The sequence below is a fragment of the Callospermophilus lateralis genome, chromosome 10 (assembly GCF_048772815.1).
Source record: "Callospermophilus lateralis isolate mCalLat2 chromosome 10, mCalLat2.hap1, whole genome shotgun sequence".
In the NCBI taxonomy this organism is placed as follows: domain Eukaryota; kingdom Metazoa; phylum Chordata; class Mammalia; order Rodentia; family Sciuridae; genus Callospermophilus; species Callospermophilus lateralis.
Genome location: NC_135314.1, coordinates 40,860,070 through 40,932,158, shown reverse-complemented (window position 1 = coordinate 40,932,158; position 72,089 = coordinate 40,860,070). Strand labels below are relative to the sequence as shown.

At 40.2% G+C, this 72,089-nt stretch overlaps 2 pseudogenes; one reads left to right on the top strand and one right to left on the bottom strand.

Moving 5' to 3' along the window:
• Positions 1 to 41,431: 41,431 nt before the first annotated feature.
• Positions 41,432 to 58,590, top strand: LOC143407794 (YTH domain-containing family protein 3 pseudogene; annotated as a pseudogene).
• A 1,041-nt stretch (positions 58,591 to 59,631) lies between these two features.
• Positions 59,632 to 59,732, bottom strand: LOC143409099 (U6 spliceosomal RNA; annotated as a pseudogene).
• Positions 59,733 to 72,089: the final 12,357 nt, after the last annotated feature.

Sequence of the window (72,089 nt, the reverse complement as noted above, 5' to 3'; positions counted from 1 at the left end):
TTACATTATACCAGGAATATTACATTTCTATGGCATCAGAAGCAGCAGCTCAAGCTTTTAATCCCAGTGGCTCAGGAGACTGAAGCAGGAAGCTCACTAGTTCAAAGTCAGCCTCAGCAACTATGAATTTCATACAATTTCTAAAATACATATTTAACAACACAACCATACAAATATAACTCAAAGAAGGTTTAGCATAGCTTATTATTTGACAGTATTTCCGTTTCCTATATCATTTCCATAAATAATATATCAAATAAGTCCAATTTATTTAATATATCTCTTTTTATAGGAGAGGTATCCTTTTGAGAAATCTAAAATTTCATCAGGAAAATTCAAAAGTTAATTGGAGATCATGAAAAGGATTTAATTTAAACTTTGATATAGGGAAGTTCATTAAAAAAGTTACATATTTAAAACATTTCATCAAAAAAGGAAGAAAGATCACTGTATATAATAGTCATTCATTTGACCAAAGTGAAAATTTAAAAACTTCAAAGGTAAACACAAAAAGTTACATAGATTTACATAGATTTACCTTTTTTAATAGAGAGGACTTAGTTTTCTTAAGTGATGAAAAATCTAATTTAAAAAAACTACATGAAGCACAGGAAATTATCTTGGTAAAACATAGAATCTTTGTTTCCTAGGCAAATTACTTAAAAGTTAAAGAAAAAGTTTTCACAATTCCCTCTTAAGACATTAAGAAAATCCTTAAAAGAGAAGACCAAACTCTAATTTTACATTAGACTTTTGATATTAAGGCTCATTTATTAGGAAAACTTATAATTTCCTTCTAATCTTAGCCAGCCTGATCGTACATAAACTTCCTTTCCCAAGATTCATCTTCCATGAATCTTCTCTGCTTTATTATTCACTTGGTTTTTGTCCTACATTTGTCCTCTCCTCATTTTGGAAAAACTATCCATTATATTTCAGGGCAAATATACTTTTTTTTTTCCTTTGACAAAACACAGACTCCTAATTCCTTATAGCTTTTGCTTACTGGAAGCACATCTTACCTTCCTTATTTTTGCACATAGAGTTGTTTCCCTTATAATTTCTAGTAATCTTAGTTACATATGCTAATTAGAATTCTAAACCCTTGGTGACCTTAATTTCCAATGAACAATAGGAAGCAAGCAACTCTGAACAGTCACACCAGCAATCTATAAACTGCAAATCTGACAAATTGTACTACAGGGACACAGCCACATCAATGTTTATAGCAGCACAATTCACAATAGCTAAACAGTGGAGCCAACCTAGATGCCCTTCGGTAGATGAATGGATAAAGAAAATGTGGCACATATACACAATGGAATATTCTTCAGCATTAAAAGAGAATAAAATCATGGTATTTGCAGATAAACTGATGGAGTTGGAGAATTTAATGCTAGGTGAAATTAGCCAATCTCAAAAAACCAAATGCTGAATGTTTTCTCTGATTTAAGGATGCTGATTCATAATGTGGTGGTGGGAGGGGCATGGGAGAATTAGATGAACTATAGATAGGGCAAAGGGGAGGGAGGCTTCTAGAAATTATGATTCATAGTGTGGCCCAGAACATATTAACTAAAAGTTCCAAATAGCTTTAGTATCTTGGTAATAAGAAATTATAAAGGACACAAAATTACTCTACCTTCTCATGGGTTTGTTTGTTCTATTTGGTTGGTTGGTTTGTTGTTTTGGCTAAGCCTGAGAGCTCTGGCTTAACTTGGCATTCTTTTTCTTTCTTTCTTTTATTTTTAGTTGTAGATGAACATAATATCTTTATTTTACTTATTTAATTTTAATGTGGCGCTAAGGATTGAACTCAGTGCCTCGTATATACTACACTGAGCTACAACCCCAGCCCCTGCGATTTGGCATTCTTTTTTTTTAAATTTGTTATATATGACAGCAGAATGCATCACAATTCATATTACACATAATTTTTCATATCTCTGGTTGTACACAAAGTAGAGTCACACCACTTGTGTTTTCATACATGAACTTAGGGTAATGATGTCCACCATCTTTCCTGCCCCATGCCCCCTCCCTTCACCTCCCTTCCCTTTGCTCTATCTAGAGTTCATCTAATTTTCCCATGCCCCCACCACCACCATATTATAAATCAGCATCCTTAAATCAGAGAAAACATTCGGCATTTGGTTTTTTGAGACTGGCTAATTTCACCTAACATTAAATTCTACTCTTTTAATGTTGAAGAATATTCCATTGTGCATACATACCACATTTTCTTTATCCATTCGTCTACTGACAGACATCTAGGTTGGCTCCACAGTTGAGTTATTGTGAATTGTGCTGCTATAAACATTGATGTGGCTGTGTCCCTGGAGTATGCTGTTTTTAAGTCCTTTGGATATAGACCAAGGAATGGGATAGCTGGTTATGGTAGTTCCCAATTTTCCAAGGATTCTCCATACTGTTTTCCATATTGGCTGCACCAATTTGCAATCCCACCAGGGATGTATGAGTGTGCCTTTTTCCTCACATCCTCACCAACCCTTATTGTTGTTTGTATTCTTATTAGCTGCCATTCTGACTGGAGTGAGATGAAATCTTAGAGTAGTTTTGATTTGCATATCTCTAATCCCCAGAGAGGTTGAACACTTTTTCATATATTTGTTGATTTGATTGTATATATTCTTCTGAGAAGTGTCTGTTCAGTTCCTTGGCCCATATATTGATAGGGTTATTTGGGGTGTGTGTGTGTGTGTGTGTGTGTGTGTGTTAGGATTTTTGAGTTCTTTATAAATCCTAGAGATTAATGCTATATCTGATGTGCATGTGGTAAAAATGTGTTCCCAAATTGTAGGCTCTCTATTCACCTCACAGATTGTTTATTTTGCTGAGAAGAAGGTTTTTAGTTTGAATCCATCCCATTTATTAATTCTGGGTTTTAATTCTTACACTATAGGAGTCTTATTAAGGAAGTTAGAGCCTTATCCAACATGATGGAGATTTGGGCCTACTTTTTCTTCTAATAGACGCAGTGTCTCAGGTTTAATTCCTAGGTCCTTGATCCACTTTGAGTTGAGTTTTGTGCATGGTGAGAGATAGGGGTTTAATCTCATTTTGTTGCATATGGATTTCCAGTTTTCCCAGCACCATTTGTTGAAGAAGCTATCTTTTCTCTAATGTATGTTTTTGATGCCTTTGTCGAATATAAGATAACTGTAATTATGTGGGTTAGTCTCTGTGTTGCAATTCAGCATTCTTCATGATAAGAATGTCAAAACTTTTTGGTATGGAAGTTCATCTTTTATGTGAGAATTTTGTTGTACATCTATTTAACTCATTTATTTTAAAAAATATGCTTGGATTGCTTATAAGATGTAACATTAAATAGCTTGCTATTATCTTATTATTTTTCTTGCTGACACATTTTGTAAGACAGAGATAACATGAGCTTATTTTACCAGTAAACACAGGCATCTGTATTTTAATTTCATGTTGAAAACTCTGAGGACATTATTGTTTTAATAAAGTAAACAGTATTCTTAAGTGTTAGTCAGCGTTTCATTACTGTGACCAAAATACCTGACAAGAACAACTTGGAGGAGGAGATTTTATTTTGGCTCATGGTTTCAGAAGTTTTGGTCTATGACCAGCTCCATTGCTCTGGGCTTCAGGTGAGGCAGAACATCATAGTAGAAAGGTATGATGGAAGAAAGGTGCTCACCTCATGAGAGCCAGGAAACAGTGTGAGTGAGGCACAGGATCAAAATATAAACCCCAAAGACATGCCCCCAGTGACCCAAGTCCTCCAGCCATGCTCCATCTGCCTTCGATTATCACCCAGTACACTAGTCCTTCCAAATTATTATTCCATCAAATGGATTAATTCACTGATTAGGTAATAGCTTTCATAATCTAAAAACTTCACTTCCTTCATTAACACAGGAGTTTTGGGGAGAATGCCTCATATCCAAACCATAACATTCCATACTGGCCCTCAAAAGTTCTTGCCTGTCTCACGATGCAAAGTGCCTTTAGTCCATCTCCAAGAGTCCCCATAATCTTAACAGTTCCAGCACTACCCAAAAACCCAAATTGATGTCTTCTCTGAGACTCAAGGCCGAACTCTTGACTGTGATCCCCTGTAAAGATCAGAAACAAGTTATATATATATATCAAAGCACAGAATACATATTTCCATTCCAAAAGGGAGAGATAGGGGCATAGAGAGAATAGACGGGCTGGGCACAGTGGCACACGCCTATAATCCCAGTGGGCTTGGGTGGCTGAGGCAGGAAGCTGGAGAGCTTGAAGCCAGCTACAGCCACTTAGTGAGATCCTGTCTCAAAATTAATTTTTTTTAAAAGGTGGGGATGTGGCTCAGTGGCTAAATACCCCTGGGTTCAATCCCTGGTACTCCCACAAACACACCAAAAAAAGGAAAGAAAGAAGGAAGGAAGAAAGGAAGGGGAAGGGGGGATCAAAGCAAGACCAAACTCCAGGTGGGTAAACAAGTCCCATAACTTCATGTCTGGAATCTGAGGCTTGTGGCAGTGAGATGTGAATTCCAAAGGGCTTGGGCATCCCTGCACCTATGGCCTTACTAGTTGCAGCCCGTGGCCTCTCTCTTAGGCTGGCTCTGTCTACTCCTCATCACTGGCATCTCTTAATCCCAGATCTGCACTGTAGCTTTAGTTTCCTTCTCACAATTTCATTCATCACCCACTCAGGGGCTGCCCACAGGGATTACAACCCTGCTACACTCTGCTACACAATGCCAAGGTCTGCTGACAGCTCAAGCAATAGCTGAGCCCTGTAGGACCTTGGCTACAGTGGCTTCTGAGTGCCTGGATGAAACAAATCCTAGGGAAACAGCTTTCTAGGCACCCCTGTGCAAGCAGGGAGACCCAAGATCTCCTAAATGAGTTTTCACTTCTACTTCCACTCTACTTTCTATAGATCCAAATCATAATGTCTTATTTACCAAAGTTTAACCAAGTCATATGAACTTGAAAAGCGTTTGGGTTAGTTCTCATTTTCCTGAAAGAATACTTCATTTATATAATTACTTCTTAAAGACAATTAATTAAATAAAGCTCTTTCACAATTTAATTTGATGATATTATAAGAAGATGGAAAAATACCACATACACTATGTGCAAAGACATACATAAACATATAGACAGAAACAGACCTTGTAGCTTTCATTATAAGATTTTAGCTATATTCTAGGTATAATAATACAATTTCCACTAATTTGTTAAAGAAATCAAAATTGCTTTTCCATCCAATGGAACAATATTTCCTGTTCAGATGGCTAATGTTTTTTTACTGATATTTATGAAGAAGACTTTTAAGATGTTTTCACTTGTCTTCTATAAGAAACCTTTTTAAGAGATGATCTTTGGCCCATTTAATCTTTTTGATGCCTCTACATACCAATTAAAGAATCTATTCCATTGCTTTTGAAGTATTTTGGATCCTTTCTTTTCTAATGTATTTCACAAGTGAACAATTTTATCTAGGTTAAAAATTCCCACAGCAACCACTATAATTCTGAATAATCCTTAGTAAGGTTAACCCATTTTTTCAAAAATACACGGATTCTGGGTTCATAATTTTTGTTCATAAAGTTTCTTGGTATCTTACAAAGTGAAATTCCAGACTCCTTAGATTTGGAGGAACTCTTTTTGTTTGTTGGTTTGTTTTGTTTTGGAACCAGGGATTGAACCCAGAGGTGCTTAACCACTGAACCATTCCCCAGTCTTTTTTGTTTTTTATTTTGAGAGAAGTTCTCACTAAGTCACTTAGAGCCTTGCTGGCTCACGATTCTCTGCCTCAGCCTCCTGAGCCATTTGGTTAACAGGTGTGCACTCCATGCCCAGCTTGGAAGAGCTGATTTTTAAAGGTCCATACCTGAGGCTTATAAATGGATCCAATCCAGTTAATTATCAGATTCAACAAAAATTACTTAAAAATAAAGTTGGACAGGTTAAAACATAACTCCAGAGAATTCAAATATGAGAGAAAACTCACCCATGATCCAGTTTCTGTGGGAGATCAGTGGACACATGCACCCTGGCAGATACCTTCACTCAATCACTCAGCCCTCCTGACGATCACCCAAGGTTTAATTTGGATCCTATGTCTGATACTAATCTCTTTTTTTAAAAAAATATTTATTATTTAGTTTTCAGCAGACACAACATCTTTGTATGTGGTGCTGAGGATCGAACCCAGGCCGCACGTATGCAAGAGAGCGTGCTACCGCTTGAGCCACATCCCCAGCCCCTGATACTAATCTCTTAAAAGAGAAACTTCAGACAAATTAAGCCTAGTAGAATTTATTTGCACAAAGAAGTAATCATGAATCAAGCAGCACCCAGAACCAGTAAAGGTTCACAAAGATCTACCCGGCAATGTGGGCAGAAAACCAAATTGATACATAGAAACAGCCTGATTGGTTACAGCTTCTTCTTTGCCTTGTTTGGATGTGCTGAGCAGTTTGCAGTCTGTGACTGGCTGAAAGTTCACTGCAGTGATTAGACAAGTTTTGATGGTTACAAGATCCACTCTCTGATTAGGTTGCCATTTGATTAGAAGTTAAGTCAGGTTATAGTATACTACATATGAAAGTAGCTTTAGGCCAAATTTAATTTAACAGTCACCAGCTAGCATTCTCCACTTCATCAGGGAAGTGGGGTGACCAATTTGACTGATACCCCTCCAAAGAAGTAAAAATAATTAGAGTTTTGATGCTTAAAAGGGTAAAGAGGAAAGCCACCCCTATCCTAAGATAGGATTTCTTGGCTATGACAATCATGGTAAAGAGAAAAGAGAGTTCCGTGGGACAGAGAACTAGAATGTGACCACACTTAGCAAACGGTAAGGAAAGGATGAGCCCTTAAGGAGAAAAACAAGTTTGGAAAGGGAGAGAGTGAGCAAAACCAGGAGGTAAGCTCACTATGCGCAGACCTATCATGGCTCTTGGTAAACTGTCACTTTGGCTATCAGCATGATCAATATGAGCATCCTGACTTGCCTAACCCACCCTGTCTTGACTCAGGATCTCTGTTTTCTTTTCTGTCTCCAAAGAAGCTGTGTTTCTTTTTGCCTACATTCATTCCTCCCCTGTGCTCTAGATCTTCAGTTTTAAGAACTTGCTTTGAATATCTGCTTTCCCTACTCTCCTCATTTTCATGGAGCATTTCTTCCTGTCTGAATTTCAATTCATGTTCCCTAACCACGAATCTTCGAGAGAACAGTTCACACACCTTGTCTTCACATCCTCACCACCACCTTTAGCCCATCCCAGCCTAGCTTCAGCTCTTATCCCTACGTGAAGATTGTTCAAAGACGACCCTTGGCTCCCAGCTGCCAGCCTAATGGCTCACTGCCTGCCTTGGTCCTACTGGACTCTCTGCACTATTTGTCACCATTGACCACTCCCTTATTTTAAAAACTCATTCCTCCCTGTATCTTCTGAATCCTTACCCCACATTTCTTCCCTCCTTATCACTAACTCTTCTGGGTCCTCCTGCCCTAGAAACGGGAGTTCTCCCAACAGGGCCATCTTTGCTTTCCTCTCAGTGTACACAGTCTCTCCAGACAATCCTTTCCACTCGCAATGCTTCACCTTTTCATTTTATATTTTACAGATCTCCAACTTTGCTTCCATATGTATACCACATTTTCAACAGCTGTCTATGCATTTCCACACAGGAAAATCAAGCATTGAAAACTCAAGTAGTTCTCAGCAGAGAACGGCCAATCATTTTTCTATATGAGAGTCATGAATTATGCATATTTGAGGTATTTATATTGTTACTATAATGATAAGAAAATGGAGCAAGTCTATTTTCTTGCTAACACACACACACACACACACACACACACACACACACACACACACCCCTGCTGAGTGACAGGAGTTGGCTGGAACCCAACATCCTGGATCCTCAGTACCTGATTCACTCCGTGACCATTGTGTACATTCTTGCTTACCAATAACAAAAGCCAACAATCTCAGTTATGCATCCCAGGTTTCTGCTCTCAAATTCTATCTCTAGCTCATTTCCCCTACTTCCCAAAGTCCAGCAATGTTTTAATACCACAAGGATACAAGTTCCCTTGCCTCAATCACTTTTTCCTAGTCCTTCAATCTCTCTTCCTTGCCAAATTTATGTTTCTCAGCCAATTAATGCAATTGCTTTGTTTATCCCAATCTTAATTCCTTTGCCCTCGTCTACCATACTTCACAGTATTCTCTTAGCCAAACCTCAAATCAGGTTAAATCCAAACCTTAGCTATTTCACATCTGTCCTCATGCACCTGAATCTGGCTGGAGAAAAAGGCACAAAATTGTTCAATGTTTTCATTCTAAATTCATGACCATGAATCTCAAGCATACCATAAATACAGTGGGCAGCTGAACACCCTAAACCTTTCTCTCTTCCTATAGTCCTAGAGGGCTATTTATCATCTATTTTCTCCTTGACCCTCCAACACCTTTCCTATCATGACTATTACTTGTAATGCTGCTTCCTACTTTACTGAGGAAATGCAATCCATCAAAAGAGAGCAATCCAGAGCCCCCATCCCCAGCCACACGGTCTGCTCTGAAGGCATCTGCCCTGAATATTCTGTCCCCTCCTTTGACTACAGATTAATCATCTCTGTTCTGATCTAAAGCCAGCCCCCACTACACAAGCACATCTGTCCAGTGATTCTACCTCCTCTCTCTTACATCACTAAGTTTTCTCCTCTACTGAATCCTTCTCTACTGAGTCTTTCACACGGGCATATAATCATATTATTAGTTCTCTAATCTACAAAAAGAAAAAGGAAATCACTTTCTTGATCCTCCCTTTCCCTCTAGCTACCATCACATTTGTCTGCTTCCCATCATAGAAAACTATTTGAAAGTATGGCTTGTGCTCATTGGTCAATTCCTCTCCTCTAATTCTCTATTGAATCCACTTCAATCAGGCCTTTGCTCTTAACCCAACACTAAAATATCTCTGAGAAAGGTCATCAGCAACTTCCATGATGAAAAATCCATCAATTCTCAGTTCTCATCCTACTGGACCTATCAACATACCTGGCACTGCTGACCATGATCCTTCTGGAAACATGCTCTACCAATCCACTGCCCTCTTCCAATGCCACTGGTTGTTCCTCCTCAGCCTCCTTTGCTGGTTCTTCATCTTCTACTTCTTCACCTGGGAGCACTCCTGGTATCTCTTCACATCTCTGTACACTAACTCTTTGGCAATTGCATCCAATGTTATGACTCCAAATACCTTTATATTTGAACAATATCATATTTATATCTCCAATCTTAAACTCTTCCTTGACTCCAAATTTGTATTTCAGTTGTCCCCACCCCCCCCCAAAAAAAATTCCTGATTTTACCCACCCAAATCTGCCCAACCTATAATTTTCAAATAATGAAAATTCTATTTTTCCATCACTCAGGCCAAAAACTTTGGACCTTGATGCTTTTTTTTTATCCCCCAATCCAATCCATTAGAATACCCTGTTTTTGTTCTGCATTCAAAATATATTCAGAATCTTATTGCCTCCATTAGTACTGTCCTAATCTAAGCCACTCTAACTCCTCACTGTGTTAGGAACAGCTACCTATCTTTCTGCTTTCACCCTTGCCTCTTCCAAATCCATTCTCCACTCATCAGCCAGAGGGATCCCCTCCAAACACAAGTCAAATAAATCATTTCTCTGCTTAAAATCTTCCAATAGTTCCTCACATCAGAGTCAAAACTACATTCAGGTGTTAAGGATAACAGATGCCCTGGCTTCCAGGGCTTTGAGGAAACTCCAGATGTGGGGCCTCGTGCCAGGTGTCTTCAATTTTAGATTGCTGGAGCATTTTTTTAATATTTATTTTTTAGGTGTAGATGGACACAACACAATGTCTTCATTTTTTATGTGGTGCTGAGGATCAAACCCGGGTCCCGCCCATGCAAGGGGAGCACTCTACCGCTGAGCCCCAATCCCAGACCCTGCTGGAGCATTTTCCCCCTACGGGTTGCAGCTCCCTGTTAAGTCTGCTGTGGCTGACCCACAAAGAAAGGCAGATACAGATTTTTATAGAAATTATGATTTGATTTCAGGTAAGATTTTTAAGGAGATTTTTTTTAAAGGCTGGTATTTTACAGAATGCAAAGTAATTTGGAATGTAAAGAATTTCTTTGAATTGAGTTCCATGGAATTTGGTCACAGACTTTTGTTCCTGAACTATAAAACCTGAGTATATGGGTTAAGGAATAGTTTCTTTGGGTAAATTCGTAACCAACAACCAAACAAACCAAACAACCAAAGTTACTTTGGTGGCCTGCAAGGCCCTTTAGATTTGGCCTCCTGTTTCCTCTGAACTCACCTCTTATTATTCCCACTCTTATTCCTTCCATTTTTTTTTCAGCCACTTTGACATCCTCAAAGTTTCTCAAACATTTTAAGTTTTCTCCTGCCTCAGGACTTTTGCACAGGAATGTCCTCTCTCTTATATCGCTGTTTTCCCTCTACTGAGTCTTTCACACAGGCATATAATCATATTATTAGTTTTCTAATCTACAAAAAGAAAAAAAAAAACACTTTCTTGACCCTCCCTTTCCCTTGTGGCTCACTCCCTCATCTCCTTCAAACATTAACTCTAAAGACCTCCATGAGGCCTTCCCTGACCACTCCACATAAAGTTGCAAGTCTCTTCCCCACAACTTTGCCAATTTCCGTTATCCTCCTCTATTATTTCATAATATTCACCAGCTTCTAATAAGCTATAATTGTTATTATGTTTCTTGCCTGGTCCCCCCATTGGAACACAGGCTTCCATGAGAGCATGGGTTTTCTTTGCTTTGTTGGTGTGTGACTAGTGCATGAAACAAGGCCTGGCAAGTGGTAGACCTGAATAAATATTCATACATTGAATGAAGAAGATAGATGGGTCTTGAGCATTTATTGGTCTCTGGATGTTTAGATCAACCTGGAATCTATGAGCTACCATAGGGAGCTGAGGGTTTGAAATGCTTCCCAGCTGACATAATAGCATCCTTTAGAAGCCCTCTAGGGAATATGTCTTTATCCACAACAATTGCCAATTCATTACCACATATAAAGTACCATCTATATTGATTTTGTCCTCACAGTCTTGTGAAGTAGGTATTATTTCTATCATATTTTATAGATGAAGAGACTAGGATATAGAAGCAATAAATAACTTCAGAAAGGTAACAGCTAATCAATGGCAGAACAGAGATTTAAATCCTAGCCTAATAGGGTTGCGTGTCCTATGCTTACATCTTTCGTACACTGCTCAAACTTTAGACATTGGGGAGATAATTTTCTACTATTTGGATCAAGGGGAGGGGATCCAAGGGTGCACAAAGGTGGAGAAGCCCCAGAAATATGGTGCATACCCCAGAACCAGCATGGGAGATAACACCTAGACATCCTATCAACCTCAGACTTGGTCCCAGGAGATCTACGACTCCTAGAAGTAGATAATCCAGTCTACTTCCAATAGAATTATCCGTGCGAATGTTAATCTCATCTGAAGATGTGCTTCACTCCTGAGCAGTCCCATCTCTTGGATTAAAAACAGATGCAATTCCAGGCCGACTTAATCAAGCTACACTTACATCAACACGACCAGGGCTCTATTATGGACAATGCTCCGAGATCTGTGGGTCAAATCATAGCTTTACACCAATTGTCCTTGAACTGGTTCCGTTAAAATACTTTGAAAATTGATCCTCATCAATACTATAAATTCATTATGAAGCTATGGCAGCATCAACCTTTTAAGTTGAAGATCAGGAGCCAAATTCTTCTCATAATGAAATGTCCCAACTAGATACATCTACATGATTTACTACAATTTTATTAATAATTATAGCCTTTTTCTTCATGTTTCAACTTAAAATCTCAAACCACTCTTATCCATCTAATCTTTCCCCTAAAGATACTAAACTAATTGAGCACAAAACCCCATGAGAAGAAAAATGAACAAAAATCTATTTGCCTCTTTCATTACCCCTACACTAATAGGTCTTCCTATTGTCTTTTTTATTATTATATTCCCCAATATACTTTTTTTCCTTCACCTAACCAACTAATTAATAATCGCCTAGTATCATTCCAACAATGACTAATTCAACTTGTGCTAAAACAAATAATGGCCATACACAACCCAAAAGGACGTACCTGATCCCTAATATTAATCTCGTTAATTATATTTATTGGCTCCACTAATCCTCTAGGTCTACTACCTCACTCCTTCACACCAACAACCCAACTATCAATAAACTTAGGAATAGTATTCCTCTATGAGCAGGAGCAGTAATCACTGGATTTTGTCACAAAACCAAAGCATCCTTTACCCATTTTCTCCCACAAGGAACCCCAATTCCACTTATCCCTTTACTTATTATTATCAAGACAATTAGCCTTTTTCTTCAGCCCATAGCACTAGCCACACGACTAACAGCCAATATCACAGCTGGTCACCTTCTCATGCATTTAATTGGAGGAGCAACCCTTGTATTAACATCAATTAGCCCTCCTACAGCTATCTTAACCTTTATCATTCTTATACTACTAACAATGCTTGAATTTGCAGTTGCACTAATTCAAGCCTATGTCTTTACTCTCCTAGTAAGCTTATATCTACACAATAATACTTAATGACCCACCAAACCCATGCCTACCATCTAGTTAATCCCAGCCCCTGACCCTTAACAGGTGCCCTCTCCTCCTTACTTCTAACATCTGGCTTAGTAATATGATTCCATTTTAATTCCTCTTTTCTTCTTACGCTAGGCCTGATAGCTAATACCCTCACAATATACCAATGATGACGAGACATTGTACGAGAAGGCACATTCCAAGGCCACCATACATCAATTGTCCAAAAAGGCTTACGATATGGTATAGTCTTATTTATTATCTCAGAAGTATTCTTCTTTGCTGGATTTTTCTGAGCATTTTACCATTCTAGTTTAGCACCCACTCCTGAACTTGGCAGCTGACCTCCAGTAGGAATTAATCCACTCAACCCCCTAGAAGTACCACTGCTAAACACCTCTGTTCTCCTAGCTTCAGGAGTCTCAATTACCTGAGCTCATCATAGCCCAATAGAAGGAGATGGAAAACATATAGTTCAAGCCCTATCAATTACAATTGCTTTAGGACTATATTTCACCCTACTCCAAGCCTCTGAATATTTAGAGACATCATTCACAATCTCAGATGGTGTGTATGGCTCAACATTTTTTTATGGCCATAGGCTTTCATGGTCTCCACGTTATTATTGGATCAACTTTCCTCCTAGTATGTCTTATTCGTCAACTGAATTTCCACTTCACATCTAATCAGCACTTTGGATTTGAAGCAGCCGCATGATACTGACATTTTGTAGATGTCATATGACTCTTCCTTTACATATCTATTTATTGATGAAGCTCATATTCTCTTAGTATTAATCAGTACAATTGACTTTCAATCAATTAGTCCTGGTACAAATCCAGGAGAGAATAATAAACCTTATAATCTCCCTCTTCATAAACTCTTCTATTGCTCTGTTATTAATCTCTGTGGCATTTTGACTACCCCAATTAAATGTATATGCTGAAAAGACAAGTCCTTACGAATGCTTGACCCTATAGGATCTGCTCGCCTACCATTCTCAATAAAATTTTTCTTGTTGCAATCACATTTCTACTATTTGACTTAGAAATCACCCTTCTCCTTCCCCTCCCTTGAGCTTCCCAAACAAATAATCTTAATCTTATATTAACTATATCCTTACTCTTAGTCTTAATTCTTACCCTTGAATTAGCCTACGAATGAATTCAAAAAGGCTTAGAGTGAATTGAATATGATAATTAGTTTAAGATAAAACAAGTGATTTCGACTCACTAAATTATGGGCTACCATAATTATCAAAATGCCTATTATCATTCTTAACCCTATCCTAGCTTATTCCACATCCTTACTAGAAATATTCATCTACCGATTCCACTTAATATCATCACTTCTCAAAAGAGAAGCAGGCAAGAATCTGTGCTTCATGTGAGAAGAGTGTGGCCATTGCATTCAGCTAGTGAACATGCTTTAGCCACGTCCCAATATCCAGAGAGAGATGGGTCAGGGACAAAGTAGGACAAGGTCCAGAGACCATGAGGTTAATGGAGAACAAGAAGCAAAGTTGTACTTGTTGGGGGACATATTTTGTCAGGTACTGTACAAAAATTTTACATTTATTAACACATCGAAGCCTCTCAGTCAGATAGGCACAATCAGGGCACTGTATCCCCACTTAGATTCAGAGAGAGAAAATGGTCTGCCCAAGGTCACACAGGTGGTCTCCGCTACACTCACACTAGGCCATATCCGTGAGAACAGTGCTCACTGACCTGAAACCCAAAGGCAGGATTCTTGGGACCACGTGGCCTGTGTTTTCCTCCATTAAGAATCCAGGTTCCGTGGAGCTGATGACAATCAGTGACGCCAGTGCTACAGGAGAGTTCTGGCCTTAGCTCCAGAGAAAGGCCATGGACCCAGGCTCTTGCCACCCAACACAGGGGCCCAGAAGGGTGGACTCATGCTCCAGCTTCCAAGCCAAACACTGAGGACGGGGCTCAGCTCAGCCAAGACGGTGACTGCAGGACAAGGAGCGTGTGTTGGGGTCCAGTCGTGCCTTTCTTTCTTTTTTTTTTTTTTTTTCTTTTCTCTTTTTGCATTTTCTTGGGGTGTTTGTAGTCCCTTTTCTTAGTAATTCTGTGAGTTTATGACTAAAGCGTGTGAGGGTTTTAGTAGGTGTTTAATTAAGAGGAGTGGGAGAAGCCAGAACCACATATACAAGGGAGCTGACTTTTTCTGAGGGGACGGAGGGTGGACCGGAAGCCCATAAGGAATTGGTTAAATAAACTGTGGTGCTTCTCAAAACTGTTGGAAGCAGCCTCAGACACCATATTTAATGACGGGGAGAGATGTTCAGTGTGACACAAAACAATGTTTTTGTTACATTTAAGATGTTTTCAACAGTACGTAGAATGTGAAACTACAGACCCAGGGGCAGAAGTGGGGTCTCAGCAGTAGTCCGCAGGGGCAGGGGCCTGCTGTGGACTCAGGCAGATCTCCCAGCTCTCAGGCACAACCACACCAGCCTGCCGTCCAGCCCAAGAGCTGCAGTTAAGGTCAGATCCAGCTCCTGCCACCTCAACTACCTGTCACCTTTCTTTCTTTTTCTAATGAGAATGATTTTCTTTTTACCACTCAAAAGTCCAAGAGGAGGAATTCCCAATTAAAGATGTCAGATTTACCATCTCTGTTTATTTCTTTTCCCTTCCACTTCCTCACTAAGATGAAAGTGTAAGAATGAAAGTTGATAAACTACAGCCACAAAAGAAGGAGAAAAATGATAGCTAAAGTTACAGGGTGAAGAAGCTACGGGTTAGAACACGGGCACAGAAGTTTAAAAAAAAATACAGAAAGGAAATTTTAACCCTATGGAGCATCAGGGAGACTCAGGTCTCTGAGAAACCAGGTATAGGACAGTGGAGAGAGAACACAGGGTCGAAAACAGGGTAGCTAAATGAAAGTGTATGCAGAGTAAAAATTATTCCATTCTCCCCTCCCTCCACTTCCAGTGTGGGAAAAAAACAGGCATTGATTCTCCAGGGAGGATCATGTAGATCTCTACTCTGGAGCAATGAGTGGGTCTCTCACAGATTAGCCAGTTCCTGCACCACCACTGGGAAAAAAGCCCAGTCCCCACCTCCCACCCCACACACAGGGCTCCTAATAGCTGTCAGTGCCACACTGTCAAATATAGAAATTTGAGTAAACCATCTAAAATAAATAAAACCAATATTTTAAAAAATACTCTATTGAATTCCCCTGGGGAAAATGATAGCTATCTACACCCAGATCTTTTATATAAGCTATACAACTCATAAGAATTAAAAAGGAGAACAACTTAAATCACATATAATCCATATCTACATCATAACAAGAGATTACATAACTTTAACTTACATTAAGAGAGGAAATTGAACCTAAGATATCAGCAAAGCTGGTTCCGGAACCCATTCAGAGCATGGAAAACGGGAGAGGGCCATGGGGTCCCAGCAGTAGAGAACTTGAATAAAAGCCCCCCTCCAGAAAGAGGGGGTCTCATCATGAGTAGAAAAATGTTGAGATAGGCCTGCAGTCTGAGGGGTCAGAGCACCAGCTGCTGGGTGACCCAATCTTGGAGCGATACCACTCCTGGGGAGAGGGAGGCAACTTCGCTGATGCACGGCTTGAGGCTGAGATTTAAAGAAAAGTAGGGAACAGAGTGGTGGCAGTAGGAGTCCTAAAACAACAAAAGAGAGTCAGAATCAGAAGCCACCAACCTCTCTCTCACACAAGCACAACAGATTTATTTATAATGGATTCATTGAAGACTTAACGTCACTGTGCCAGGAGAATGGCACATTCTCATACTAAGAATCACAGTGAGCCACTCCAAAACACACTCCCTCCCACAAAGAAGCACCTGTTATTGAGGGCCCAGGAAAATTAAGTAGGCTTTAAAATAAACAAAAATAACAGGGCGAGCTTATACAAAGTCACTATAAAAGAAAATAGAAACTAAGAGTGCAGTATCTTCAACTGATGAATATACTTTCCTCTAAAACAAAGAAAATTTTGACACAGTATCTAACGTGAATTAAATATTACTAAACAGACATTTGAAGATACAAAAGTACACAAAATTCAAAACATCAGGATGAAATGGACAAAAAACAAAAACCTTATGTGCAGTGAGTTAATCAAACTCTGGAAAGAAGTAGAAGAAAAATAATTTAAGCCATATTAGAAATAAAGGCTAAATTACAAAATGCCTAAAGGTGAATAAATTCAACTTTAACTAAAAGTATAATAAGGGACATATCCAAGAATACAAAAACAAAAAGGTAGAAATGACCAGAGAAAAAGGCCATAGCTATTAAAAAAAATAGGCAACCCTCCCCCACCAAAAAACCACTATATATAATAAGAGTTGCTTAAAAAGTAAAACCAAATAATGGAACAAAGCTAATATTTAAAACTATAACCCAATAACAATTGTATTGATGATCATACAACTGTACATTACTTATCAAAACTCACCAAAATGTACACAAGATTGGTGAAGTTTACTATATAAATTATATCACTATAAAACTGGTTAAAAAAGTGTTTAAACACAAAAATTGTAATCTGAGAAAACTTTCTGGAAATAAAATAGGCCTAAATCCAGATGTTGAATGTACTTATACACATAGAAAAATTGACCAGCATGGATACCTCTGAGATATATATCTTAGTAGGACTATTATAAAGGTTTTTTTAAAATCCCAAAATTTGTCAGGAGTGGTAGCACATGCCTGTAATCCCAACAGTTTGTGAGGCTGGCACAGAAGGATTGTGAGTTCAAAGCCAGCCTCAGCAACTTAGCAAGGTCCTAAGCAACTTAGCAAGACCCTGTATCAAACAGAAAATAAAAGGGCTAGGGATGTGGCTCAGTTGTTAAGCACCCCTGCTGTTCAATCTCTGGTACCAAAAAAAAAAATTAATTTTTTTTTCAAAAATTTTAAATCACATACATAGTCAATTAAATCATCAACTTAGCGCAAAACTAAAAGAATAGTGAAAGAAAGCACAACTGTCTAATTAATAGAAGGAATAAGGAATTACAAAAATATTTTATTACTCTAAAAGAAATAAAGGAAGGAAGAAAAAATAGAACATACAACAGATGAATTGCACAAAATACAAAAGGTTAGGGGGTAGTTATAAATCCAACCCCACCTGGAATAACATTAAATGTAAATGGACTAAATATTGCAAATCAAAGACTAATATTGTCAAATTGGCTTAAAAAATGATGTTTGTGGCCAAGCAAGGTGGTGCACGCCTATAATCCCAAAGGCTCCGAGGTTAAGGCAGGAGGATCTCGAGTTCAAAGCTTAGCCTCAGAAAAAGCAAGATGCTAAGCAACTCAGTGAGACCCTATCTCTAAATAAAATACAAGGGTTGGGGTTGTGGCTCAGTGGTAGAGCACTTACCTAGCATGTGAGACACTGTGTTCGATTCTTAGCACCACATATAAATAAACAAAATAAAGGTTCATTGACAACTGAAAAATTATTTTAAATAAATAAGTAAAATACAAAATAGGGCTGGGGATGTGGCTCAGTGATCAAGTGCCCCTGAATTCAATCCCCAGAATGAAAAAAAAAAAAAAAATTCTGCTTGTGAGACACATTAAATATAAGGACACAGATGGTCAAATATAAAAGAATAAAAAGATGATCAGTTAAAAAAAAAAAGATGATCGGTTATGGCTCGATGCCCTGTGGATACTGCGGGATGCCTGTGCTTCATCAACATTTCCTTTAAGTATAAAGTTGTCCTATGTATTCACAGATTATTAGCACACCCTAAATGCTTAACATCAATAATATCTTCTAAGCTACAGTTAATATTTAAAATATTCATTTGTGCCCAAATTTACTTTATTAGCACTCTCTTTGAATACAGGATACAATCAATAGTTACACACTATGGTTATTTATTGTACAAATTTCAAAAGATTTAAATAATTCAGAGTATGTTTTCTAACTATAGTGGAATTAAGCTAAAAATATCAATAGCAAAAAGATAACTAGAATATTTTCAGTTTCCTGGAAATCAAACAATATACTTCTAAATAACCCATGAGTCAAAGAAGAAATACATCAAAAATTATAAAATATTTTATCTGAATGATAATGAAGATATAACATACCAGAACAAATATAACACAATTAACACATTTAGAGGTTAATTTAAAGCCTAGGTTGCATATATTAGGAAAGAATAAGGGCTGAAAACCAGTAATCAAAGTTTCCAACTCAAACACTAGTAAAAGAACAGCTAAAAGAGAGAAGATGGAAAATAAAAATAAAAGCAAAAATCAATGAAATAGTAAAAGAAAAAAATCAACAAAGCCATGTGTTCAACAAAAAAATTAATAAATTCCAAGTAACACTGATCAAGAAAAAGACACATATACACAAAATACCAATTTCAGTAATAAAAAAAGAGAAAGAGAATTCACTACAGATCCCATAAACTTTAAGAGATAAAGAGGATATTATAACCAGCTTTACACCAAAATAGTTTGCAGCTTGAATATATCGGACAACTTCCTGAGACTATTCACCAAAGCCAGTGGAAGAAATAGAAAATTAAAAAATGTATTAACTTAATGAAAAAGTGTGTTTGGCTTTGAGTTTTTCCACTAGTTCTGTACATAACAGAGTAGTTAGTACTAGACTAGCCCTGCTGCTATAAATAGTATAAACCTAGACAAAATATATAAAAAAACTTTTTTCAGATATTGGACAAGAGCTAGTACAAGAACTATGATCCCTGAGAAGAGAACCCTATGTGAGTGCCATTATCATCTGGTCGCTTTCTAGACCACGGTACAGAGAGATGTAGCTCAAGCAGAGCACAACAGACTCACTGAATGGAGAAAGCAGAGACCAGATTTTTAGGGTTGCTGAGAGAGCTAAAATCTGTGGGGCAGAGAACTGACAAAGAGAGTTACACAGAGAAAGAGTTCCAGAAATCTACAAAGCAGTCCACTTAAGTCTTTAACTGAATTCTCAGTTGAGAATGGAGAGATGAAGTCTGATGTGGTGCACACCAGGGATCCCACCACTCAGGAGGCCAAGACAGGAGGATCACAAGTTTGAGGCTAGCCTGGGAAACTTAGGGAGATCCTTTCTTAAAATAAAAAGAACTGGGGATGTATGACTCTGAGTTCAAATCGTAGTACCAAAAAATAAATAAATAGATGAAGCTACAAAGCATGATAGAGAATATAGAGAATAGTACTGGGGAGCTGTGAGCTGCAGAGATTCCGGAATTCTCACAGTACCAGTTCCAAATAGCCAGGGTGGCCAAACAATGTGGAATTAAGCTGAGATCTCAGAAGGGCCTCATTTTAGGAATAGAGCTATTCTTTCCAAAGATTATTTCTAATAAAAATAAGGAATAATGTAGACCACTCCTACCAATGCATAAAACAATCCTATCTTCTAGGAAACAAATCAAGCTGATTCAAAGTAAATTGATTCTGGCTAAAAAAAAAAAAAAAAAAAAAAAAAAAAAAACCTAAATAACTTTTGAAGGAAAACAAATGCCCCCAAACAGCGTCTACAATGTTCCACATACAAGCAAAAATCATTAAACAAATGAAATAGCAACAATATGTAACTCAGGGAGCGGGGGCATAGTTAAGAAAAACAAACTCCGACATGACACTAAGTTGAGGAAAACTAACCCAGAGATGTTAGAATTAACAGATACAGGACTTCAAACGATCATTATAAATACACTTGAGGACTTACAGAGAAAAGCTGAGCATATTGAATGAATGAATGGGGACACTGAATAGATAAATGGAAATTATGAAAAAAAAAAGGACCAAATGAGAATTCTTGAATTGGAAAAGACAACACTAAAGTCAAAATTTTTAAGGAAAGAATTTAAGGAAAGTTTGGACACTGCAGGGGAAGAAGAAAATCAGTGTCAAGATAAGACAAGAGAGCTATCCAAAGCAAATCACAGGAAGAAAAAAAAAAGGATTGCAAAAAATGAACAGAGCCTAAGGAACTTGTACAACAATATTGGGCAGTCTGACACATGTGTAACTGACAGTCCCAGCAGGAACAGTGAGATACGGTGGCAGGATAAATAATGGCTAAAGGATTTTCAAATATAACAAAACAAAAAAAAAATCACCCCACAGATCAACAAAGTTCAAATGCTCAAAACCACAGATAAAGAGAAAAATCTTAAAAACAGACAAATGTGAAACTGAATAAAAATATTTTAAAGGAAACAATGACAAGACACTAACTTCTCATCATAAATACCACAAACCAGAAAACAATGGAAAAACTTCTTCAAAAGAACCAAAAGAAGGGAGGAGAGACTGCCAACCTACAACTGTCATCTATTATCCTGTGAAAGTACTCTCCCAAAATACAGGAAACTACTAAAAAGAACCAGAGGTCCCTGGAGAAATGGCTGGTTAAATGAGCAGGGCATGAAAAGTTCAAGTTGAACTTAGAACATCATGGAGAACCAGACAGCGCTGATAAATATGGAGAGAGTGGTTAAATTTGAAAAATCACCATTTTACAACCAGCAATGGTAAGGTCTGATTGAAGAAAATGGGTGATAAGTCTATGGTAGAAAGCTTGACAAGGAGCCATAATTTTCCCATAGCCTTAAATTTTCTCCCAAAGGCGATGTGTTAGTTGCAAGGCAAAAAGTGAGTAGACAAAGCAACAACTGACTGGCAGTCAGAATCAACATTCCTAGGGAAGGGAGGGGGGACAACCTGTCTCTGAATGTGATGCCCTGGAAAGGACCCAGCATTACTCATAAACTATTTACTGCTGAGAGTGACAAGCTGAATCTAATCATGAAGAGATATCTGCTGTGTGATGGAATGGGATCCTAGGTACACAAGATTACCTAGGGAGTGTTCTTGAAAATAATTTTGAAGCTGTTTCACACAGTCAGATAAATCCAGAGTGGAGAACTTTTCTTTTTCTTTTTAATTTTCTTTTTATTGATTTTTTAAAAATAAATGGCAGTGGAATGCATTACAATTCTTGTTAAAAATATAGAACACAATTTTTCATATCTCTAGTTGAATATAAAGTATATTCACGCCAATTTGTGTCTTCATACACGTACTTTGGATAATGATGTCCATCTCATTCCACCATCATTCCTAACCCCCTCCCCCTCCCTCCCCCTCCCTCCCCTCTGCCCTATCTAGAGTTCATCTATTCCTCCCATGCTCCCCCTCCCTACCCCACTATGAATCAGTCTCCTTATATCAGAAAAAAACATTTGACATTTGTTTTTTGGGATTGGCTAACTTCAATTAGCATTATCTTCTCCAACTCCATCAATTCACCTTCAAATATCTTGATTTTATTCTCTTTTATTGCTGAGTAATATTCCATTGTGTATATATGCCACATCTTTTTTATCCATTCATCTACTGAAGGGCATCTAGGTTGTTTCCACAGTTTACCTACTGTGAATTGCTGCTATAAACATTGATGTGGCTGTGTCCCTGTAGTATGCTATTTTTAAGTCCTTTGGGTATAGACTAAGGAGAAGGATAGCTGGGTCAAATGATGGTTCTATTCCCAGTTTTCCAAGAAATCTCCATACTGCTTTCCATATTGGCTACACCAATTTGCAGTCCCACTAGCAATGTATGAGTCTACCTTTTTCCCCACATGCTCGCCAACACTTATTGTTATTTGTCTTCATAATAGCTGCCATTCTGACTCGAATGAGATGAAATCTCAGAGTACATTTGATTTGCATTTCCCTAACTGCTAGAGATGTTGAACATTTTTTCATATATTTGTTGATTGATTGTATATCCTCTTCTTAGAAGTGTCTATTCAGGTCCTTGGCCCATTTATTGATTGGGCTATTTGTTTTTTTGTGTTTAGCTTTTCAAGTTCTTTATATACTCTAGAAATTAGTACTCTATCTAATGTGTTAAGGGTAAAAATTTGCTCCCAAGGTGTAGGCTCTCTATTCCACCTCATGATTATTTCTTTTGCTGAGAAGAAACTTTTTAGTTTTATTCCATCACATTTACTGATTCTTGGTTTTAATTTTTGCTCTATATGAGTCTTATTAAAGAAGTTGGGGTCTAATCCAACATGATAAAGATTAGGGCCTACTTTTTCTTCTATTAAGAGACAGGGTCTCTGGTTTAATTCTTAGGTCTTGATCCACTTTGAGTTGAGTTTTGTGCATGGTGAGAGATATGGGTTTAATTTCATTTTGTTGCATATGAATTTCCAGTTTTCCCAGCAACTTTTGTTGAAGAGGCTATCTTTTCTCCAATGTATGTTTTTGGCGCCTTTGTCTAGTATAAGACAATTGTAATTTTGTGGGTTAGTCTCTGTGTCCTCTATTCTGTACCCTTGGTCTACCAGTCTATTTTGGTGCCAATACCGTGCTGTTTTTGTTACTATTGCTCTGTAGTATAGTTTAAGGTCTGGTATTGTGATGCCACCTGCTCCACTCTTCCTGCTAAGGATTACTTTAGCTATTCTGGGTCTCTTATTTTTCCAGATGAATTTAATGATTGTTTTTTCTATTTCTATGAGGAATGCTATTGAGATTTTGATTGGAATTGCATTAAATCTGTATAGTGCTTTTGGTAGTATGGTCATTTTGGTAATATTAATTCTGCCTATCCAAGAGCAAGGTAGATCTTTCCATCTTATAAGGTCTTCTTGGATTTCTTTAGGGTTCTGTAGTTTTTATTGTATAGATCTTTCACCTCTTTTATTAAGTTGATTTCCAAGTATTTCTTTTTTGAGGATATTGTAAATGGAGTAGATTTTCTCATTTCCCTTTCAGAGGATTTGTCACTGATATACAGAATTGCCTTTGATTTACGGGTGTTGATTTTATATCCTGCTACTTTGCTGAATTCATTTACTAGTTCTAGAAGTTTTCTGGTGAAACTTTTTGGGGGTTCTAGGTATAGAATCATATCATTAGCAAATAGTGCCAATTTGAGTTCTTCTTTTCCTATGTGTATGCCTTTAATTTATTTCATCTGTCTGATTGCTCTGGCCAGTGTTTCAAGAACTATGTTAAATAGAAGTGGTGAAAGAGGGCATCCCTGTCTTGTTCCAGTTTTTAGAGGGAATGCCTTCAATTTTTCTCCATTTAGAATGATGTTGGCCTGGAGCTTAGTGTAGATACTAATTACAGTTTTGAGATATGTTCCTGTTCTCCCTAATTTTTCTGGTGTTTTGAACATAAAGAGATGCTGTATTTTGTCAAATGCTTTTTATGCCATCTATTGAGATGATTATATGATTCTTATCTTTGAGTCTATTGACATGATGAATTACATTTATTGATTTCTGTATGTTGAACCAACCTTGCATAAGTAGGATGAATCCCAGTTGATCGTGGTGCTCTATCTTTTTGATATATTTTTGTATTCAATTTGCCAGAATTTTATTGAGAATTTTTGCATCTGTGTTCATTAGAGATATTGGTTTGAAGTTTTCTTTCTTTGATGTGTCTTTGCCTGGTTTTGGAATCAAGAGTGGAGAACTTTTCACACACAGTTGGCCTGAGCTCTTCAAAGAGGCCACACTGAAAACTACCAAAATATCAGTAAGGGGTGTGTCAGCAGAGGTGGGGTGGGTACTGTTCTAGGTTCAAAGAGAGTAAAGTAACCCAATATCTGTAATTAATTAGTGAGTCTTGATTGAATCCTGGATTCAATACTTAGGATACCTAATACATTGACAATGGTATGTTATTGTACTATATTGCTTAGGGAATAATGACCCAAAAAATCTGTACATGTTTAATACATATTCAGTATTTTTCTAATTTTTTCTATCTGTGGGTGGTTGAATGTGCAGATATAGAACTTAGGAAAACAGGACTAACTATATTTAGAAGTAAAATATCATGGTCTATAGTTACTTTCAAGTGATTAAAAAAAACTGGAAAGGGATTTGGTGGGGGAGAAAGCAAATATAGAAAAATATTAATTAATGATGCTTTGAAAAGTATGTATGAATAGGAAAACTGACCTTAGGAGGGAAAAAAATAACAAGAACTCAGAGAATAATAGAAAACTTAAAAATTTACATATAAAAATATCATCCTGAAAAATAATTTCAATAGAAATGTTGAAGATTTAAAAATAGGCTTAAAAAGCAACAAAACAAAAAATGTGAGAGGAAAGGTAAAAGCTATTGAAGACCCATCCAGGACTCCAATCTGACTATCTATAGTACTAGAAATGGGAACAGAAACCATGGGGGAGATTTTATTTTCAAAATATAGAACAAAAAATTTCCTACAGCTGAAGAACATTAGACTTCACCCAAGATCCCAGAACAATAAATGGAAAATAATTCCACCAAGGTATATCTTCTTCATTATAACCCAAATTCAACATGCTGAAGACACAGAAATGGTTAAAGATTCTAGAGAAATAAACTAACACACAAACATGTTACCTGCAAAGGAACAAGAGTCAAGTAGCGGTCTCAATATCTTTTCCAGGGCCAGTTAGAGGATAGGAGACCCTGTAGCAGTGTTTCTCCTCAGAGGGACGCATGGACACTGGGAAGCTGGGCCTTTTCCTGGAAGGCCCTTGTGCCTTACCCAATATTACAGATAATTGCACATCTTTCTTTTTCACAAGAGTGTCATTTACTGAAACCAGGAGCACCAATTTATTCACCTCAATACTGGCCTCTCTTCATGAGTTCCAAAGTCTTGTGAGGAACAGACACTAGAAGTTCTTTTAAATAAACTATAGTCAGTCTCTGTCTCTCCTTCTCTGTCCCATCATTTCTTTCTCTCCAATTTTCTGACCCTTCTTAATCATTTATTCAATCATTCTAGAAATGCTAAGTGAGAACCTCAGTGTGATAGGCCACAGAGTATCAAATGGACAAAGACCAGACCTGGATTCCAGGAGCTCACACCTGTGACAAGGGAGACTGTGGGCTATGGCTTTCCAAGAGCGGGTGGCCTCCCCCTCCAAACTTACAGCACAAAGCCCGGGAGAACCTGCAAGTAGTTTAATTCTCCTAGTCTTAAATCTGAGTTGAAGATTTTAAGTTTGAATTAGATTGTATATGTTTCTAGTTTTAACATATAGCTAGTTTTCACTTATGAAGATTCTTTAGGACCAGTGGCTCCCAAGGGAACAAAAGTTTGCTCTTTAATACCAGTAGAGTTACATCCTCCAGACACTGTGTCCTCCTTTTCCTGTGAGTTCCTCTTTGAAAGGGGAAGCCACAGGATGCAGATGAAGCCTCACCAGCCATCAACCCTCTCTCCTCAGACCAGAGCTGCCCAGGAGGAACACCACAGGGAGTGGCCCAAGGCTCACTGAAGGGGGTTGGGAGGGTGAGCCTTCTCTGTGGACACTTCCAGGACAGTGCCTCCCCCGATGGCTACAAGAGGAAGCTGTGGTGGCCTCAGCCCAGCATATGGACAAGGAGGTAAGGTTTTCCTCACACACACACACACACACACACACACACACACGCCAGTAGAACTTGGATCCTTTGGGCATCAGAACTTTGATAAAGAAGATTAAGCCTCAGAACCCCTCACCTGCACATACCCCTTCTAGGTGAAGGAGAGGTCTTGGCAAAATGTTCAGATGAAGATATATATTGCGAAATGTGCAAAAATACTTCTTAGGTATTTACTTTTTTCTGATGAGGGTCCTATAATCCCACAAAACCTATGTCTGACCTTTAAGTCACATAGGGGCCCCTCAGTTCAGAGCTTGCTGAATGGTTCTTTAACTCAAGCATCCAGTTCCCATCCCTATTCCAACCCCACTAAATGCTACACAGAACACTTTAGGAGAGCAGTGTGTGCAAGGATCAGGAACAGGGATTCAGGAGTCAAACAAATTTAAGTTGACATCCCGCCTCTGTCACTCATTAGCTGTGTGTTCCTAGGCCTCTCTTTCCTCATTTGTAAAATAGAGATGATGATGATGGTACATACACTGTGATCCTGGGAGAATAGAATTAAATGGTGCTCAGTGAATTTTCAGTTTGGTGGCTGGCCTGCAGGGGGTGCTCCAGGAACAGTAGCTAAGGGACCTCAAGAAATAGAGAACATAAATTGTATGGGGGGGGGGAATATGTGTGTGTGTGTGTGTGTGTGTGTGTGTGTCCCTAACTTAAATTCAACTTTATGTTTAGGACAGTTGTTTGAGTGTGTACCCTAAAAGTTCATGTGTTGAAACCTAAAGTTCTCATTGTAGCAGTTTGCGGGGATGAGGCCTATTGGGAGGTGTCTGGTCACAGGAGTGGAGCCCTCATTAAAGGGTTAACACCTTTCTCATGGGAATAAGGTGGCTATGGTAGGAGTCCAGTCCCTCTTTTCTCTCTGCATGTGCCTTCTCTTCCTGTCCCACTTCTGGTACATTATAAAGCTGTACAAGGCCCTCTCCAGTTGTGGTTGCCAATCTTGAACTTCCCAACCTCCAGAGCCATGAACCTAAGTAAACTTCTTTCCTTTATAAGTTTCCCAGTCTCCAGTATTCTGTAATAGCAACAGAAAACCAAGATGATCAGGGTTTTTTTTAGCCTACAAATATGGCAGTTTCACCTGATTCCCCCAATAGAACAAATGTCAAAACAATACAATGGATGGCTGGAGTGCAGGTTATTCATAGCGACCCTAGTTCTTTTCATTGGGAAATTGTGACTCTGTGCTTTGCTGGGGAGGCTGTTTTATTTCTTGCTCTCTCCCCTCCCCTGAAGTCCCTCTCTGTGGCCACAAAGGTCTATGATAAAATGGCCCCTCCCCATTCCCTCTGTAGCAGTTTCAGCAACTGCAGCCCCCTCCAGAACCAGGGAGGCCGCTTCTTCCCCCAGCAGTCTGTGAAACTGCTGTCATCTCCCCTGAGCTCCATCTGCTCTCCAGAATGTAGCTCCTGTTTGTTGGTGCTGGGCTCCGTGATCCCTCGCAGTCCTTGAAACCCAATCTAGAAGTCTCTCTTCTTCATTAAGCCCTGGGGAAAGTGGAGGAGGATCTGGTGGGGAAAGAGCTGGGCCCAGGTAGAGTGCACACTGCAGGGTTCACACTGCAGAGTCCTGACGTTGGCCTGAGAATCACAAACTCACAAACATACACTGGCTGCCAGTGCCTGGGTTTCTCCTGTTTAACTCTCTCCTACCCAGGGGCCTACAGGCTGAACTAGGTATTTAGTGGATCACCTGGCCAATCACAAACAGGTATGAGTCACCTGCTGTCAAGACAGGTGTCCTCAGAGATCAGGGGCAGTATACCTTGCAGACTGTGCTGGTAGAGTTCTCCAAGGAGCAGGGGCAAACAGAATAGGGCAGGAAGATGGTTGGGGGCAGGGAGTTGTGAGACCACAAGGCGGAGGTGGCAAAGCTTCTGCTCACCCCATTTCTGGAACACAGATATCCAAGGTTTCCTGCTAGAGACGTCCCTGGTTGAGAGAAACAGCCCCAGGCCTTACACATACCATTGTCATGCCCAGTCACTGGCTGGGGCCACCCTGCAAGAATACAACCCCAGCTCCAATGCTGATGCCAACCTCAAACAACCACCTCGAAGCCTAGGCTGCCGCTCACCACACTCCCTGAGACAGGGCAGCAGTCATTTCTTGAAGAACTGAGGGCTGCAGCTCTGTGTCTACCACAGTCTCACCCTTTACACACATTTGAGGAGCAGCTTCCCCATGTCTCTGGGGGCTTCTCTAGAAGACAGAAATTAAGGCCATGAAGTGTAGACCTCATTCACTCCGGTGGGTCTTGGAGTCACAGCTGGGACTCACCATCTACCTGTTCCATGTTTTCATACTAAACTACCCTTGTGCCAGGTGTGGTAGCACATGCCTATAATTCCAGCAACTTCCTTGGTTCAGTAAGGAGGATAGCAAGCCTCTGCAACTTAGCAAGACCTTGTCTCAAAAAAATAAAATAAAATAAAAATAAAAAAGGGTTGGGTTATATGGCTCAGTGGTTAAGCACCCCTGGGTTCAATCCCTGATACAAAAAAAAAAGCCCTAAACTACCCAGAGCTACCATCTGCTGGACTCAGAGGGTGTCCATTTAGGTGACTCAAGCTCTCATTCCTGAGGCATCTGAGCCCCTCGCAAAAAGAAAGATGCACTGCTGATCCTTTCAGAGAAAAAACTAGCTGTGAGGAATGTGGTCAGGAGACAGTCTCCACCTTTTTTTCTTCACCATGACCTACCCAATTTTGCAGTGAAGGTCACTCCATTCTTGAAGAAGTCCCAGCCAGTAGATGGAGGTACAAGTCCAGTCTCTGCTCTGTGGCCACCCCATTTGACCAGCAGAGACGTTGTCATATATACATTGCCATCTGATCCTTCCCCTGATCAATCCTGTTTTCCCCTTTTCCATTTGCAGGTATCACTCCTCCGTGAAACAACGTCACACCCACTCTGTCTCACAGCTCCTGGCTGGAGTACCCAGCTGCAGCACTCAGTACCAGGAGTGCAAGAGAGCATCCCGAGTGGAAGAGGCCCCACAGGGACATAACAACTCAGCCAGTTAAGGTCAGCCAGCCTTCATCAGTGGCTACCCTTGTGCCAGCACAATGGGCGGATGAACAAAGTGGCCATGGTGACAGAGACCGAGGCTCTATATGGATTCACGCTCACCAAGGACAGTTTAGCTATTGTGGCCCTGAGGCCCAATCTGTGTGCACAGAGTCCAAATCTTTGCCTGCACTGGCACTATTCTCTGAGGAGGCCAAACAGCAGTCAGTTCATTACATTGGGCCCCTCTGTCCTAAAAGGTCAGCTGTGCTTGCTCACAGGAATAGACAGCTCTTCTAGGTATGGGTTTGGCTTTCTTAGCCCTAAGGCCTCAGCCAGCACTGCTACCCAGAGGCTATGGAATGCCTAATTCACAGGCAATCTCATCCAGCATAGCATCTGTTGTACAAATGGACCTGGGATTTGTTTTAATCAGGTATGGTTATGATTGTTGCAGAGGCTTGCTATGATTCCACAGGAGTGGAAATGATTGTCATGAAGAAAAAGGCTGTGCTCACAGATCCCTCTGAAACAGAATGCCTAGCACACCACTCAGGACACATGGGGAAGTGCTGGGAGCCATCAGCCAAGTAGGTATGACAAATTCCTTGCCAGCTTACTCCCATGCTGTCTAGTGGAAGGACTTCTGAAAGGTGACCTTGCTCAAGGACCAGGGCAGGATCCATGTTTAGGGTGTTCCCCCTTTAGAATAGGGCGGTTTAGCATAATAGGAGATTAGGGTGTTCCCCCTTTAGAATAGGGCGTATCCTGCTGCTGAGTTCCTCTTGAGTACTTAGGGTCAGACAGTATATTTTGGGAGACAGAAGCCCATGCGGAGGGGATTTGGGCAGAGAGTGATTTTGGGAGAAGTGGATTTGGGCAGAGTGTGGATTTGGGCAGAGAACGTGGATTCCCCCAGAGCGTGTTTGTAGACGGCCGGTGTGAGTTCGGGAATAAAGAATTGCTGTTTGAATCTACAAGCTGTGTGGAGACTCGTGATTTGTGCCCAGCCAGAGACTGCGGCAGGAAAGGACCAGGGTTGATCAGGGAGCAAAAGAAGAGTGAAGGCAGAGGATGGCCCAGAGTCTTTATTGGGGTATATGTTGACTAGATCTTATAGCCTCTTTGGGGTATAGTCCCTTTCTTTTTTCACTGGACCAGCATATCCCCAGTAAAAATATGCAAGGATGTGGATTGTGAAGTCTAGCAGCCAGGACAGAAGGTGTTGTCTTGTGGGGAAAGACCTCTGCATTATCTTTTCACGTAAGAGTGAGCTCTCAGATGTAGAGTAGGCCCTCCGCAGGCTCTCGGGGTCCGAGAAGTTCGGGGCTTTAGGAGTATCTACCTGAAGATAATTGCTAGTATTAGTTTCTACCTCATAATTGTTAGTATCTAAACTGAGCTTTTCTTTGGAGTGAGGCTCTCCAGGGTCTTAGGTTAATTATCTCGGGGAATTTTGTTATAGCAATGTGAAGCTGACTAATACAGGGTGCCGGTGACTGTCAGATCCTCCTGCAGTGAGATGCAAGCACCTGATATTCCTACACCCTATCCTTGGCCCCTGTCTCAATTCCTGCATTTCAGTTTTGCTTTCTTGTTCCTTCCCTGTACAATCTCTTACTCCACTCTGAGCAAGCCACTTCCTGAGTCAGACCTTGTCTTTGGGCAAAGCAGAGACTGTACAGAGCAAAGGCTGCCCATTGAGAAGTCCAGCCACTGGGAGAAATGGAAAGGCCCTTATAACACTGCCTTATTCAGGTGTGGGAGAGGCCTCCCTAAAAAGGATGTGACCTCAGCTGAATGGACAACTCACCATGTGTCTATAGCTGGACAATGAGTTCTCTCCCTATTAAATGTCCTTCCATATAGATGATGACAAACCTGTGCAAAGTATAACTGAACTATAAAAGTTATTTCCCTGGATAATAAAGTGGTGTTGGATAGAAGTTTACCAGGAAGAAAAGGTGGGAGGAGAGTTTGCAGGCAGAGAACGTTTAAATACCTAGGCAATGAGTATATTCTAGAAAAATACAAAGAATCCAGTTGAACTGAAACATAAACATTGGTGAGTAGGGGAATATTAGCCTTGTCTACCTTGTCACAGAAATTCCGATTGCAGCCTACAGCTGACAAAGGGTATTTGAAGAATGTTCAACATAGAAATATTAAAATCACAAATAAATACAAGAAAGACTTCTCTGACAGCTGTGTGGGAAGAAAAACCGGGGAGGCAGAGAGGTAAGGGGTATCAGGAAGATGCTGCCATGGCTCAGGAAGGAACCAAGGTGGGGTGCTGAGAGCCATAGCCAAGTAGGAATGACGCATGGCAATTTCCTTGTCAGCCTACCCAATGTTGCTTAGAGGGAGGACTCTCCATTGTGGAAATGGGGCTTGCCTTGGACCCAGGTCATTTGCAGTGACATTGCATGAAAGGTGACCTTGCTCAGGGATTAGGGCGGACCTGGGTTTAGGGTGGATCCGGGTTTAAGGTGGATCCTGCTGGGAATAGGGCGTATCCTGCTGCCTCAGGCACCCACTCCTTGAGTTCCCGTTGAGTTCTCCCAGGATTCAGAGAGTATTTAATATGCGGAGCCCGGTGGAGTGTGTGGATTTTCCCCAGAACGTGCGTGTAGAGTGCCGGTGACAGTTCGGGAATAAAGAGTTGCTGTTTGAATCTACAAGGTGTGTGGTGGCTCGGTTATTTTGTGCCCAGCCAGACTGTGGCAGTGGGGTAAAGTCCAAATAGCTCTGCAGAAGGTAGAACTGGCTGGACACAGTGATCTATTGACTGTGAGGGGCGAAGGAAGAGAGAAGCCTGGGCAGTGCCCTGGTTTCTGGCTTGAGCATCAGATTAGCTATTGTCCTGATCCCAAAAGACATGACATATATGCCTTCTCCCACCAATCTCGTCTTCACTTTGACCTGTGGTCTTCTCTTTCCACCCTAGGTCCCTTACACCATTAGACAATCCTCACACCCCTGTCCTCCTGATGCTCATGCCTAGAGGAAGAGACAGAAATAGAATTGCCAACAGAGAGGACCAGACATCACCCTGGGAACTGCTCAAGTGTTATAACCCCTGCCCAGGCCATCTCTCAGTTCTGAGCTTTGGGGTCCTCAGTCCTCTATGAAAGAAGCCCTCACCAAACTGCTCCAACTTGTCTGTTTGACTTCCCCCTCCACCCACCATTCCTCTTGTACATTCTTCTCTTGTGATTTCCCACCCCAGGTCCCCCACTTGCAATATCTAAACCTACAAAGCCCAGTCCAAACACCACTTCTCTTGAGATCTCCCCTAACTCCTTCAGCTGGGAGTCTATCCCTCTTTGATCTCTATGGGCCTTGTTTGCTGTCCCTATCACCCCTGCTCTGAATTGTGGGGCTTTTTTGTGTTTGTGGGTCTACTTTACTAGCTGTCAAGAACCCAAAGACAATGTCTGTCCCAGGAAGGCCTTGCTTATGGTGGAGATAAGAGATTGTATAGAGAAGGAGCAAAAAAGTACAGCCAAGACCCAGTGACTGGGACAGGGGCCAAGGACACAGAGCAGGAAGACTCTGTGTACCAGGTGCTTGCATCTCAGTGCAGGAGGATCTGACAGTCAGTGGCACCCTGCATTAGTCAGCTTCACATTGCTATAACAAAATCCTGAGATCATTAACCTATAGAGAGAAAGGATTTATTTTGGCTCACAAGTTCTGTAAGTTCTAGTTTAAGACTGGATGATCCATTGCTTTGGGCCTCTGGCAAAGGAGGCACATCATACCAGGGATGTATGGCAGAAAAAAACAACTTCCATCACAAACCAAGAAGGAAAGAGGAAGAGATTGGAGCCTAATAGTCCTCTTCAAGGGCAATGACCTAAGGACCTCCCATAAGGCCCTATCTCCTAATATAGTGGCCCCCCTTTCTCCACGGAAAACTGTTAACTGGGCTTCTCCAGAAATCTTCACCATGGTTGATTTTAGGACTGTCAGCAAAAGAGTCTCTGCAAAAGAGTTCAATGTAGATAAACTTTCTATTTTCGTGTTGCCCTGTTTTACTTGGCCCCTGGCCGGGAAGAAATCAGCACTCCAGGTGCTGAGCACCCCGTTACTAGTTTTTCACAAACATGTATCCAGCATAGTAGTTTGTAGAAATGTGTAAATAAAGCCTCTGGCCTTGAGCTGGGCTTCACAGAGATGTCTGCATTCCTAAGATAAGAGAAGTTGCCAATTGGGCTCCATGATAACAGATGGCCCGAGGAAGACAGAAAGGGGAGAAGATGCTCTCCCCTTCTCAGGTGTTGCCCAGAATAGTGAAAGAAAAAAACGGCTTTTATGTGAACTTCTACAGACTGTGAACTTCTGAGCCTCTCACCTTACATGCTAGGTATAAAAATCTGAAATTACCTGAACTCGGGGTTCAGGGGACTGATTGATTACAGCAAAAACTGTGCCCTCTGAACCTGGCTGTAGCCAAATAAAACCATTTCCTGCTATCTTGGGTGACTTGCCTCATCTGTCCCTACAACACTAAAATATCCATGTCCCAATAGCAACATCCTGGAGACCAAGCCCTTAACAACAGGGCCTTTGGGGAACATATATCCAAACCATAGCACCTCCTTACCACTGCTGTCTACACAAAAGTGCCCCCAGACCCATGCAGATCTCATGAGTATTGGCATCTAAACTAGGCTGCTTTGGGGGATGAAGCTCTCCCGGATCTCAAAAGACTCTATTTCTTCTGCTGGGTTCCAAGCCAGTTTATTGTCTCTCTCTCTCTCATTATTAGTTACAACAATTGCACACCAAACAGGCAGAACAAGCCTTACCCTTACCGTGCAGGTCTGATGAAATCCTCCCAGCTGCCTACATGCTGACCCCCACTGCGCCCAACCTGGACTGTGTGACGTTTTATGGGGCAAGAATCCCAAAGGATGTGCCTGAGTGTCACCCCAAGGAGTCTACTGAAATTGAATTCACAACCTCTGGGGGTTTGCCAGGCTCCAGGACATCCTTGCACCAGAAGACACCAGGTGTTCAGGCATAGTGCAAGTTCACTTCTAAAATAGGTTCAGGAATTTTTCAGCAGAGAAAAAAGAGAGCAGACTATGATTGAAACACAGTCACCACATTTGTGGCTATGTTCTTACAGATGGGGAAAGATGCAGAAATTCACAGATGAAAACTTTGCCTAGGATTAGCAGAGACAGTCTGGGTGAGGTCTCCATTGACCAATGAATGACCTTGGGCTGGTTACTGCCTTCTGCTTCCTTTTCTGGGGAAGGGTTCATGTGAATTGTTGTGAAGAATTCAATGAGTTCACATATATGCTAAATGCTGAGAGCAGGATCTTGGAACATAGTAAGTGGTATAATTATTTGTGCTTTTCTTAATTTTTTAGGATGATTAGAATTGCAGCAACATGTGTGTGTGCTGATAAATTTAATTAAAGGCCCAGAAAGGTTTAAAGTACTTTTATTGTCAGATGGAAAGTGTGAGATAGCTACATTAATTTCAGCTTGATGCAAACAATGAACAATTAAGCTGGAATTGAGAAAGTTGGCACTAAAGGTAATTGAGTACCCTGGATATATGTGACCCTTGCAATCTTGCTCATAATAATAGGTTTTTCTATTTAGAACAGAAAATTATAGATTTTGTAATTTTAATGAAAAGCCATTTGCAATTTAAATGAAAACTATATTTGATAGGTCATGAATTTTGAGAAATTAAATGAGTTCAGGAGGAAGAAGAATAAAAAATTGCATATATAGTATGAATCCAACTAAAGAATGTTGAATCTTCTATATCTATAAAATAAAAGAGTTTCTGAAAGGTAGGAGATATGCTCAGATATATCTGGAGTCATCTGACATCTCTTCTACAAAAGGATCTATTTAACATGAAAGCTAATGAAACTTGAGATGATTAATTTATATGGTCATGGTGTGCACAGATAGATGTTAAAAATGATCTCTGGGCATATCTGTGAGGGTGCTTGAGGATGATACTGGCATTTGAGTTGGTGGACTGAGTAAAGCAGATTGTTCTTCCTGACATGGGTGGGCACCATCCACTCTGCCCAGGACCCAATTAAAACAGAAAGGTGAAGGAAGAATTTTCTCTCAGTTTGACTATTTGAGCTGGATGTTATCTTCTTTTGCCCTCATATGGAACTTACAACATCATCTCTCTGTTATATATATTTTATTTTATTTTTAGTTGTCAATGAAACTTTATTTATTTATATGTGGTACTGAGAATCAAATCCAGTGCCTCACACATGCTAGGCAAGTGCTTTACCTCCGAGCTACAACTCCAGCCCTCTTTCTGTTCTTTTCTATTCTTAGACCTTTAGAATCAGACTGAAACCACCAGCTTTCCTGAGTCCCCAGCTTGCAGGTGGCAGATAATGAGACTTCTCAGTATATTTAATTTGCCTCCTGTTAATTCTTTTCCTCTGAAGAACACTGACTAACAAAGATTTTCATACTGAGAATGATTCTAAAGGACCAGAATTTTAAGAAAGTTTCCTGTATGGGTTCTGGAGTTTGAGGAACTAGATCTCTAACCTGATTATATATTTAAAGACACTGATGACTCTATTTCCAATCAATATTCAAGAGAACGTAGTACATGGCATGATATGACAATGGAAATAGGCAAAATATCTCCTCTATAGACTCCTAACCAACCATTTCCAAGAAGCAAGGAGTTGTGAAACTATGTGTGTGCTACTTTTAAACACTTTCGCAAAACTAATGAATACAGATTAGTTATTTGCTCCTGGTGTCTCTGAGAAGGGGGATGAAAGAAAAGAATGAGCTCAAGGATTCAAATACCTAGTTCTAGAGCTACATACATACCTAAGAGCTTTTTCATGTGCCCTGAAGGAGACCTTTATCTCTCGTAGTTCCAGGCCAAAAACTAAACAGAGAATTTCATCCCATAACTAGCTGAGTTACAACACTAGTTGAACTCCTAACCTCACAGGGTATCTACTTTTAAAATTAAAGCATTGATTGGAAAAGAAGCTGATGATGTAAGTTGAGATGATAAAGTGTGAGAGAACTGATGAGGCTGTGGACATTGATTCCCTAAATTTAATGAGTCTTCTCTGGTAATGGAAATGGCCCGCTTATCTCCATTGAAGGAGATAAACCCTGCATTTCTAAGGATACTACAATGGCCCTCCTGAGACAGTTGCCATGCTGATTCTCCTCAGGATCCACCCCTAGGATCCCTCTCTACTTCTAGATCTACAACTAGACTGGGGTAAAGATGAGGTACAAAGTTGCCCCAAGAGGAAATGTGCTATAGCCCAAAAGAACTACTTGAGTTTTTTAATTTTACACTGGGGAACACATATGAGAATGGATATTGAGAATGTGAAATAAGGGCTGGAGAATATAGCTCAGTTGGTAGAGTGCTTGCCTCACATGCACAAGGCCCTGGGTTCAATCCCCAGCACCCCCCGCCAATAAAAAAAAAAAAAGAATATAGATAATAGTGAAAGATACATAAAGTTGGATCAGAGCAAATATATTTATATGGGCGCACTAAGATGATTCTGCCTTTAATGTTGTGACATAGGGAGTTAGAGAAGGCTCCAACAGTTTGGTCGGCTGACTCATGGATCAAAGGTGGTCCACAGTGAGCTAACTGGAAATGCTGAATAGGACTTGGTTTAATGGAGAAGATGGGATTTAAAAGGCTCGGGGAGATTGAAATGTTAGAGGGGATTTGTCATTTAAGACTTACCCCAACTTGTAGAATCCATAAGACATACATTTCACCAACACTGTGAGATATTTGTGAGGGGAGCTGTAAAGAACTCTGCAATTGCTCTTCTCTGTAGACTGGACCTTGCTGCACTCACTGAATTGGGAAACATAAGTGTAATGGAAGCAATTGAATCTCAGAGTGACAGGAGCCAAGTGTGTGGCACTCAACTGCCAATGTCAAGATGGATCTGGCTACAATATTGGACAGCAGTCAAGACAATTATCAGAATAGTGTGATTCATGCAGAACTATGGCATTGGCTAGTTGATCCTAGTGTCCCTAGGAATAAAATAGATAAGAAGCTTACTAAATTGTTTTGTCTGTATATGAAGAGAATTCTATCTACTGAGAACTTCCTTTGTGACAATTATTTCATGCTTTCTTTTAGTGTGTGAGCTCAATGGAGGAATGAGAGCTCAAAACTGAGGAAGGGAGCAAACTAGTATCAGAAGTATCACCCTCACCTGGAGCCCTGCCTTGTCAGCCACCTGAAAACAGACCTGGGCCCACATGATCCCTGTGTCTGACCCTCGTTTGGCAACAGAGACAGGTGAACTGGGACTGTTCTGAGAGTACAGAGGTGACATGCTTCTTGTGGCAACAGTCACAATTCCGATTCTGCTTCTGAGCAGACAGTTGGTGACAGCATGCCACTCTCCTGGACATCTGCTTCCCAGGCTGGTCACTTACTACTCTGCTATAAAGTGATGGTGCCCTGAACCCTCCGTTGGGGTCAAACAGCTCCCCTTCCTCCCACTTACCTCCAGGGATAAGTGAGGCCAGGAGCGTTGGTAACAGGTGCATGTGGAAGAAATGGTGAAGGCTGGGACTTCTTGTCTCCATCTTTGTGGAGTTCTTCTTCCTACCTGGGTTCAACCATTTTTCCCTTATAAACTTGGAAGACTGTTGGTGGCCTTTCTAGAACCACAATTTAAGGCAGCATGCCATCATGTTGTGGCTTTTCCTACCTAGTGACCTGGTGGAGCTCAGGAGCTAGACATGGCTGACCCAGAAGAGCCTGAAACAGGAGTGAGTGGTCACAGCCTTGGCCTCGTTTATGATGCTGCTCCAAACGGTGGCCCCATGGAACACAGAAGGCCTTGGAGACCTGCGTGCACAGCCTGCTGTTGCTCCCTGTCTTCCCAGGTGGCTCTGGTGTTTACCATTGAGGTCTGTGTCCCTGACTAGCCCCACTCCAGGTGTTCAAGGTCTGGGATAGAGCTCATGTTTGGCTACTGGATGTTGCAGGTGACCTTGGTATTATATATGCCACTCTCTGGACAGCCCTGATGGGTAGACACCCTGTGGACTTGGCCTTCCTCACCATCTTCTTCTGCTGGACCTGGGCTTAGCGGCTGCTGTTCAGGCTGCTGCCTATGGCCTCTTTAGCCTCTGGAACTGTCACTAGTCCTTCTGAATAAAATTCTCAAGGGCCAGGTACCACTCAGTGAAGCCACAAAAAGCTCAAGAAGCTCAGGGCAGAGGCCATGCACAGGACAGAAATACCTATCTAATTTAAAGACTATCCTTCTGTTCACAGCTATACTGTCCTGACCTTGTAATGAGCTTTGTGAGAATGGGCACTAGAAGAGTGACACTACAGAGCCTGGGATCAGCAGTGTGGCTGTGCATATCTGAAGCTATATTCCTCATCCCCAAGTAAACCTACCAGCCCTGAGGATGGCTTTCCATGCCGTCGCCCTATCAGCCTTTCCATTTTTCTGGTTTCCAGGCCTCTCTGAGGGGAATCCAAGCCCTCTCACCCGGTCACTTCAGCATTCTGGAAGAGGACACTGAAATAAGTGGGAAGAGATGACCCTGAATTGGTTAGATAGGCAAGTTGTTGCAGTATTATTCCATTCTGGTATCAGGTAGGAAAAGTTTCCCTTCCATATTATTTCTTTTGAAAAGTAAATTGGCTACTCCCAAAATTTGAGGTAATGCTATTTCTTAGAGATAAGCCAGTAATAAAAATGAAATGGAGAAAGTTGAACCTGTCAGGAACGGGGAGGAAGGGAGGCCATGGAATGAAATATGGTGGGAACCCAGAGGTAGATGAGTGTAGTGTTCCACGACTTAACACTCAAGGTCACTCCAGGTGAACCGGGCAGGTGAACCGGGCTGCATGAAATAATCACACGAGAGACAGATATACCTTTTTCTTTGGGTCCTGTGCTGGCTCCTCTGTTCTTAGGGATCATTGGAAAGACAGAGAGAGAGAGAGAGAGAGAGAGAGAGAGAGAGAGAGAGAGAGAGAGAGAGAGAGAGAGAATGTGCTGCACCCTCTTATTGGGGGAAAGCCATTCAAATGAGGCAAGGGGTCAGGTTTCAGAGGGTTGAGTCTAGCTTCATGATGTCTGCTGATTGACTGACATCTAGGAAGGCCACACCCAAAGGCAGAGCAAGAGAAAGTGACACACAAAGGGAGTTTCCATGGAACATTCCATCCCAAACAGGGCAAAGGAGCAGGATTACAAAAGACACAAAAGACTAGGTGAGTGTAGTTCAACCTCAGGGGTGATACCTACATCTGAAGACATGCCTTCTACTTCTGGAGCTGGGACAATGTCCAAATCACCTTGAAATGTAGTGATTGGTCAGAGCCTCTTGCTTCAGGACTGGAAGGCATGGGTCATTCAGAGTGGCTCCCCACAGTTAAAGTTGTTGATAATGCTCCATGGACCAGAGGCAGACCCATGACTCTACAAATAGGTAAATAAAACAATCAAGGACCAATGATGAGAGTATGTCACAAATGACGGTCATCATTGTTCAACTTCTGCACATCCAAGGTCCATTTAAAGCAAAGAAGTCTGGGAGCAGACACAGGGCTGGGTCTTTTGGGTAGGAAAGGCTGCAGGCGGTTGTGCTAAGGCTGGCATGTGTCCTGTGGTCCTGTGAGAGGGAGCGTCTGCAATGATGGCCCACATTTGCTCTTATTATTGTGAGGATTTCCAATGCCTTCATTTTTTTTCAACCTTTTGGGTTTTTTTCAAGGTAAATTGCTTAAAATATGAAAGTGACTTTATCCACTTCGGTCCTGGGAGAGGTGGGAAGAGGTGGCTTCACCTTATCTAGGGAAAGAGAGGGAAACAAGGCACCTAGCAGAGGCCTGAGCCTGGGGAGAGGGAATGGGGAGAGTTTCTGGGAGAGTTTTCAGCCTTAGAAGCAGAGATGTCTAGTAACTTCGTGCTAAAATTGATTGCCCAGCTGCAATGTGAAAACATCCAACCTTTTCAATAAAGTCCGCTTCTCAAATAAACATTATGTGTGAATGGTTATGAGGGAAAACCAAAAAGGAGCCATACCACAGTGGGAGCAGAAGGGGATAATGTGGAATGTAAATCTCAGTGGTACCCAAGTTGCAGGAACTTGGGAGTTTGCCAGTTCCCAGAGATCACAGAAATTTTCAGAAGGCCTTTGGACTTCATCAGAATGAGGAGAGGGACACAATTAACACACAAAGAAGATGAAATGAAATAGAGCTAAAGAAAACTGTGAACAGTTCTCAACTTACAATGCTTCAACAGAGGGTTCTTCAACTTTATGATGGTGTGACAGTCAGTAGAAACCACACTTGGCGGGGCTGGGGTTGTGGCTCAGTGGTAGAGCACTTGCCTCACATGTGTGAGGAACTAGATTCAATTCTCAGCACTGCCTATAAATTAATTACTAAAATAAAGGTCCATTAACAGCTAAATACACATATATACACACAGACACGGACACACACACACACACATATCTATTTAAAAAAAAAAAAAAAGAAACCATATTTGGAATTCTGAATTTGGATCTTTTCCTGGGCTGGTGACATGCAATGCCACACTCTCTCATGAGTAGTAGCAGCAAGCCACAGCTTCAATCAGCCACACAATCACAGGGAGAAAACAACCAACGCTCTACAGTGGATAATAATGTTTCTAAGCTATGAGGTTCAGCAGGTTAAGCATATTAAATGCATTTTTTTTGGTACTGGGGATTGAACTCAGGGACACTTGACCACTGAGCCACATCCCCAGCCCTATTTTGTATTTTATTTAAAGACAGGGTCTCACTGAGTTGCTTAGCACCTCGCTTTTGCTGAGGCTGGCTTGGAACTCGCAATCCTCCTGCCTCAGCCTCCCTAGCAGCTGGGATTACAGGCATGCACCACCATGCCCGGCTTAAGTGCATTTTTGACTTAAGACATTTTCAATTTATAATGGTTTTATTGAGGCATAACCCCAATTACAAGTTGAGGAGCATCTGTATATAGAAATATGTGTCCCTTGGTGCAGTTGGGAGGCCACTGCTTCTACTGACGTGAGCCTGCTTATGTGAGAAGAAACAACACAATGTTTGGAAGTCTGGAGATGCAGAAAGAAAGGAGGTGCTGATGGTAGGCACAGAGAAAGGGTCACTAAGTGAACCCCCCACTCAGTGAAGTTGTTACAATCTGAGAGAGTCTGTGATCAGAAACGCTGTTATCAGAGATCAGAAAGCTTCACAAAGGACCGAGATGTTTGCCAAGATGGCAGACAACATAGGCCAAGGTTTGAAGATAACCCTGAGTGTCACTTAAAGAGGTAGTATTCCCAGGCATAGAAAACACACTGTGTGGACAATGGTTAACCTAGATAAAGGGAGGAGGGAAGGAACAGGGAGCAAGCAAAGGCTTAGTGGACTCACCCTGGAGGAGCAGGCTCCAAAGGGTGGAGAACAAGATGCCTCAATAACTGAATCCAGATCAGCCCCAGCTTATCCTCCCAAGGAGCAAGGGCCAAGCCTGTCCCTCCCTCTGATGCCCACCCTCACGAGGATCTGGAAGTCTAAATCAGAGAGGCTTTCAGGAAGCCTGTTGGCAAACATATCTCCTACCTCCTGACCCAAAACCAAAAGATGGACAGTCAGGCAAGAGGGAGAGACAGAGAGCACACGGGCTCCCCAGACTGCCTTCTGGGAATGCAGATTTACACAGGTCCATCCTGTTTACCTTTGAGGACTGCAGACGAATAGTGGCTCTGTATGAGGAATCTTTCTCCTACACATCTGTCCTCTCACCCAGCTCAACAGTGACCTGCCAGCAGTTTCTTGTGTATTTTTCAGACTTAAAAGAATGCTCACTACATTATAAAAGAAGTTCATTCACAATTGCTAAAACTGAGATATCTCTCCATTATGTCGTTTCTGTTTTTTTTTTCTGATCATATAAGCAATAACAGTTCATTGCATGAATAGCTCAGAAATGTGTTACGAGTAAAACTGAAATTGCTAACAAGCAGAAAATTCATTCATTCAAAAAACATACATTGAGCTTGGGCCTTCTCACTGCCAGGCCTGCTCCAGACTGGGAATAAACAAGGCAGAGCCCTTGTTCTCATGCCATTGACATGCTAGTGGTAGACAAAGAAAAGACAAGGGACAATTCAATAAGCACAAATTATAACAGGTTGTGAACAATATCGTGAAGAAGAATAAAGAGGGCAAAAAGGACAGGGAGACTCTGGGAAGTGTGTTATTTCATATTTGAAGGCTCAGGTGACATTCCAGAAAGTAGCACAGTAAACTTTTAACTACACATTCACATTTTTATTATCAATTGCAAGTTTTCAGATATAACTTTTTTTTTTCAGTGCTGGGGATCAAACCCAGGACCTCATGCATGCTAGACAAGCACTCTACCACTAAGCTACACCCCTAACTCAGAATACTTTGCAAAAAGGATAAATGTGTTTGTCTTAGAAAAGTAACCCTGTTCCTTCTTGTAGAAAACCTGGAACTCGATAGAAAATGTAGCAAGAAAGAGTACTGTCCCATGGTAGTATTTCCAAAGGAGACACTTCTAGGTGTGCTGACGCATTTCCCTCCTAGGCTGATTGCTAAACCTCAAATGGTATTTATGTTATCAGATCCTGTTTTTCTTCTCTTAACCCTCTAAAACATCATCCCATGCTGGCCAGAATTGTGAGAGAGAAAGTGTCAGAGGACACGGCTCACCTTCTACCTATGAAAGAGGCCTTCACAGAAGTCCAGGAAGGCAGACTGCTCCTCTGTCTGGCTGCCTGGGTGCCACCCAGTCTAGGAAGACCCTGAGCCTCCATCCCACCTGTCACCAAGAGAGACGGAGACAAAAGATGAGTCCCAGATGCCCAGAATCAAGCCTCAGGCAGATGGGCCTCCTTGTGTCACACCCAAGAGAAGCTGAAGCAGCCACCTGGGTATGGGGAGTGTTTGTTTCAGAGGTAAAAGGGAGGGAGGTACAAGCCCCCGGGGAAGTCAGGTAGGAACCCAAGAAAAAGGAGACATTGGCAGCAGGAATGTCTGTCCCCAAAGCCACAACTAATAGCCCCTCTATCTCAGAGTCTGAGGCATCCCCAGATGCCCCCCTAAAATTCCTACACAAGAGATGTCACTGTCTTAGATAGCCCAGAAAGCCCTGACCATCCTGCCCCAGGAAGCAAATGCAGATGACCCAGGCCACTCTTCTTCTGTCTCAACCCAGCGTCTCTGCCCACCCCTCTGCCTTTCCCTCTGGGGCTGTGTCTCTTCCTTTTTGCTTCTTGGCCTCCTAAGAGCATCATTCTAGTCCTATAACCACTCACCCCCATTCCCAATTCTACTCAGTCAGATCATTAGAGAGTTTTATATACCAGATGTTGCTCTTCAAAATTCTTCCAGCATGTCTATTATACCATAAGAAGGATTTGGTTATCTTTGAAAGGTGGGTACGGCTGGTCAAAAATGTCAAGCGCCCTCTCAGGAGCTGTGCTCCTTCCTGTCTGGCATATATGCACAAAGATCCAAATTCTCTGGTACTTTGAGCAATCTTTGCACAGGCTCCCACAAAGTCTTTCTATTTGTCAGCTATGTGTCAGTAAGTAAATTACTTACCCTTTGCAAGCCCTGGTTTTCTCATCTAAAAATAAAAAGGAATTACAATATGCATCCCTTAGAGTGATGGAGAGCCACGCTCTACATAACGTGCCCAGTGCATGGTAAACCCTTAATAAACTATAGCCATCGTTATCCAGATTATTTTATGACTAAGAAAATTCTGAGTTGACCAATGTAAGCAATTTTTGCCTGCCTTGAAAAGTTTCCAGCCCAAGACAGAGGTCACGTACTCAGATGCCTTCAGGCCATCAAGTACCAGAGATGAGAAAAGCAGGCAGCGGTTGGAATTAGGCTAACTGGAGACTCAGGCCACCTGATGTCTGGCAGGAATGCAGACCTTCAGTTCAATCTGATATTTCCCTCCCAAGGGAAGACATAAATCTAGATTTTAATATGAAATGACTAGATTTTTACAAGCATGGCACTGAGTCTTTAAAAAAAAAAACAAAAAACAGTGCAGGGGCTGGGGTTGTGGCTTGGGTTAGAGCTCTTGCCTAGCATGTATGAGGCCCTGGGTTCGATCCTCAGCACCGCATAAAAATAAATAAAATAAAGGTATTGTGTCCATCTACAACTAAATCTTTTTAAATGCAGACAAAATCAGCATGAAGAGCTTTGCAGAGAGTGGCAGGTGGGTGCTGGAGGGCACCAACGGATAGAAGAATGATATTTCATGGAGAGTGGTGAGGGTCTTCATGAGGGAAGAACAAGGGTGTAGGGTCACAGCAGGGTTTGGAGTTTAGTGTCTAGGGAGATGGAAGTGAGCCAACAGCTGGACAGGAGGGGACTGGGGAAGCCAACATGGGGCTGGGGCTGGCCCAGGACATGGAAAGGTCCTGAACTGGTAGGGAAAACAGTGAGACATGAGCCAAAATCTTCAAGAGGCAAGGAGGTGACCCAACAGCAGCTACGGGAGATTGACAGGTAGGCACTGCTGAGGGGTCAGGAGCTCACCATCCTGTGTGGAATGATCGTGCACCTGGCTTAGCACTATACCTGGTATGCATAGATACTCAACAAATATCAGTGCACGTACTTTATTGATTTCCCCAATAAATACAAACTGGGAACATACTGTAAGCCAGATACCAGGGGGAGAAAGATCTCAGGGTTCCTTCACACAAAGCTGAGAGGCGGGTGGAAAACAAAGCAAATCAACCAGCACTTTCAGTGTGGCCCAGGGAGGATTATAGTGGCCATACTCTTAGAAGCCAGACTGGAGCAGGGAGAGCTTTCTGGAATTCAACAAGGAAATAGAGCATGGTGGGCAGTGGTCCAATCAGGGGGGAAAGACTCCGTGAAAGCCAGAGCATAACGAGTCAGAGAGCACAACTGAGGAGCTGAAAGAAAGGGATGAAACTGGCTCTCAGCAGAAGGGGTAGCATGTAGGGTCTTCCAAGGAGGCAGGACTCCACCAGGGACCAGGGGATCCTCAAAAGGATCTAAACACCCATCCTAACCAAGACTTAAATCATCTTACTGTGCATCAAACATTTTTCAGAGAACTTCATAAAATTACAAGCATGTTTTATTCATTTACTCTTCCTACAAGCCTCATGAAGTAGGTCCACAATCCCTACCCTCAATTCCACCATGCAAAACTCTGCAAACCTAAAGATTTTTATAACTTATTTGGCAGCAGAATTTGAGCTGAACTGACATGAGGCTATTTCTATCTTTGTTTACCCCCACATAATGTGAATATTCATGCTTCACTTCAGAAATACTGTTTGATTACAGGATATTGCCTCAGATCTCACTGGGGATGTCAAGAAATTTATGACACATGCAAAGTACTGCCTTTTTTGAAATCCAAAATTTCTGAATTCTTAAACATATGTGGTCCCAAGGGTTTTAATAAGAGATTGTAAAACCTGTTATTCTCCCCATTTTACAGATGAGGAAACTTAGAATAAGTAATTTTCCCAAGATTGCATAGATGGGAAGTGAAAATGCTGAAACATGAACCCAGAGAGTCTTGCCTCAGAGTCCACGCTACAGGAGTCTAAGCCATTCTCCACTTTAGAAAGACGTCTATAGTTACTGTTAGGACCATAAAAAATAAATAAAAATTTTAAAAACTAGATATCAGAAAGCCAAGGTAATTGACCTTAGGATGATAGTAGGGAGGAATTGGAGATTCAAGAGATATTTTTTAAAAAGAAAATCAATACAGTCTTGTAGCTGTGAATTGGTCAGGAGGAGTTGGGGGTCCCAGGATGATAGGTCAAGGAGGACACCCAGGATTTCTGGATTCAGCTCTGGGGAGGCCAAATAATAGGCCAGTTTGTGATAAGGAAAACAAAGAAGAGTGGGACTGTGGAAGAAGATAACAAAGTCAGAATTGCATATCTTAAATTGTTTAAGTTTAGATGTCAAGTAGATAAGTGGATATACATAGCTGGTGCTTGTGAAAGAGGCCCAGGACCGAGATAAAGAGGGGAATTGCTAGATATCGGCAGGATCATGGTAAGAGTGCTAAGAACCACCAATAAATACTAAGGGTAAAGAATTAGAAGAGAATGCAAGAGACTAAGAGAGTAGCCAGGCATGTAGGAAGCCAAGGAAAGAAGTGCTCTCAGAAAAACAGGAAAGGTCACCTGCCCTCCCCTCCAGGTGACAGGTAGACTCAGGACCTTTGAGAATGGGGAGGGTGTCTTTCTCCAGAGACAAGAAGGAACTGAGCCCCCTTCCCTAGTCCTAGCATGGCCAAAATCAGAGCCCAAGGCCAAGAATCAAGAACTGTGGGTGCCCCAAGGAACAGCAAGGATAGACCATGGAGCTAAGCCTGTGCCCCTCTAAAAATAGCTTTTAAGAGCTCAAGCTGGGCCACAGTGAGAAGTGAGTTGAAATCCTAGCTCTGCCACTTACTATCTGGTACCCCATGGCAACCTAACACCTCTGGGCTTCAATTTCTTCATTTGACAATTGAGATAATAATGTCTATCTCAAGTTTGTTGTAGGCACTAACTACCTACTGCCAGTTTTGTTTTGTTTTTTTCTATTGCTGTTACTGAATACCACCTACTGGGTAATGAATAAAGGATAGAAGTTTTTTTAGCTCACAGTTCTGGAGGCTGAGAAGTTCAAGAATGGGGTTCTGGTGTCTGCTCAGCATCTGGTGAGGACCTTCTTACTGCATTATAACATGGCGCGGATATCACATAGTACTTGTGGCTGGCTCAGGTCTCTTTCCTCTCTTAAAATCATGATGTCATCACAGGGACACACCCTCATGACCTCATCTAATCCAACTACCTCCAAATGCTATTACCACGATTTTTTTTTGGGGGGGGGGACTCTCCAATGCATAAACTTTGGGGAAACATATCCAAACCACAGCACCTACAGAGAAATCAATTTCATAACTGAATTTATAGTGAGGGCTCAAAAATTTGTCTTAGCTATTATTTTTACTATGAATCATCATTATTATTTACCAATATGGAGAAGGGTAGGTGGTGAGGTCTTTTCAGGAAGAAAGGACCATTAGCCAAGGCTTGAACAAGGTGTGTTCAGAGAACAATGACCTACCTGGGGGGCTGGAGAGTATGTGGGGTGGGATTGTAGAGCTTGGAGGATGAGGCTCTACAACCTCCCTACTCTGTCTCCATCTCACATTTTCTGCGATTCCCACCACCTAACCATGTACTCTCTGTAGAAATTACTAGTCCTCACCTTCCACAGTGTGGGAATTGCCTCTCTAACCTCCCTTCCCCCTACAGCTGATGGAACACAGGCCCTTGTCACCTATCTGGAAAGAACAAATCTCCCAACTGGTCTTCCCCTCGGCACAGGCCTGGGGCCATCTCTGAAGAATGTCAATGCGGTCAGGTTGCTCCCTGCTTGCAACCACACTGCCCATCACTGTAGAACAGAGCACACTTCCAAATCCCTTCATAGGCTTTATTTCCCCTCTGTCTCACCTCCTCCTTTATTCCCACAAACTCATACTCTGTTCTAGAGTTTAGAGGGCATAATCATCTGCCTTTACCCAAATGAACCATAAACCTGTTTCTGGGCCTTTGCACATGCTGGTTCTCCTGCCCAAAATACTGTTCCCTATTTTTTCCCTTAGACCTAGCCCCCTTGCCTCTCAGTGGCTCCAGGGAAGCCCTTGGTCCAGGAATGGACCACTCAGTGGTCCATCTCAACAAAACCTGCACCATTTGTTCCAAGGATGCCTCATCACTGCAGTGCCAGGTGCTCATCTTTAGTCCTTCAACTCCATGACAGTGCCTGGCTCTTGATAAAGCTTGATTGCAATGTGTGGAGTGATAGAGACAGGAAAGAAAGGGCCAGAGCATGGGGAGCCTTAACACGTTGGGGTTAGGTTATGGGGAAACTGCCAGAGATTTAGAAGCCAAGAAATGTCATCCTGGGTGTTTGAGGGAGATGATCAAGGTGGAAGAGAAGACAGAATGGATGTGCCCAGAAAGGTGGGAATTCTCCACCTCCATAGAAAAGCAGGGGGTAGGAGACCAGTGGCCGCCTGCTAGAAGATCAGATTGTTATGATGGGAGAGAATGGTTGACCTCTGCTGTCCCTTTAGCAATGATCCACTGAGAATGTCCACTCTAGTCAAAGCCAAGCCCTGAAGGTAATAAGGGATTGGGAGAGTAATACTGTCAAACTGGGAAAAGGAAGAGAAGCTGGGGGATTCCTGTGTGCTCAGACATGGCTACCAAGGGAGAAATCCTACGGCCAGCCCTGTGCCAACACAGAGCATTGTGTCATTGGCAAAGGGAAATGCAACAAGGGGCTCTTCACTTCTGGGTGAAGGTCCTAACGAGAGCTGGGCATGCCTCCACCCCAGGCAGTTGAACAGGGTGGGAGAGCTGGTCCATTTTTACCCTAACCCTCCTAGAGTCCCCACACCCACCAAGACCTTCAGTCCAAACTCCTTCGGTGATTCCCAGGACTCGAGGACCTTCGCCATCAACTCCCTTCTCTCCCAGAATCTCCCCATACATTCCCCTGGCTCTCTCAGAGGAAGCAAAATCTGACTCACCCCAGGACTCATGAAGGTGATTTCAGCCGCTTGTACAAATCTCAACCCACATCACCTCAAACAATAAGATCTAGTGGCTTGTGTAACCTAAAGTCCAGGGCAGGGAGGACTGCTGCAGGATTTGACCAACAGGTTCCCACTAGGTTTTCCAGCATTTCTCTTGACATGCATGGCAGACCTTACCACCCACATGTTAAATAAGAGGAGGAGGAGGAAGAGGAAGAGGAGGAGGAGGAGGGAGGAGGGAAGAGGAGGAGAAGGAGGGAGGAGGAAGGAAAAAGGAAGAAGGAGGAAGATAAAAGATGGAGAAAGAGAAGGAGAGGAAGAAGAAGAGGAGGGAGGAAGACCACTCCTCATTTCCCAGCATTGCACAAATCTGTCCAATAGTGTCAGCGAGCACTGGATCCACATGTCCTTTTGTCCTAGGTGCACCTATCCTTGCCGCCTCCTTAGTTTATCAGATTCTCTAAAGAATCCATGACCCAAAAGAAGTTATGAATCGCTGCCCAGCAGAAAAGAAAATTAGTTTATAATAATTGCCCTTAATTCCAAATGTTTAATAAATGTTCAAATTCTATTTATGATTTCAAGAATCTGAATGCAGCATAAGGTTCATTCCGACTCCTGTGTCCCATAGGGAACTGAGGCATCCCTAGAGCACACAGGAGGCAAAAGAGAGGGCACTGTAACCCGGGAACAGAAAAATTAGAGCTGAACACACAGCCAAGCAGATGTATTTCTCTTTGGCCCATCTAGCTTCAGGTGTAACCAGAGTCGGAAAGGGAAAGATTAAAGATAGTTGGCAGAGGTCATCTATTATTCTGCTAATTAATGTACATAATTATTTTTAACCATTTCTTCTTAGGACACTTGTATGGGCAGAATAATTCTCAACTCATGGCTTTTGTTATGTTCATGAAATCCTGAATTAAAAGAACTCCACTCAAAGTGCATATGATCAGCTCAGTGAGATGCCACCGTGCACCTAGAACATCTTAAAGAAACCCACTGTACCCAGTATTTGGTGAAGACTTGGAGCAACTGGAACCCTTTTACATGGCTAGTGAGAATGTAAAAAGAAACAATCATCTTGGGAAACAGCTTGATAGTTTCTTAAAATGTTAAACATGTATCACAGGATCTAGCCATTCCACTGAGAGGTATTTACCCAAGAGAAATGAGAGGATATATCCGTACAGTGATTCTACACAGATGTTCACACAGATTTAATTATAATGTCAAAAACTGAAAATAATTCAAAATATCTATCAACAGATGAAAGGATATACAAATTGTGGCATATCCATATAATGAAATACTATTCTGAAATGAAAAGGAATGAACTATTGATACACACATCCTAAGTAAATCTCAAAATAATAATGTTGAGGAAAATTTAAAAAGGTTAAAAGAGTACATACTGCATGCATTCATCTACATAAAATTTTAGAAAATGCAAGCTTCCCTATAGAGACACAAAGTAGTTCCATTATTGCCTAGGAATAGGGGGTAGGTGAGAGAAAAATTGCTGAAGGCACAAGGAAACTCTTCAATATAATGGATATATTCATTATCTTTATAGTGTGATGATATATACATAAGTCAAAACTTATCAAATTGTACACTTTAAATATGAAGTTTATTGTATGTCAATATATCTTAATAAAACTGTTTAGAAAAAAATGCCCACTATATTCACCCCTTTCTCATACCCTGTCTTGACTTCATTCCCATAATCTGCCTGTATAACAATAATAGATAAAAGTGTCAGGACCAACTAAACAGAATCCAGTTACGGGTTAATACACTCCTTAGTTCCACTCATGGTGCCAAACTATTAACCCTATTGCTTTTGACCATACGCCAACAGGACCTAACCCCTGAGTCTCTCACAGAAAACTCGGATTTTTCTGCTAGTGTAGGCAGTTGTAGTTTCCAGAGCTTGGTGGCTCTCCAGAGTAAGGAAAGAAGAATTTTTTCTGGGGAGGATGGCCAAGCTCCAAGCACCAGCATACATCTGTTCCAAGTTCAGAAGTTGTTTCTATACATTTTATTACTTTCTCAAGGGGGAAAAAAATGTGATACCAGTAGGCGCCATAGTGTGCACTTGTAATCCCAGCAGATGGGGAGGCTAAGGCAGGAGGAGAATGAGTTTAAGGCCAGCATCAGCAACTTAGCAAGGCCCTAAGCAACTTAGTGAGATCCTGTCTGTAAATAAAATATTAAAAAAGGGCTGGAGATGTGACTCAGTGGTTAAGTGCCCTGGGTTCAATCCCCAGTACCAAAATAAATAAACAAACAAACAGTAAAAAAATAAATAAATAAAAATAAAAATAAAAAATTCCTTGCCTTAAAAAAAAAAAGTGACACCTAACCGTACATTTCTTATGTCATTCAATGAGAAAATATTGCTTATTTGTGAAAAGAAAACTAAAAAGCAAACAAAGATGGCTTCTAAACATCGAATTATAACAAGGAATTTCACCTATTACAAGTATTTCTAATACAACTCTTGCTATAAATATTAAAATATGAATAATAATTGTGTCTGTTAATCCATCTACTTCTTATGAAAAGAGGGAAGCTCCTTACATGTGGGTGTCAGGAAACCTCAGTCAATGGGGGAATTTTTCAAGGGCTGACGGGGACTCCCTCCTGGCTGGTGTATCCCAACTCTCCCCTTCACTACTACTTTCACTACTAGGATAAAAGGACACTCTCTGCCTGCCTCAGCTCTCTCTCTCAACTCACCCCTAACTGATGCCCATCTGGCTTCAGCTTCACCCCCTCCAGCAAGGGAGTTCTCAAAAGCCACAGCAGCCTCAGGCATTGCCCTCTGACCTTCTCTCAGGCCTGATCTTTCACCTTTCACCTCTCTGTAGTCTTTACCTTTTCTCTCTTCTTCCCATTTCTGTGCCTCTGGCCACCTCCAATTACTCCTCCCCATTGATTCCTCATTGTATAGTTTCCTAAATTCTTTCCTCTATGTACAGACTCTGAATATCTTTATCCCCCCCATGCTTCAAGTTTTCATTTATTATTCAAATGACTCCAAAATCTATATATCTAGCCCGAAGCTCTCTGCAAGCTTGAGATTCACAGATGGTGGACTATAAATAAGATAAATCCCCAACAAAGGAAAGAAAAAAGATTTTTTTAAATCTGCAACTCAAAATCATGAAGGGTTTCCTTGGTGGGACGGAAACCATGGAGAATTTTCTAAGGTCAAAATGCTGAAGCAATGAAGATAGGGCTGGACTTAAGGAAAAAAGCAAAGTCCAAACTGCGGATGGAAGAGCCCTAAACCCAGAGTAGGAAGGACCTGAGAGCTAGAGGGACCCAGGCAGCCCAAAGGCAGAACCACCAAGAAGAGCTGCCAGGCTGGGCACACCAACAGCTGGGAAGGCTGAAGCAGGAGGATCACAAGCTCAAAGCCAACCTCAGCACTTAGCAAAGCCCTAAGCAACTGAGAGAGACCTTGTCTCAAAATAAAAAAATAAAAAGGCTGAGGATGTGACTCAGTGATTAAGCATCCCTGGATTCCACCTCTAGTGCCAAAAATAAACAAACAACAACAACAACAAAATGCCATGTGTTTGATCTCTATAAACCAATCCCTGCCCACATAAACACAAAAACCCTTATACACAGATAAGCCAGTCAGAGGCACTAGGTGTGGTCCTGCAGGTTGCACAGTGGGTGGGGGCTTGGGTTAGAGAGACAAGGCAGTGCTCCATGCATACCAGAAACTGGAGCTCCCATGTCCATAAGATTAGCTTCTGCCATGCCCTGTCCCAAGCTGCCCTCCTTGCCCTGTCCCTGCTCCTTCCCATCCCACCCTATTTCCAAGCAAGCAGCCCAAACAGAAACTAGAAAGTCTAATGTAGCCTCTCAGTTACAACCATGAGCACAGTCAACATTCAGCAAGCATTTGAGTAAAGCCAACATCACGAAAGAAATAGAACAACAATAAAAGAACTTACGGAGGAAAAGTGTAGTCATAGCAAGACTTATGTAAAATCTAAACCCTCAAAGGAATAAGGGAAGGTCTGTAATATCCAAGAAACAATAATAGTCAGGCTGTAATAGAAAAAGAATCAATGAGAGATCTTGAACATTAAAAAAAAAAAAAAAACACACACTTAGCCAGCTGTGATGGTGCATACCTATAATCCCAGCAGCTTAGGAGGCTGAGACTGGAGGATCGCGAGTTCAAAGCCAGCCTCCAAAAAATTGAGGTGCTAAGCAATTCAGTGAGACCCTGTCTCTAAATAAAATACAAAATAGGGCTGAAGATGTGACTCAGTGGTCGAGTGCCTGGTACCTCCCACCAAAAAAATAAAACAAAACCACACAGAAAAAAAAAAAAAAAAAAGCAGACAAGCTGATAACAAAATAATTACATTTTATAAGAATTACTGAGCTGAGTGAGAAAGGAGTGAAATTATATGTTCAAAAGTACCCAAAGGAAAAAAACAAAAAAACAAAACAAACCTGCCAACCAAGAAGACTATACCAGCCAAAATTGCCCTTGAAAAATGAGAGATACTTTCTCAAACAAACAGAAACAGAAAGAGTCCATTACCACAAGACCTGCCCTAGAAGAAATTCTAAGGGAGTTCTTTAAAAATGAAAGAATGCTAAAGAGCAACACAATAGCATAAAAAAGTATGAAACTCCTTAGTAAAGAGAAATACATAGACACATAATATTGCTACCATAATGATTTTGGACAAATCACTTTTAATTCTTGCATAAAAATCAAAACACAAAAGCATTAAAATAATTAGAACAAAAAAATATGTGAAAAGCTATACAGAATGAATAGATGCAAATTGTGACAATAATAATATAAAGTGCAGTGGAGGAAGCTAATGAACTTTTCTGTGCAGCTGAAGTTGAAGTTTTTATCAACTTAAAATGGACTTTTATAACTATTAGCTATTTTGTGTGAGCCGAAAGAAACTACAAGAAAAAAAAATAAAAATTTCACAAAAGAAAGTGAATAGTATCAAAGCATATCAATGTAAAAAATCAGCAAAACACAAAGAAAGACTGCAAAAGAGGAAAAGTTAGAAAAACTAGAACCAAAAAACAGAAAAATGGCAATACCAAAATCCATTCCTATTAATAATTTAAATATAAGTATATTAAACTTAAATATGTGATATATTATATATATAATACGCCAATAACTTTAAATATAAATAAATTAAACTTCTCAATCCAAAGACAGACTGGCTGAATGGATTAAAAAAATAACTATATTCCATATACCAGGAACTTGACTTGAATTTAAGGTTACACATGGACTGAAAGTAAACAGATAAAATATATATATATATATATATATATATATATATATATATACACATACATACATATATATATATTTTTTTCCCCAGGCAAAACCAAAAGGCAGCAAGTGATTATAGTTGTTTTAGACAAAACTGTCACAAAATATTTTCGATTTTTTTATTACAATAAAAGGATCATTACACCAGGAACATATAACAATTATAAATACAGATGCACCCAACATGAAAACACCTAAATACATAAAGCAAACACTAATGGAACTCGTGAGAAAAATAGACAACAATATGATGACATTAGAAAACTTCAATACCCCACATTCAAAAATGGATAGAACATTTAGCTATAGATCAATAATGAAGAAGAGACTTAAATAAAAACCACAGGCCAAATGGATCAAACAGCATATAGAACATTCTACACAAATACAGCAGAGTGAACATTTTTCTCAGATCTTTCTCCAAAATAGGTCATATGTTAGGTCTTAACAAATTTAGGAAGACTGAAGTTGTACCAAGTCTCATTTCTGACCACAGTAGAATGGAACTAGAAATCAATAGCAGAAGGAAAACTGAAAAATTCACAAATATGTGGAAATTAACACACTCTTGAATCACCATTGGCTCCAAGAAGAAATCAAAAAAGAAACTAGAAAATAGCTTTAGACAAAAATAAAAATACAACATACCAAAACTTACGGAAAGCAACACAAGCATTCCTAAAAGGGAAGTTTATACTGATAATTGCCTACAACTTAAAAATCTCAAATACTTCACCTGACTTTGTATCCCACATAATTAGATAAAGAACAATAAACTAAGCCCAAAGTTAGAAGAAGGAGGTAACAAAGATGAAAGTAGAAATAAACAAAATAGAAAAATGGAAAAATCAATAAAAATGAGAGTTGACTTTTTGAAAAGATAAAAAAAATTAGCAAATCTACAGCTAGACAAACTCAGAAAAAAGATAAGACTTAAACAAATAAAATCAGAAATAAAGAAGAGGGGCTGGGGATGTGGCTCAAGCGGTAGCGCGCTTGCCTGCCATGTGTGCGGCCTGGGTTCGATCCTCAGCACCACATACAAACAGAGATGTTGTGTCCGCTGAACACTAAAAAATAAATATTAAAATTCTCTCTCTCTCTCTCTCCCTCTCTCACTCTCTCTTTAAAAAAAAAAAGAAAGAAAGAAAGAAAGAAGAAACATTACAACTGACACCACAGACATAAGAGGGATCTTAACAGACTACTAAAACAATTTACATCAACAAACTGAATAACTTAGAGGAATGGATAGATTTCTAGAAACTTATTTCCTACCAAGACTTAATCATGAATAAATAACATGTCTGAACAACCTGTAACTAGTAGGTAGATTGAATTAGAAATCAAAAACCTTCCAGTAGGTTTGGTGGCACATGCTTATAATCCTAGCTACTTGGGAGGCTGATACAAGAGGATCACAAGTTAAAGATGAGACTGGACAATTTAGTGAGACCCTGTCTCAAAACAAATTTTTTTAAAAAAATGCCTAGGGATGTAACTCAGTGTTAGAGTGTCTCTGTGTTCAATCCTCAGTACCATAAAAAAAGATAAGGGAAATAAAAATATATATATATATATATATCCAACAAAGAAAAATCCAGGATCAAATGGCTTCAATGGTAAATTTATTTTTCTCTTTGAGACAAACTGGCTGGCCATTAAACTCCTGGGCTCCTGCCTCAGCCTCCCAAGAGCTAGGGCTACAGGTGTATATCAATAACCATGCCCAGAAAGTGGACTTTTAAGAACCTGGGTTTAATAAGCAATATTTTTTTTAGTGTTAGGGATTGAACCCAGGATCCTTGTACGAGCTAGACCAATGCTATACCACTGAGCTACATCCCCAGCCCTAATTCTAACAAATATTAAAGAATTAATGGCACTCCTTCACAAACTCTTCCCCCAAAACTGAAGAAGAAACCCTTTCTAACTCATTCTCTGATATTGGTATTACCCTGATACTGAAGCCAAAGACACTACAAAGAAAAAGAAAATTACATTACAATATCCCTTCTGAACATTCATACATAAATTCTTAATGAAATTACTAAATGAAAATTAATAGTAGACTAAAAATATCACACATCATGACCAAGTGGGATACAAGGATGGTTCAACATGTGAAAATTAAAATTAACATGATACACCATTATCAGGAAAAGGGCGGGGAAAAACAACATACCATCTCAATTGATGCAAAAAAAAATTTTTTTTACAAACTTCAATGCTTTTTCATGATAAAAACTCTCAACAGGGATAGGGATGTATGTTACGTTTATAATAGAACACTTTGCCTAGCATGCTTGAGGCCCTAGATTTGATCCTATCTCCTTCAAAAAAAAAAAAAAATCACGGGCTGGGGATATAGCTCAATTGGTAGAGTATTTGACTTGCATTCACAGGACCAGGGTTTTATCCCTAGCACACACACAAAAAGTTACTTAGCAAATTAGGAATAGATTTCAACTACCTCAACATAATAAAAATCATATTTGAAAAATCCACAGTAAACATCGTATTCGATGTTGAAAGACTGAAAGGGTTTTTTCCCTAAGATCAGGAATAAGGAAAGGATGCCTACTTTTACCATTTCTATTCAATATAGTACTAAAATTTCTAGCCAAGAAAAGGAAATAAAAACCATCCAAAAAGGAAAGGAAAAAATAAAGTCATACCTGTTTGCAGACAACACCATCTTACAGAGAGACAAATAATAACTATATGATATGGTAGATACCTTTATTAGCTTGATTTAATGATTCCATAATGTGTATGTGTGTCAAAATATCATATTGTACTCCGTAAATACATAAAATTATTATTTTTCAGTTAAAAATTTTGGAGTAGAAATCTTGACGATTCCATTTTAAAATGGCTAGAACTACATATAAATTCAGTAAAGTTTCAGGATTAAAAAAATCAACATAAAAAAGAGTAAAACACATAGAAATAAATTTAGCTAAGGAATAAAAGACTTGTATACTGAAAACTATAAAACATTGATTAAAGAAATTAAATGATAAAGACATCCCACGTTCATGGATTGAAAGAGGTCATATTGTTAAAAATGTCCATTCATCTCAGGGTGATTACAAGTTCAATGCAATTCCTAAAAATACCCCAATGGTATTTTTTACAGTTAGAATAACTTCTGAAGTTCATGTGAAACCACAAAAGACCATGAATAGCCAAGTAAATTAAGAAAGAAGAACAAAGCTAGAGGAATCACACCCTGGCTTCAAAATACATTGCAAAGCTACAATGATCAAATTAGTATGGTGCTGGCATAAAGACATATAAACCAGTGAAATAAAACAGAGTTCCCATAAATTAATCCAACCATATACACTCAACTAATCGTGGACAAGAGTGCCAAGATTACACAGTAGAGAAGGATAATCTCCTCAACAGATGATTTTGGGAAAACAGAATATCCACATACAAAATAATTAAATTGGGCCCTTACACCATATTCAAAAATCAACTCCAAGTATAATAAGGACTTAAATTCAAGACCTGAGACTGGAACTCTTTGGGGGGGGGGGGAAGGCATTGTGGGAATTGGAGATTCTACTGTGCCACCACTTCCTATAAAACACACCATGAATATTGAAGCTTGGCATGAAAAGGGGTCAGTGGTAAAGGCTCCACCAACCCAAAATCCAACAGCCTCAGCCGTTAATTCAATTGCTAACATTGGTGCAATGCCAGCTGCCTCAGTCACCACAACCACAGCAACAACAAGGACCTCAGCCTCAGCCCCAGCCACAGAAACTGCACAGTCTCTGGGAAGCTCCTTGGAACAGGGGAGCAGGCTCCAGCAAGAACAATGGAATGGGCCATGAAAACTTTGGTTTAGGGGTTGTACCTGTCAGTGTTTCACCTTCTAGCATAGAAGCACATCCAGTGCTGGAAAAGCTAAAAGGTCTTAAACAACTACAATCCCAAAGACTTAGACTGGACTCTGAAGGATGGACATGTGTTTATCATTGAAAGCTGCTCTGGGGATGACATACATCATTCCATCAAGTACTCTATCTGGCATAGTCCTGAGCATGGTAATAAGCATTTAGATGCAGGTCACTGGTCCCTGAATGGGAAAGGCCCACTCCATCTACTCTTTAGTGTAAATGGCCAGGGATATTTTTGTGCAGTGGCTGAAATGAAGTCCCTTGTGGACTATAATGCATATGCTAGTGTGTGGTCTCAGAATAAACGGAAGGGCAAATTTGAAGTTAACTGGATCTTTGTCAAAGATGTTCCCGATAATCAATTAAGACCCATTCACTTCAAGAACAATGACAATGAACCGGTAACCAATTCAAGGGACACTTAAGAGGTACCCCTAAGCTTAATTGCTACTTTTAAGCATACCCACTCAATCTTTGATGACTTTTTGCACATTATGAATTAAGATGAGGAGGAAGCCAGGAGCGGTGGCACACACTTGAAATCCCAGCGGCTTGGGAGGCTGAGAGAGGAGGATCATGAGTTCAAAGCCAGTCAGCAACAGTGAAGCATTAAGCAACTCAGTGAGACCCTGTCTCTAAAAAAAAAAAAAAAAAAAAAAAAAGAAGAAGAAGAAGAGTAGGAACCTTGTGCTTCTCCTTTGCTGGAAAAGCAACAAATTTTCTTTTTCCTTTTTCTAAAAAAAAAAGGAAAAGGAGGAAGCCATGTGCAGGGAGAGAAACAAGCAAACAGTAACTGTGTAGAGATGTCCTACTAAAATTACAACACTAACAATATAGACTCTGAAAATGCCTAATAAGTCAAAGAAGACTTTATTAAAGCTTTTTTTTCATGCTTAAGGTGACATCTTTAAACACTTTAACACAAAATTGACTCTTCTTGTAATGGTTTTCATCAGCACCTCTGCCCTTATGCTGTCTCCAAACACGCTGGAGAACTGTCACTTCATCAAAACCTGTCTGTCCTGCAGCTTCTACCAGTGTCTGCTGTCTTTTGTAATTATGCATCCTCGCTAAGACTAAGCAGAAGACTAAATGAATGCGAGGCTTCATTAACTCTTTGAATTTGTTAAATGCTAACAGTTAACCATCAGAAGTACTTCAAGACGTAAGAGTCGCAGTGCTTCAACTTTTTCTTTGTTGTAGTTTTTAAATTGTCTATTTTTAGCTATTCAACAGATTAAAAGCAAAATTACCATGTCATATTAAGTCCTGGAGTTCAAGCCTAAAAGTTTATGTGAAAAAATTATTGTAGTAAACTGTTTTTTAGAGTGTTACAGTTATACACAGCATTTGGGTTCATTTTGACAAAATCATACATGCATGGAATATGATTTCAATCACCATGCCCCGCCTTTTTCTCTTCTCTCCTCCCTCTCCCTATTCTCCTTCCTCTACTGATCTTTCTTTCCCTTATTTAGTTATTTTTGATTGGTAATTTCTACATATACATAAAGGTGAAATTCCCTGTATATTTATATATGCATAAAAATAATGAATGCTTCACAAATTTGCATGTCATTCTTACACAGGGGCCTGCTAATCTTCTCTGTATCTTTTCAATTTTGTATATGTGCTGGTGAAGCACACACTGTAGTAAATTTTTAATATGGCAAAGCAACTTTACACTCTGTTTTAGCCAAATGAAATATAATCTGAAATAATGCTAAGTGAAGTTAGGCAATCCCAAAAAACCAAATGCCGAATATTCTCTTCATATAAGGAGGCTGATTCATAGTGGAATAGGGAGCAGGAGCATGGGAGGAATAGACGAACTCTAGATAGGGCAGAGGGGTTGGAGGGGAAGGGAGGGGGCAGGGGTTACTAATGATGTTGGAATGTGATGATCATTATTATCCAAAGTACAGGTATGAAGACACGAATTGATGTGAATATACTATGTATACAACCAGAGATATGCAAAATTGATCTCTATATGTGTAATAAGAATTGTAATACATTCTGCTGTTATATATAAATTTAAAAACTTTTTTTAAAAAAAGAAATATAATCTGAAATTATATTAGAACATTTCCCTTATCTTCAAATTCTTTAGTGTAACAGAGTATTATATGCAGTTTGGTGGATTTCACTAGTTAATGCACACTCTTTCCCCTCCTCCCCCCAAATGTATGTATACTGAGAAATTTGCCTTTGAGAAATTATTCTATTTGCTACCACTTAATGAATCTAGAAATTTTGAGTAAATCTACCTCAGTCTAATCAGTTTTCTTAAGACTTTTATAACTAATTTAAAACCCTTAATTCCTATTTCTGGGTGCTTGGGAGCCTGATGGCTATCATAAAGTAAAAATTTATTATTCTAAGTATTCACTAGCTAAATAAACACAGTTCTTGTTTAGCTAGCACATAGCGTTCTTCAAATCTCTTCTGCTTTTGCAGTTTCCTGGCATCCTTAAAATACTTTGAGAATGTGGCCATGATCCATGAATTAAGTCAGTATCTAAGTGAATGTGTTGATATTTTACTGACCAAAGTGGAAATACAGCATATATATGGGTATTCTTATTTGTTTTTATTTATTGTCTTATTTTTATTTTTATGTGGTGTCTAGGATCAAACCCAATGCCTCACGCATGCTAGGCAAGCACTCTCCCACTGAGCCACAACCCCAGCCCCAATCTGGGTATTTTTTTTTAATTTATTTTTTAGTTGTAGGTGGACACAATACCTTTACTTTATTTTTATGTAGTGCTGAGGATTGAACCCAGTGCCTCATGCATGCTAGACAGGCACTCAATCTCTGAGCCACAACCCCAACCCCAAAGCTATCTTTGTAACATCTTTTTTCTTCATTAATTACACTTCAACATTAAATTTGCATCTTGAAACAAATTTGTTTTGTATAATTGAATGTGTTGAGCATCTATATTAACAGATTTGATGGCCTAATATTATGATAATAATGTCATTCCCCTTAGATTACTGTTCCAAAGGAAGAAAATTATGTAGAATGATACATTAAAGGTGAACATAGCAATACAGTAGATTTGAATCCCTAGATGATTTATATTACTCCATTTCTGTGTCACATGTTTAGAAATGTTTTCATTTACTATGATCTTTGGTCACTTCAATTTGAAAACCTATTTTTCTTTAAGGCTTTCATTTATTTAATTTTTTATACAATGTTTTCCTTTTTCTGCATTTTTATTGGTGCATTAGAGTTGTACATAATCATGGGATTTGTTGTTTCATATTTGTACATGTTCATAATGTAACAATATGATTTGTCCAGTATCATTCCCCAGTATTTCCTCTTTTCCTCTGGGTACAGTGTTTTCTGAAAATATGCAATTACTGTATTTTTTTTTTACTTGAATACAATATTTGTAGGTAACAGTAGCTACTTCATAATTCTTGGGTAATTCCAGGATAGTTATATCAATATTTACTGAAGGAACATCAAAATATTAATGCTATATTATAAAATAAAGACAAGGCAAGTTTTACCTATTTTACCTTTTTGAGACTAAGGTATGAAATCTTGTAACTAGTCTCTTAAATATTAACAATAAAAATTGGCATTTAGTTATAGTCACCATAGTGGTATTCTATGTCTCTTAAGATTATATGGGTAGGGCATGCCAAAGGTGATTGTTATCACTCTGGAGGTTATTAGAGAAAATCATAAAAGAACAACATTTTAAGAAGGATTTGAGTCCTCTCCCTGATGTTTTCTTTTTCTTGGTGCTTTATTAGCAACTCTGGATATTTTTATAAAACTAGTTACATCATAAATGGATTCAAACTTATTTAATTTGCATTATGTTTCTATGTGAGAAATGTCATGGAAACACCCTGCATGTAGGCTGGTTGCAATAGATTCAGGCATGTCAAGGGTAGTCTGTAGTCTATGTATGGTGAGGACTACATCCCAGAGCCTTTAGTCTGGATTCCTATCTTAAATGAAAGGGGTGCAATCCTTTGGAGGGAAAAAAAAAAAAAAAAACTTTTCAATTGGAAATTTTGTGGTTTTCTCATTTAAATTTTCCCAAAGCACCAACTTTCTCTTCCATCTTGATACGTCAGGTCAGTGTATTGCAAGGTATTTTTTTCTCTAAATAAAATTATTATAGGTTGTCTCAAGAGCACAACCAACTGAAAGTTTCTTCATTGCCAGAACCAGAAAGGAGAGAACATGGGCTCTATAAGAGGAGATACATACTCAACTTTTGAATAATCATAAATTAAAGACATTATTTGCCCAGTAAATTTCTCACTTAATATTTTTCCAAGTTCTAGTTTAAATGGTTCTTCTTAAAGTTATATGTGAGGATTTTATTTCAAAAGGTATTATCATTTGTACACTTAAGAGTAAGAGGTAAGCCAGGAGCAGTGGTGTGGCACAAATCTGTAATCCCAGCAATTTAGGAGGCTGAGACAGGAGGATTGCAAGTTCAAGACCAGCCTCAGCAACTTTGTGAGACCCTAAGCACTGTTCTCAAAATAAAAAATAAAAAGCGATGGCGATGTGACCCAGTGGAAAACACCCCTGGGTTAAATCTCCAGTACCCCTCCTCCCTCAAAAAAAGAAAAAAGAAACCCAACCTTTTCTGAACTTTTAATTTTTAATTTCTCATTTTAACTTAATTGATGTTTCTAATCAAAAAAGCTATTATTTTTGAATACCACACATGGGGGTTAAGCCAATGTTAAAACAGTTTGTAATTAAAAAAAGAATCAGCTTAATTCATTTAATCATTTAAAGTGCATTCTGCATCCTTTAAAATTAAGTTTGAGAATTTAAGAGAATTGTGTTTTCATTACGTTTTGCATATCTTTTGTTATGCCATGTCAATTCCCTTTTTTTATGATTAAATGAAGGTTATAATAAAAATGATTATTTAGTTTATTTACATTCACTTGTAGCAATTACATGAGAATTTGAATGTTTGGGGATATGGATTTGTTCATTCCTGTGAATAACGGTACAGTTGAGTGATATTTTATATTGTGTTACCCAAACTCAACATTTGGACCTCTTTAATCTTTGAGGGTTTCAATAAAAATTGTTTACTTAAAAAATATCTAGGAGATATCACCTCATACCTGTCAGGATGGCCATTACCAAATTGAAAGACAAGTGTTGATAAGTATGTGGAAAAATTGAAACCCTGCACACCTGCACACTGTTAGTGGAGAGGAAAATGGTACAGCCACTATGGAACAATATGGAGGTTTCTAAAAAAAAAAAAATAGAATTACCATAGGATCAGACAATTCCACTTCAGAGTATTTATCCAAAAGAATTAAAATCAGGATTTCAAAGAGATACTAGCACTCCTATATTTCCTGTAGCAAAAGTCACAATAGCCAAGATGTAGAAACAAGTGAAACATCCATCCACCAATGAATAAAGAAAAATATGATCTCACACACACACACACACACACACACACACACACACACACACAGAGTGAAATACTATTCAGCCTTATAAAAAAAAGAAAGAAAGAAAGAAAATTCTGCCAGGTGCAGTGACATGCCTGTAATCCCTGTGGCTTGGGAAATTGAGGCAGGAGGACCACAAGTTCAAAGCCAGCCTCAGCAACTTAGCAAGACCCTGTCTCAAAATAAAAAATACAAAAAAAAATGTTTAAAAAATGGGCTGGGGCCGCTGGGGATGTGTCTCAAGTGGTAACACGCCCACCTGGCATGCGCGGGACGCTGGGTTCGATCTCAGCACCACATAAAAATAAAAAGATGTTGTGTTCACCGAAAACTAAAAAATGAATATTTAAAAATTCTCTCTCTCTCTCTCTCTCTCTCTCTCTCTCTCTCTCTCTCTCTCTCTCCCCCCCCCCCCAATAAATAAATAATAGAAATTTAAAAATGGGCTGGGTATATGACTCAGTGGTTGAGCAGTCCTGGGTCAATGCCCAGCACCAAAACTAAAAAATACATAAAAAGAAGGAAATTCTGCAATATGTGACAATATGGATGAAACCTGAGGATATTAACCAAGTGAAACAATCAGTCACAGAAAGTCAAATATTTCACAGTCCACTCACAGTCCAAGGAATCAAAAATAGTCAGATCCATGGAATCAAGGAGTGGCATGGAGGTTGCCAAGGACTAGGAGGAATTACTAATGAGTGGAAAGAAAGCCAAATGAGTAAATTCTAGCGATCTGCTATATAACACTGTATCTATAGTCAACATGGAGTATTGTACACTTAAAATTTTGTTGGGGGTAAATCTCATATTAAGTGTTCTAATGACAATCTGTTTTTATTTTTATTTATTTATTTATTTATTTATTTATTTATTTATTTTGCCATGTTGAGATGGAGCCCAGGTCCTCGCGCATGGTAGGCAAGCACTCTACCATACCAATGAGCTACATCCCCAACTCCACATGAAAGTTCTTAATGTTTTTTTGTCAAACTTAGCGATCTGATGGGAGAATATATATATTTTTTAAGAATAGATGAGTATTCCTCAAACCTCCCCAAAAATGTGAGTCCTTAGAATTAGAAGGATACCCTAGCTAGGCTTGATGATTCATGCCTGTATCCCAGAAACTCAGGAGGCTCAGGCAAAAAGAGCCAAATTTTGAGGCCAGCCTCAGCAAATGAGCAAGACCCTGTCTCAAAACAAAAAATAAAAAGGGCTGGGAACATGGCTCAGTGGTTAAGTGCCCTGTGTTCAATCCCAGCTCCTTCCCTGCAAAAAGGATATGCTGAGTGATTAATAGGATGAATATAATAAATGCTCATTTGGACACACTGTACTGAAATTTCAAAACATAATGGAGAATTTTAGGTGTTTGGGGGGCAGGGGTTGCGCGAAGGATGGATTTGTTGTTTGTGCTTGCTTTTGCAGTGAGAAGGGAAGAGAGAGGAAGCTCTATGGGTACTGGGAGAAACTGTCAAGGAAGTGGGGGGTCTTGAGCTGTCCTTCACAGCTACTTCAGGATCCTTGAGACTTTCCTGCAAACAGAATTCTGGAGACCTACTAGAGAGCTAGGATGGAAGGATTTGTTGTTGTTGTGTTGTTTTACTCTAACACAATAACTAGCAATTCAGAGTTTACAACTCAGTTCTTCCTTAATCTATTTTTTGCTTCTATATCAAAATACTTGAGATTCGGTAATTTATAATGAACAGAAATGTAATTTATAATGAACAGAAATGTATTTGTTTGATTTCTAGAAAGATTAGTTTCAAGATAATCAGAGGGGACAGGGTGCTGTGGGTGCACACCCATTATTCCAGCAGCTGGGGAGGCTGAGGCAGGAGCATCATGAGATCAAAGCCAGCCTCAGCAATTTAGTGAGGCGCCGAACAATTCAAGTGAGGCCCTGTCTCTAAATAAAATATGAAGTAGGGCTGGAGTTGTGGCTCAGTGGTTGAGCGCCCCAGAGTTTAGTCCCTCGTACCTGCCCCCCCAAAAAAAAAAAAGATAATCAGAGGGAAGAAATGGCTTTGACTAAGAGAACTTCACCTTGACATTCAGACAGACAACATGCTTAAGGTGTAACACCTGAGCTGGAGAAAAGGGTGTCAGGATAAGCAGACTACAAAACTGAGATCTTCAGGTGTGTGAAGAAGAGAAAGAGCTATTGTGCGTGTCCCAACTCTGGGCCCTGTGCTCAGAGCCTTAAGCAACCAGGGTACTGTTTTCTCTACACCATCAGTGCACAGAGAGGGGAGCCTCCTGGGCCTGCATGACAATTCCAGCAGGCCTCAAAATTTTCTGCTCAAGCTTAGAATAGTCTGTAGTCGCTGTTAGTTAAAAATTCAGTTTCACTTTAGAAGTTAGAATGTTAATGCAAAGTATTCGTTTACTTTTACCTGAAAATCTTTTCTCTTCCCCCAGTTTGAGGTTAATCAGCTAGAAACCTCCAGTGGGTAACATGGAGAGGGGTTGGCATCTTCTCTCTTTTCCTACCCTACGTGCCCCAGCCAGCTACCACAGCTGAGACTCTGGCCACTCTGGGGAAGTGAGTTGGGGAAGAGGTAGCAACAGCTATAAGGTGGGTTTGGGCTTTCTAGCTGGGCAGATATTGAATTCTGCCTCTTTCATGGAGTTGCTTTCATGCCTGCTCCACAGGTTCCTGACTCAGCTTTCTCCCAGAGTTCTCTGCAACCATGGATGGATCTCAAGTGCAGTGAGATAGTCACCTGAGACTTCATACAGCCCTGAGCATTCGGCTTCCACCTCTTCCCACTGGAGTTCTTCTGCACAGCAGTCTGCTATGGTTTGATATGACCCCCCAAAACTCATGTGTTGGAAACTTAATTCCCAAATTCATATGTTAATGGTATTTGGAGGTAGAAACTTTAGCAGGTGATTAGGATTAGGTGAAGTCTTGAGGTTAGGCCCCCCACGATGACATTAGTATTTTCATAAGAGGAAGAAAGGACCTGAGCCAGCAACTTGTTTTGCATCTGTGCTTTCCTTTGCCACGTCATGACAGCAAGAAGGCCCTCACCAGATGCTGAGCAAATATTGGTGCCATGATCTTGGACCTCCCAGTCTCCAGAATATAAACAAAATAAACTCTGTACTTTATAAATTACTCAGTTCCAAGTACTTTGCTATAGTAACAGAAACATGGACTAAAAGTCCTTGCAGGCTCTCTCTATTGTGGGGCCTACAATTGTCCAAAGGAAACTCTTATGCTTCCCTTATCCTGAAAAATTCTGGGAATGCAGGCTGGTCCCAATAAGGTGGCAGAAGTCCTACCACAGCAACTAATAAGCTCTCCTCTTACCTTTCAGTTTTCCCAAGTGGTACCAGACCCAAGGCACCACCCCCCAGCTGTGGGTCACACATTAGACTCTTGGAGAAACTGGCCCATGGACACTCACCCTCACCAAGTTGGAGGTGAGGGAGCAGGGGCCAGTCCTGACCCCAAGATGAAACTCACAATAACGCTTTCTTCAAGGACATCTTCCTTACAAAATCCTCTCCTCTCCTTTCTACTTTTTCAGAGTCTAAGAATGAGCAATAGGTTTCAAAAGTCTTGGAACAGATTCTTGGCATTTCTTTAGGAAATCATAAGGCAAGTTGGCATCTCGCTTTGGATTTTCATATCCGTGACACATATTGGCACTTGGTGGAAATTTTAGTTTTAAGGTCCTGTTATACTTATTTGCATTGACATTTTCCATCTTCCTGAGCAGAGATTTTTTTTTTTTTTCATTTTAAAGATAGGGAAACTGATCTAAGAGAAATAAGGCCAGTGTCAACCAATCAGAGATGGATCAGGTCTTCAACCAGGTCTGCTTGGCTTCTTCTGGGAGGTGCATGCACACTGGGCCAGACCCCAAGTGAAGACTCTGGGGACATGTAAGGAAGTATTTCCGTCATTTAGGGACTTCCACAAAAGATTCTGTGCTACTTTAGACCTGATTTACATCTGTGGCCACATTCTGCCCACATCTTCATAGAACACATTCCTGTGGAGATTGAACCTAGTTTCGGAGAAAGGACTGGGAGAATTGGGGTTGTGAGAGACACTGAAAATTCTACTGACCTGGCAGCAGCCCTAGCTTTTCAGACTTTCAACTTGAGCCAGGTAGACATACTCACCTGGTCTGTCATCCAAGCCAGACACGTTAGAACGTGGCTCAGCTCAGCCAAGACCCATCGCTACTGGAATACAGGGATTGCTGTGCTGGGACCCCAGCCAGGCCTTTGGCTTGCTGTTTTCTCATGTGTTTGGTCCAACACATGAGGAAAGGTTCAGGCTCAGGGCTGGGCTCCATGGATTCCTATGGCTCCTGGGATTGTGCTCCTTCAAATGACTTTCCAACTTATCCTCAGGCTGACCCAAATGTGTTGAGTCAGAACAAACTCATTTCCATCTCTCCTTCATGCTCTGTCAAGGATTCAATGGCTGGTCTTGTACACCCACCAAATACAAAGGGACTCCTCACACCCCACACCATTTCCTCCACAACTGAACCACTCACCTGCTGAGCCTTCCCCTCAGGGATGCCAGGAGACCTTGCCCCAAATTCCAGTGAGAGCTATGAGACCAGAATGTGGTTTTGGCCTTTACTCAGTGAAGAAGAGAAACACACATGCACACTCACACACCATCACACATTTCTTTAATCTAAGAAGATCTACCTTGCAACAAAAACACCAAACACAATTTTAAGTATTGTTATGTTTTGGGTTTTGTTTTTACATGCAATTGGCTCATAATAGGTACGTTGTCATGCGACTAGGGATTGAGCTAAATTCATACTTAGATCTGAAATATTTTTCCAAGTAAGCAATCTGCAGAGATGCACCTCTGCCCCCACTGCAAAGATCATCTTTCAGCATGTTGTGCAGGATGGCCTGGCTTCCTCCCAACACAGCACCTCAAACCTCTGTTCTCCAGATGAGAGGCTCTGCAGGACTCACACAACAAAAGACCACAGGGAGGCTTCTCAGGACAAGGGAGAGGGGTCAAACAGCCCTCATCTATGCACTGGGAACAATTCTAGTTGTCATCCAAATTACAGGGTTTGAACTCCACTGTTTTTGTTTGTTTTTGACTCTTATCCTTTCCATCAGAAGGGAGCACTCACCCTGTTATGTATGTAGGCTTGTATATCTATCCTTAGGAGCAGTTCTGGAAGGAAACACAGCAAAATGTTAAGAGTAGTTGTGGCAAGGGCTTGGAATTAAAATATTTCATTTTCTTTATTTCTTTTTTCTTTTTTTTTCTTTTTTTTGTGGTGCTGGGGATTGAACCCAGGGCTATATGCATGCAAGGCAAGTACTCTACCAACTGAGCTTTCCCCCCAGCCCGCTCATTTTCTTTTATTGTTACCTGTGCTTTTTATGATAAAGATGCTGTTTCTCTACCTCATCAAAGAAATCAAAGCCATTGGCCTGGACTGCCACAAATTCCTACTGCCTTCTCCCTTCCTTCTCCTAGCCATCTTTGTGCCCATATCTGTCCTTGTCTCCCAAATCAGAGAGCGAGGCAATCTGTGTTCCTACTGCCTCTTGCTGTGTTCTTACTATAACTAACATGTAAAGCTGAATTTTTAAAAAGCTCAAAAATGATGATAATTATTATTTCACTTTGCAGTAACTCGGTTTCCTCATCTCTAAAATGAGGTCATCATAGAACTTACTTTTAGGAACCTTGTAAGGATAAAATGAGTTAAATTTACGTTAAATACATAACAGTGTACCTGGTCTGTAGCAGGCACTCTGTGAATGCTCGCTAGTATCAGTATTAGTAGCACTCATTATTAATCCTGGTATTTGTATTAGCACATTTTTCATTTCCTCAAAACCTTGATTCATCAATTATCTCCTCCTCCCACACTTTAGTCTTTTCCCAGATTCCCTCTCTCAGTTTGTTAAGTCATCTCTGCACCCCCAGATTCGCTCATGATCTCATCACCTGTCTCTCTACACTGTACAAATCCAGGCATCTGAAAAAGTAGGTTTCAAGACATTCTGGCCCCATTGGCTCACAGCTCACTGTTGCTCACTATGCAGAGTAATCGTTTCCCTCTCACCTCTCCAAAGAAACTTCTAGCAAAGACCACAAATGACCTTCTCTTGCCAACTTCAAAGGACACATTTCAGTTTTTATGTTTCTGAACCTTTCTGTTTTATATAACCTAATGACTCCCTTTCTTTCTTTTTTTATTTGTTATTTGTTCTTTTTCGTTATACATGAGAGTGTATAAATATACATTTTGACACACCATACATACATGTAATATAACTTCCCATTCTTGTGGTTTTACATGGTGTGGAGTCTCACTGGTCGTGCATTCATATATGAACACAGGAAAGTTATGTCTGATCCATTCTACTGTCTTTCCCATTCCCATCCCTCCTCTATTCCCCCCAACTTCCCCCTGTCTAATCCGGTGAACCTCCACACCTCCCTCCCCTCCTGATTTCCTCTCTTTCTTAGAACTTTCTTTCCTTGCCTCTCCTGTTCTTCTCTTACTTCTCTGGACTCTTGTCAGCAGCCTCCTTACCTGGGCTCTTTCCTCTGCTCAGTTCCTAAATATTAATGCTCCCCAAGGGCCTGCCTGCAGCTCTAGCCCTGGCCCCTTGCCTAAGCTCCAGACCCACATGTCCAGCACAAGCTGTGTGTTTACACCTGGAGACACAGACTAAGATCAGTCTGATTATCCTCCTTGACCCAGGTGGTGACTCCACCATCACTTTCCCCCAAGTAAGAGGCTCAGGAAACAACCTGGACATCTCCCTCTAATCATGCCTTACGTCCAGCTGAGCTAATTTCTCTACTTTTTCTCAAACCCACCTACTTCTTTCCCTGTCAGTGCCAGGCCACGTCAGTGAAGCAGTCAAAGCATTTTCTCAAACTCTCTACCCATCCTCCTCCTTTCCTTCCCCCTTTCGCTTTCTTTTTCTCTTTGAGCTTAGTCAGTCAACAGACACAAGTTGACCCTCTACAGTATGCCAGCCCTAGGAATATAAAGAGGGGGAAAGAAAGATAATGCCCTAAAAATCAGGGAGCTCACAATGTTGTCACAGAGGGATAAAACTCCAGCACCGTGCAATATGCTCATGTAAGGAGTTCAAAAGCCAGTTTCTCTGAACTAACAGTTACATAAGTGTGGATTAGTATTATTTTGCTATCATATTTCAAACAAAGAAGTAAAGACTCTGTCAAGCAAGCATTCAAATCCCAGCTTTGTGAAATGAATTCTTACATTTATCTCTCTCCTGTAGGTTTATACTGTATTTAAAATACATACATATTTATATGCGTATATATATCACACATAATGTACACATGCATGTATGTAACTGTGTATCTGTTACATGTCGTCAAACTTCATGCAAAATGTACCATACTTCATGCCATTTTTTATTTTTATTTTTTAATTTTGTGTTACTCTTTTTTAAATAACTTTATTTATTTATTTATTTATTTACTTATATATGGTGCTGAGGATCAAACCCAGGGCCTTGCATATGCGAGGCGAGCGCTCTACCGCTGAGCCATAACCCCAGCCCCACTCCATGCCAGTTTTACAGAGTGATTTTTTTTTTTTTTTTTTTTGCTCCACATTAGGTTTTTGAAATTTATCCAGATAGCATTTTCGCTGCTCTGTAGTATTCTACATAAACACTCTGCAGTATTTTTTCATTCTCCTATTGATGGACACATGGATGATTTCCAGCTTTTCCCCAATATGAGCAATGTTATAATGAATTCTAGAAGTCAGTTGCAGAACTGCAAGACCTGCACATCTGAAGGCTTTTAGACATTGCCAAATTGCCCTTCAACGTGACTGTACTGACTTACACATCCCCCCAGCAGCCTATGAGAGCTTCTGTTTATTCTTTTTATCTACTCTACATCTAAACACTTGATAGTAGCCCTTTTTAATTGCTGCCAGTCTGAGGGATGTGAGATGGTATCTTAGTTAGAATTTTCACTTCCTGATTATTAACAGAGTTGCCATTTGGATTTCCTTTTCTCTGAATTGACTTACTCTTTATGTAGTTTTCTATTGCATTATTTATTGCTTTCCTGTTTTATTTACAGGATCTCTTTACAAATCATAGATACTAACTTTTGTCAGTTCTCTGAGTGGCAAATTTCTTGCCCTAGTCTGAGTCTTCAGTTTTTTTTTTTTTTTTAACATGTCTTTTTGAATGGAAGTTGTCCAATTAAAGCAGGTAAAATGTTACTCATTCCCTTTATGATTTATTTTTGCATCCTTTTTAAGAAATCATTATCTGTCCAAATGTCATAAAGATTTGTCTAATGTCTTCTAAAAGTTTCAAAGATTGATTCTTAGGTTATTTATTTTGGGGTATGGAAGTAGGAACCTAATTTTATGTTTTTCCATGTGGATAACCAATTTTCCAAGCATCACTTATTTTTAAAAGTAATTTTTTTCTCCCACTGATTTGAAATCCCAGCTGTTTGTATATCTTTTCCATATGTGCGTGGGTCTCTTCCTGG